General features: G+C 35.6%; 1 protein-coding gene across 2 annotated transcripts; it reads right to left on the bottom strand.

The window, feature by feature from the left end:
• Positions 1 to 17,759: 17,759 nt before the first annotated feature.
• Positions 17,760 to 65,569, bottom strand: LOC128871815 (dystrophin-like). Of its 2 annotated transcripts, XM_054113897.1 has the most exons (15): positions 63,704 to 65,569; positions 35,491 to 35,750; positions 34,343 to 34,543; positions 33,615 to 33,748; positions 33,246 to 33,475; positions 33,002 to 33,130; positions 32,810 to 32,906; positions 32,443 to 32,573; positions 31,681 to 31,836; positions 30,603 to 30,723; positions 30,089 to 30,525; positions 29,746 to 30,022; positions 25,312 to 25,659; positions 21,611 to 21,670; positions 19,954 to 20,040 (listed from the first exon to the last, which is right to left on the bottom strand). In XM_054113897.1, the coding sequence occupies exons 1-14, from the start codon at positions 64,931 to 64,933 to the stop codon at positions 21,660 to 21,662; spliced, it is 3,762 nt and encodes a 1,253-aa protein (XP_053969872.1). In that variant the 5' UTR covers positions 64,934 to 65,569; the 3' UTR covers positions 19,954 to 20,040; positions 21,611 to 21,659. The 2 variants fall into 2 exon arrangements, with proteins under 2 accessions (XP_053969873.1, XP_053969872.1); XM_054113898.1 differs by lacking the exons at positions 21,611 to 21,670; positions 25,312 to 25,659 and having other exon boundaries at positions 17,760 to 20,040; positions 63,704 to 65,552.
• Between the last annotated feature and the right edge of the window lie 6,520 nt (positions 65,570 to 72,089).

The raw sequence follows: 72,089 nt of genomic DNA, 5'->3' as shown, positions 1-72,089 counted from the left end.
AGTCACAGAGGAGCGAGACAAAAAATCGCACAAAGTTACGCCAAAGTCAATGTCTATGTAAAAGTTTTCTTTGATTGTCTTTATTGAATTGCTTCTACCATTAACTTTTTGCCACCGGCCAAACTGTAAGAAGGAATATTATCTGGACATTATTTATGGCTCGGGTGATGCTAACACATTTATTGCATTCACCTCTGTTTCACTTAGTACTAACCTTAAAAAGATAGCTGTTAAAATTTCATGATATTCTATTTTTTAGTTCGCGCGGAATTGTGCTAAGCGTGACGCTAATCTTGTTATTTTCAAAAAAATGAATCAAAAAGGCTTTCGCGTCTTAATTCTACACTGCTTCTTTAAGAGGGAAAATACCGTTCAAGCGAAGCAATGGCTTGAAAAGTGTTATGGGGACTCCGCTCTATCAGAAACAACAATAAAATGATGGTTTGCTTCAAACGCGGCCATAGAGATACGCAGTCAAAAGAAGCGGTAACACCAGACAGTTTTGAATGATCGTAAAGTGAAGTTGCGTGAGTTAGCTGACATCAAAAAGATATCAAGAGAACGTGTTGGCTTTATATTGTATGAGCATTTGACTATGAGAAAGCTCTGTTTAAAGCGGGTACCACGATTGTTCCCTGTTGACCAACTGCTCCGTCTCACAAGTCAATCAAAACCATGAAAAAACTGCATGAATTGAACTGCCTTATCTTCTATCAATCTAAATGAAACGATCAGCCCTCAACTCGACGAATACAATATCCCAATCTCTTGACCACAGAAGCAACTTCACACTACCTTCTCCGTGCTTTTGCAATTACCCTACTTCAGATGGAAGTCAACCTCTTCTCTCCATTAACACTTCGGGGGCTTTCAGATTGGTCGGCGTGTGCTTCGGGCTTGATTGATTTGGCATTCTTGGACTTTGACGATATTACGTATAGACGTGATCTGAATATTCCAGCTTATATTTTTTTCTCCTAATCGTCATATCGCTAACTTTTAAATTTAAATGTCGTTCTTATTTAGCTAGAGAAGTTATTTGGTCATGACTTTTCGCTCATATAATCTTTATGTTACGGAGTTCAACAAGTACATGACCTTAAGCATGGGTGTATGGGACTTGTGCGATCTATATCTTTGAAATGAGCTTGGAAAAAATGTTACGATCTAATGTTGTGATAAGTCATTCTTTTTGCATTGCTAATATCATTTTGAAAATTTCTGGGGCTCTCTTTTCTTGTTATTGCTCTTATCTTACCGATTTTTTATAAGGAAGTTTTTGTATTATTTCTCTTAATCCAGCGACTTAATCAATTTTTGAACAGAGTTTAAGGGATACTTTAATTCCTTCCCTACACTTTGTGCTTACACGTACGCCGCTGAGTTGTAAAAGTTTGTAAATATTTGCCAACAACAAATTTTAATAACATTAAGTTAGAGCGGTTAAGCCAGCGTGCTCTTATTTGATTATTGTTAGTAATCAAAACGATGAGATATGTTTAGTAATCACAATGATCCATTATTTGTTTTCATAACTCAGGAATTCGTAAGAGATTAGAATAAGAAATAATAAAAAACAAAAATCAGTATAACATGTCACAAAAAATAACAATCAGCAAAAACCAAAGTGGTTCGATCATTTTTGATTACTCACAGAATTGTACTATGCAGCGGTAAAGAAAAGTAGAGAGAATGCCGTATATCAATTATGAAGAAGAAAGTGCTATAATATTGGACCCCCTCTCGTTTTGCCAATAATCATCACATTTTTTTTTGCAGTGTATTGAAACTTTCATAATTTGGTTCCAAGCTGTGTATATAATAAAAGAGTTTAATAGTATATAATAAAATTTAATGGTGTATATTTTTGTGGACCCACCAGTGAGACTCATTTTAACAATTATTTTAAAAAATCTGAAAAATATTAAATTTCTGGTGGGTTAAAATAATCCACAAATTTCAGTAGGGGGATTCTAAGCTGAAAATAGTGTGCGGTACCAGATAAAAGACAACATTAATTTATTTCTTACACCCAGATCATTTTGAGACCGAATTAGGTCTTAGGGACGCCATCGCGTCACAATATTCTACAGCTCTTCTTCTTCACATTGGCTATACCGCATTAATGTCTGTTTTTCGGCCCAGTGTTTTTTAGTGTATTTTTTTCTTCAATTTAACGGAAACAACCGTACTTTACTTTTACTTCATTTGGAATAGAAAACTCCAGATCCATTTGGACAAACATATTTTGTTTCACGCAAATTTTGAGATGAAACATAAGTTCTCATGGTTTCATGGTCCTAAAATGACTCTGAAAAAATGATTGACTGAGTCCACAAATAAACATTTTTCATTCCATACATTTTCTTTTTTATTTAAATGGAGGTTATGGGTCTCTGTGTTATGTAAATCATATACAATTGCCATTTTTAAGTATTTCAGCTAATAAATGATTTCAATTTGTAAAAATTTAGACAATATATTGGCTGCTCTTCCAATTAGATTAAAACTTTCTTCAATACAGCTAAATTTCGTTGATACCAAAGAAGGTTTTTAATAACTTTTTTATATTTTCAATTTTTACTTACTACTAAAATCATTTTTAAGTAATGAATATCCATTCATATATATGTACATATAAATTATTTTCTACAAAATTTGTTGTATTATATATTTATCGTTGATTGTTTTCGAGTTTAGTGCTTTTTACTTTTATTAAATATATTTTAATACGAAACTTTTTACTTAGTAATTTACTCACTATTTAATATATAAAAACTGGTTTTCATGAAGACTTACTTTTGCAATTTTGTTGTTGGGATATGTTAGTTTATTTTTCGTACTAGGTTCAAAATATCTTCAAGTTCTGTGACACTTATTTAAAATAAAATAAAGTTCTAAAAATGAAATGTGTGCTATAAACTTTCGAATAGTGGCAGTGAAGAAAGCTTTCACAACATCATGAAAAGGCATAAAAATGCAAACTACCGCTTTAAATATATGAAAATGTGGTTTTAAAAGAATAAACGGAGGAATTAATTATATTTATCAAGTTTTCAGCAAAAGCAACCGATGAAATTAAGCGAAATATTACAAAAAGCTTTCTCACAGAATATAATTGATAAAGCCAAGAACATTTTAAGAGATTCTAGAATGCTCGCCAAATTTCAATAAAAATTATTTACGGAAAATATTAAAAGTGGCTTGATAATATTTCCAGAGCTCAATTATCGTAGGAAAAACTTAAATTATCCGAATTATTTTAACTTCTTATAGCTATTGGCATTTATGGAAAAATATTTAAAGTAAATGTAACTGAAGAAAGCTTTCACGATGGGTATACGAACTGCAAAAATGTTGTGCATTTCATATGAGAATAGTTAGAAAACGAAACATTTATCACCCCCACAAATTATATCTGAATTTTGTCATATACATAGCTATAATAAAACCAGCTGGAAAACGTTCACGCCCACTTTTAGTAGAGGGTAGAAAATGCCACACATTTGCCTGGTCGGAGTGCAAACGTTTGAGGAAAGAACAGGCACCCCTATGAAGAAGGAAAAGAACAAGAAAATTTGACAGCCTTGGCACAGAAAGAAAACGGCGTTGGAGTAAGAAAGATATTGACTCAGTAAAAAGCTTTCATCAAACGTTTTGTTTGTTATAATATACAATAATTACTTAATCCCAGAGTACTAGCAGAGTTGTTTTCACGTTTTCACTTATGTAACCTTCAGTCTTATTTTCCTATATTTAATCCAAAAAAAATGTTTCTTGGGATAGTAATAACAAAGCAGCGAAGTCTGGGACAAGATGGGACAAAATTAAGCATCATTTGCTTTTGAATGACTTTTATACTTAATTAAAAAAAAGCTATTGTGAGTGGCGAAATCTTTATTTTGATCTTTAGGGGTTCCATGGCATGTATGTTTGTATACTGCAGCTGCATAGCTCACAAGTGTCATTTACAAATATTATAAATCTTCCATTAGAGGGATTAATTTGCGCCGTCTTGTATTTAGAACATATTAAAATAATAATGAATACAAATATATTAGCAAATATAGGTCCATTACTGTGACTATACAAATATGTAAGTACGAAGGATGTTTGAAAAGTTCGTGCAAAAATAGAACTACTTAATTGTTTGGAGTAACCCTTTTTATTTTTCGACATAGTCTCCCTTCAGGCTTATACACTTCGTCCAACCCTGTTCTAGTTTCTTGATAACGTCCGAGTAATATGATTTGCCCAAATAGCCACCAAAATGCGTTGCCATTATTCGTTTCGCAATCACCGCCTCATTTGAGAAAAATCTTTTCCGCCACAGTAATTTCTTGAAATTGCGGAGCAAATAGTAGTACGAGAGATGCAAGGGAGCCAAGTATGGAGTTTATGTGAAACAAGCTGGAACCCTCTTGCCATTAATTTTGCGACCACAACTGGTGAGGCGTGAGTTGGTGCGTTGTCGTGATGGAAAAGTAAAATCACTCGGCTTCCTCGATTGAAACGAATGCCAAAACAAAGAAATAAACCGATCTGGCTAAACTTGGTGTTTTCCCAAGAGATGCTAAAAAAAAATAGAGACTTAAAAAAATGGAAATAATTTAGTTCTTGCCTTAAAAATGTGTATGTGTACTCAAATTTAGGAATCTCAAAGCTTTCCCTACAAGTTTTTGCTTTAGCTCATCGAAATATCTGCACAACTAGCAGTAGTGTTTTAGAGAAGCTTTAATAATATATTATTTAAGAGAAGAAAATAGCTAATAAATGAAAAGCTTGAAAAAAAGGGAAAATGACAAAAAAAAAAGAAATTAAGCAGTATTTCGCATTTTTTATAAGCAAAGTTTGATTACACTGTGCGACAGTGATCTTGTACTTTTATGGAGACCTAGTACAACTTGTAGGTATAGTAAAACTAAACAAAATGGTATAGGAGAAATTTCCAATACACCCCCAAAATCTCATTTTATGGCCATAAAACCGTTTTTCAGTAGGTTGATGTGAAGAATCACTCCTAACTACGCCAATTTCCATTCGATTTCGAATTTGTTTTTTTAGTTCGAAAGAACAAACTCAAGCCTTTTTGACAGTGTGTTGACAATTTTTCTGAAATGACAACTGACGAGACTGTAGACGGAAGTATTTGGAATTTTTTTATTTTTTCTCTATTTTTTCAACTTTGACATAATTTTTACGATATCATCGGATATTGACGATTTTTTTTTAGTACACTACTGTTATGGTAAATTTAATTTTGCGTCGAATGAGCTATATTTGACTGTAATTGAATCAAAATTAATAGAGTTGTGTGGGTTTTTTTTACTAATTTGGTTTGTAGGTATAACTTACGCTAAATGGGAATAAGGACGTGTTTTGATGCGTTATTATAGATACGTAATATTTATTGGAGTATATATGTACTGCACTGCATACAACAGAACTGGTTAAAACTTACGAAAATATCTGACATATTATCACACTTTTTTTTTGAATAGAAATATGAAAAAGCTCCCAAGTGTACCAAAGTTCACACTGTACATTGATTAACAAAAGAAGTTTGTTATTATAATTTAACCTTATTAAAACGTCAAAGTTTTATTGATTGTTTCATTGAAATTAAAGAGATATAAATCAAAACGTTGCCAGAAAATTCGAATTTCTCAATATTCTCCGATGATGTGGCATCATCAGCCTTATCATAAACCAGATGATTGTTATTTTTATAAAACGGACGTAAACGGTCATCATTATAAAGCTCGAACGCACATAAAGTATGCTGATGTTGCCACTGTTAAGAACCCCGTAGTCTTGGACGATATGATTGACTCAACGGTCATGAACTGAAGGAAGTTCAACTCATTGCTGATGATGATCAAACTGATAGCAATAAATCTGATGATGAAGAGTACTTTCCGTCTGGTTCTAAGTCTTCAGAACTACACATTGTATCAAATTCAGATTTTCAGGATCTTTCTGGTGTCATTATAAACACGATGCCTACATACCAAATTAGTAAAAAAACAAAAAAAAATCTTAAAACTCACACAACTCTATTAATTTTGATTCAATTACAGTCAAATATAGCTCATTCGACGCAAAATTAAATTTACTGTAACAGTAGTGTACTAAAACAAATCCTCAATATCGGATAATATCTTAAAAACCATGTCAAAGTTGAAAAAATAGAGAAAAAAGAAAAAAATTCCAAATACTTCCGTCTACAGTCTCGTCAGTTGTCATTTCAGAAAAATTGTCAACACACTGTCAAAAAGGCTTGATTTTGTTCTTTCGAACTAAAAAAACAAATTCGAAATCGAATGGAAATTGGCGAAGTTAGGAGTGATTCTTCACATCAACCTACTGAAAAACGGTTTTATGGCCATAAAATGAGATTTTGGGGGTGTATTGGAAATTTCTCCTATACCATTTTGTTTAGTTTTTCTATAACCACAAGTTGTGCTAGGTCTCCATAAAAGTATATTTAATTTTTTTTTTGTCACACAGTGTTATTTATGGAATTATGGCAATGCCTTGTTTGGTAGTACTGTTTCATCTGGAGTCTTTGAGATGAAAAAAGATTTACTTATAGCATGAAAGGGATTCGATTAAATGATTTTTGAACTGTTTTTATATGCAAGTGCTAGCTATCTACCAGGTTTGTCGTTGCTCTGTTTAGTCAGTATGATATATATCGTAAAACCGTTTTATTTCTTGAGCATTATATTTATTTTGAGTACCCTAACGCCATTTTTAACCAAAATTAAAGGCAACTCATACCATTTCTTTGCTTTTAAAACTTTAAAAGTTGAGTTGAGCACGCGATGAAAGCATGCGGAGGTTTGAAAATAAGAATGCGGGTCATTATTTTTAAATAGGATGGCGGTCCAGGGCGAATCCTTTTTTGAAACTTAAGCTAACGGTATATTTTAAGTTTAAGAAACAAATACCACGCGAGGGTTATTAATTTATAAATTTTTAAATATCAAACTCGTTTTTTTATTTACTTATATTTTTGTTTTTACTTAACCAGTTATTTTAAATTTTAAATTTGGCTTATAACGCTGCTCAGATTTTTGGATATGTGAATTCTAAATCGTTAAATGTTTTTTCAGCTGCTTCTTCCAATTCGGTATTATGAATTTCTATTTGATACGTTTTGTTTATATGAATATGTGTGTGTATCTTGCAATTGCTTTTTTATATTTTCATAATTCGTTTAAATTCGTTATTTTATTTGAATATTTTTGGCTCACTATTAATATAAAATTCATCTATTATTTTAGTATTTATATCTCCGATTTATGTATATATATATATGCATGTATATATAAGCTATAGGAAATGTACCTTTAGGATATTGGATATGCCGTAAGATTGGTTAAAAACAAAAAAATATTTTCTTCACGCATTAATTTGTATTGATCTTACAATGAATTTTCCTTCCTTTTGTTATGATATATTTTGTTTAATTGTTTAATTTTTTATACATTTTGGTTTGTATACATGAAAACATCATTAATACTTTAATATTGTCAGAGAGTTTTTTTAAATAGTTTTTGTTTTTAATACACTTTTATACTTATGTACATAGACACACATGAGACGTCAAAATGTCAAAAATGTGCACGGGCATTATACTCGCATTAGGCTTCCTTTCGATGCCTTCATGTAGCCTTCATAGAGACATAAAGAGGCATGAATTTCTCGAAAAGAATACGAGAAGTGATTCGGCTAAAAATACCACTACGAGGAAATATAACATCGAGGATTGCAAGAAAGTGTTGGAAGAGCTTTCACTTTTTGCGAACTGGTTTCTTCTGGCTGCTGAGAAATTGATTACAGTGAATAGAAAAAATAGAAACATTGAGTTCACATGCACGTATTTACTATTGACTTATTTTTTCATATTTAATTAATCACTTAATCCATACGAACCGAAAATAAAATACTGGTACAAAAACCAATTCATGCATGCAACCAAATACATATTGATATACATATTTATTTGTATTTAACTTCGCGCGAAATAGTGTTCCTTAATGAATGTGGTATTTTGAGTATTTCCTCAGCAGATAATTTCTGTATTAAAAAATAAATTAAAAAGGGTTGCTAAAGTATTCGCTTTATGTGGGGAGAAAACAAAATTTCAGGAATAAAACTACCTGTAACATCACATCAGAATTCATCGCCCTTTCTATTGAAGAGAATGAATACTTCAGAAGCTCTTACTAAACCTCTATTTTTAGATGGTAAAGTTAAAATAAAGATAAATAAATTACTTATTTTTCATAAAAACTACATAAATAGTAGATATTTAGAGGGAAATAGTTGCCAAATTTTTGCGGCTGTAGGGCCATTTCGATTGCAGCTTTATCATTCAAAGTATTGAATACTCGTAAAATCGTAAATACACGCTTCCGTGCAGAATAAACCGGTTTTGATAAAAATCTAAGCAACCTCTTTAAATCTTTGAAAAAGTACTGTGATTCCCCAAATAGTCAAAATCCAAATTATTATTAAACATTTAAAGCAAGCCAATACGTTCCTGAATAATGTTGGTTAGGATTATGGCTCGAGCAGGCCCGGAGTCGGCTCATAGAGAATTCATGAAATTCTGGGATGCGTTTAAAATACATTAACACAAAAAAACGAGGTGCAAGCATTTAAATCGGCTAAAAAATATACTTAAACTTGTGTGTTAATGTAAAATATCTACTCATATGTTTACACATATCCATTTTTGAAGCATTTAAATATTTGATGCATGAAGCTCTAATTATCGAGAATGACACCTTTCCTGTTTCGCAAACCTATCAGGAATATAGGATTCCACTCTAAATCCTCTCTTCTCCTTGAGACAGTAACAGATACATCCCATATAGGTACAACCTTTCGTCGCCTTCTGCCCACCGCGGGCTTGTGAAGAAGCGTGTTTAGGCCAATTCCCGCGGTTAAGTTGTATCGTGTGTTTTTTAAGAGCTTGAGAACTTCAAATGACAATGCAAAACAGAAATTTTGTTGGAATTAATTTTTTTATTATAATATAGTGGAAATTCCATGGCATTTATTTTTTCAATACTATACCCGGCATATGTTCGACGCGTCTACGAGTTACAAGATCCATTCGATCTGTTCAATCTGGCAGTATGGCGTCAATGATATAATCCATTGGCATGTGCATTAAAGCCATCCGGAGCTGTATTTTTCATTTAGATTGAGGCTTTGAAGCTTGCACAAAACATCCGATGATTTTTATAGCAAAAGTAAATTAAAGCTGATTCGGTGACAAATTCTGTTTTTCACTTCAGTTGCATTTTATCGTTTGCTTCTACATACAATAATTCATTCTAAAAGTGTTAATGGGCAAGCAAACACTTATTTGCCAACTGAAGCTTTAAGTTAATATAAAGAGCTTTTTCTTCGTTTCTTGTAATACCGGGTGATTTTTTAACTATTATCTTTTTAAACAGTTGGTTTAAACAGCTGACACACGTTTTGTGCTTTGTTTCACTGTCAAACATCTTCAGTTTGGTTTATAATTTAACCATGAATCATCTTACAAACGAACAACGCTTGCAAATCATTGAATTTTATTATAAAAATGCGTGCTCTGTTAAGAAAGTTTATCGCGCGCTTCTTCCATTTTATGGTCAGTTTAATCGACCCACTGAAGCGGCTATTCGAGCTATTGTGACTAAATTTAGAACCAAATTTACATTATTTGACATCAAACCCCCCACACGCTTACGTAGAGTGCGAACTGAAGAAAATATCGCAGCTGTATTGACCTGTGTTAATGATGACCATCAATTATCGATGCGTCGCCATTCGCGGCAATCGGGCCTCTGTTACTCAACAACGTGGAAAATTTTGCGAAAGGATTTAGGTGTGAAGCCGAACGACCTACCACAACGCAGAATTTTTGGTGAATGGGCTCTTGGAAAGGTGGCCGAAAATCCACTTTTTTATCGAAAAATTGTGTTCAGCGACGAAGCTCATTTTTGGATCAATGGGTACGTAAATAAGCAGAATTGTCGATTTTGGAGTGGAGATCAGCCAGAAGAATTGCAAGAGCTACTAATGTATCCAGAAAACGTCACAGTTTGGTGCGGTTTATGGGCTGGAGGTATCATTGGATCGTACTTCTGCAAAGATGCGGCGAATCGTAACGTAACTGTGAATGGTGAGCGCTACCGTGAAATGATATCCAACTGCTTTTTCCCCCAAAATGCAAGAGCTTGACTTGCATGACATGTGGTTTCAGCAAGACGGTGCCACATGCCACACAGCACGCGTAACAATGGACTTGTTGAGAGACGAGTTCGGTGAACATTTTATTTGACATTCGGGACCTGTCAATTGGCCACCCAGATCGTGCGATATAACGCCTTTAGATTATTTTTTGTGGGGCTATGTTAAAACCCATGTCTATTCAGACAAGCCTGCTTCAATTAACGCATCGGAGGACAACATTAAAGCATTTATATGTGAGATACCGGCCGAAACATTGGAAAGAGTATGCCAAAATTGGACTAAGTGGATGGACCATTTGAAGCGCAGTCGCGGTCAACATTTGCATGAAATAATCTTCAAACATTAAATTATATGGACTGTACTATCTATTTAAATAAAAATTTCATGCATTTTTCTGAATTTTACGTGTGTTTTTTTGAAACACTTTCCTATAGCTATTAAAAAATCACCCTTTAGTTGAAGCTTCCAAAAAAAGTTCTCAAGTGCAATTATTGCCAAATTATCATTACTAGTACATAGGTAAGTATAACACTAGTACTGCAACAATAACCGTATCAACCAAACCATTGCTTGCCATCTCCCCACCTTCTAATGTACAACCTCACGCTTTAAATGAGCAGCCTCCCATAAAGAGACCACGAACTCACCTATAAATTCCTCAACTTTGTCAACCACCAACAAAAAACAAAAAATAACAACAAACTTGAGCCAAAGCAAATTTCCAAACTACTGGCTAAGCGGCGATACAAAGTCCACAAAAAAATTTGCATCTCTTGCTATTGATGACGAAAATGAAAACAACGAAACAAATACACAAGCGAACAGTGGGCAGAACATTATTACTAATGCTCAAAATTTAAATTGCGAAAAAAATAAAAATATTAATAATAAACGACCACCAATATATGTGCAAGGTGTGCAATGCATCAAGACTCTAAAAAATGCTTTAAGTGCAATAGCAAATAGCAATTTTGTCCTAAATATCCTAAGAAATAATGAAGTACGAGTTCAAGCAAATGACTTAGGAACGTACACTCAAATACATCAAATGCTAAAACAAAAAGGAACAAAACTGCATACTTTCAAACCAAAAAATGAGAGGGGGTTCAAAGTAGTATTACGCAACATGCATCCTTCTGTAGACCAAGAAGAAATACAGAGTGACTTAAGAGAAAAAGGTCATAAAGTCACAAATATATTTAATATAACACAAGGAACAACAAAGAAACCATTGCCACTATTTTTTATTGAACTGGAAACAAATACTAATAACAAAAACATTTACAACATAGACAAATTAATGCACTGCATCGTATCGTTTGAGGCGCCACATCATAAACGGATAATTGCACAATGCAATGCAAGAAATGTCAGAAGTCAATTACAAAGGCTGCGAAATATTATATATAAAGCCATAAAAATGCAACGATTCCCAGCTTTACGCAAAAAGGAAGTCATAACAAACCAAAACACAAACATCACAAAATCAACAGTAATAACAAGTAAATATAAGTTATGCTGATGCAATAGCCTCATCAAATCCACAGGTAATAGAACCAGAACTGACTATCAAACCTCAAAACAACATAGATATTGATGAACTCAAAGACATGATAAAAACTTTAATCACCCAAATGACTAATATGATGAACATTATTACAATATTAGTAAATAAGTCGAATGGGCGAAAGTAATAACACAAAAATTCTTATCTGGAATGCAAATGGTTAGTCCATGGGCAATATTTAGAGCTGAAGCGGTTTTTAATTGACAGAAAAATTGATATTGCGTTAATTGCAGAAACATATTTCACAGACAAAAGTTATTTAACATTTCCCGGATATAAATTATAAGCAACTAATCATCCCGACGGAAAAGCTCATGGAGAAACAGCCATTATCATCAAAACAAACATAAAACATACTGAACGACTGCCCTATGTGTCACCTCACATCCAAGCAACGTCTATACAAATTGTTGATAACAATGGACCCATATCAATATCTTCTATCTACTGTCCACCATGGCACTTGATAAAGACGGATCAATATGATGATTACTTTAAGACATTAGACAATAGATTCATTGCCGGAGGAGGCTTAAACGCAAAGCATACTGATTGGGGTTGAAGGTTGACTGATAAAAAAGGTATATATTTAATTAACGCAATCCATAAAAAAAATTGCAGGTTTATAAGTGCGGGTGAACCAACTTACTGGCCTACGGATGTTAAAAAAATTTCAGATTTAATGGACTTCTGTATAATAAAAAATATTAACCATAACCAGTTGAAGCTTAAACCAAGTTATGAACTATCTTCTGACCACTCGCCGATAATACTTAACTACACATCAAAAATTTACCCTATGAAGATAACACCCCAAATATTTACAAAGAGGACTGACTGGGATGAGTATCGAAAACACATCTCCCAACAACTCATTCTAAGTACACCTTTGAAAACACAACTAGACATTGAGCGTAGCATCATACATTTTAACGCAGGATTCCGATTCACACCGCAGCAAAAATATAGCACACAAAACACTTCAAATGGCATTTCTATCAAGGGGCAAATCAAGGAAAAAAGAAAATTGAGAAAAAGATGGCAAACAACCAGATCTCCTACAGACAAACAGAGGTTAAACTTAGCTATAAAATATTTGAAGGCTTGTTTATGTGACATAAAAAATAACGAAATTGAAAAATATCTAAAAAATTTAACTCCTACACGTGACACAAATTGTTCCTTGTGGAAGTGTACAAAAAAACTTAAAAACCAGATATAGCATCAACCCCCACTAAGAAAAGATGACAACACATGGGCTTTTACAAATGATGGAAAGGCAGCGTCATTGGGAAATTATTTTGAAAATGTCCTGTCGAACGATGAACATAAACAAATTGACACGATTAGTAATGTTAATACTGATACCATCACAAAAATACGAAAAACAAGCACACAAGAATTAGAATTAGATCTCGAATTAAACATAAAAAAGCACTCGGATATGATATGCTGACGCGCAAAGCACTTACGGAGCTCCCAATTGAGGCTTACCTATTCCTTAGAAACGTATTTAATGCAATGTTTCGCTTACAATACTTCTCAAAAGTATGGAAAGTCGCAGAAATCATTGCGCTACCAAAACCGGGTAAAAACCCAACGGCTTAACTTCATATCGACCTATAAGCCTACTTCCGACTATATCTAAAATTGCGGGAAAGCTTTTACATGTCAGAATTATCCCAATACTTGACACGAAAAACATCATTCCAGATCATCAATTCGGGTTTCGAAAAAAACATTCAACTATTCAACAAATACATCGAGTTACACAAAAAATAATTTTAGACATGGAAAATAAACGATACTGCGTCGCTGTATTTTTGGACGTCGCAAAAGCTTTTGACAAAGTTTGGCACAAAGGCCTCTTGCATAAAATTAGGACAATATTACCACTGGACTATTATTTAATTATCAAAAGCTACCTTACTGATCGATGCATCTACATTAAATACAATGAAAAATACTCACATATACATCCAATAACAGCAGGAGTTCCTCAAGGCAGCGTTCTAGGATCACTGCTATATGTCTTATTTACCTCTGACATACCACTCCCCGACGAAACTAATTCTACTATAGCAACATTTGCAGACGACACAATTTTATTGTCATCTGACAAAAACCTCTCAACCGCAACAACAAAATTACAGATGTACACCAACAATGTAGAGAAGTGGTTTGACAAATGGAGTTTAAAAGTAAACGAGGACAAATCTGTACAAGTAATATTTACGACAAGAACAGAGATTGCTGCTTTGCCGATTAAGCTCAACAATAAAAATATACAAATTGAAACATCTGCAAAATATCTTGGAATCCATCTGGACTCAAAATTAACTTGGAAAGATCTTATCAAAAAGAAAATAAAACAAATAAAGGAAAAATTTCCACAATTGCATTGGCTAGTAGGTAGAAATTCTAAGCTCAATATTTCCAACAAACTTTTAGTAAACCAGGTGGCCATTAAACCAATCTGGACCTACGGACTTCAAGTGTGGGGAACTGCAAAAAGAACTCACATAAACAAAGTACAGCGACAACAATCAAAAATCTTACGTTTAATAACAGTGTCGGACAGGTACACAAAAAATGATGACATCCATACTACGTTCAATATAAAACACAAACGGTTTGACTTTTTCAACTATTTTTTTTTTTATTATCGAGTTTGAACATATACATTTAAGTATGAAATTCGATTTCTTTTGCATGACCACCGCGTGCACGTTTTACGAAGTCCAATCGTTGAACCCAATTTTCGACCACTCTTTTGCATAAATCGGCCGAAATTCCAGCAATTTCGCGTTCAATATTGGCTCTGAGCTCACAAATCGTCGCCGGCTTGTTACTGTAGACCAATGACTTCACATAACCCCAAAGAAAGTAGTCTAGAGGCGTCAAATCACACGAGCGCGGCGACCATTCGACCGGTCCATTTCTGGAAATAATGCGCTCATCGAACTTACTCTTCAACAAATCAATTGTAGCGTGTGCTGTGTGGCTTGTGGCCCCGTCCTGTTGAAACCACATGTCGTCTAAGTCCATACCATTCAAGTGCGGCCAAAAATAATCGTTTATCATGTCGCGGTCTCGATTTCCATTCACAAAAATATGGGCCAATTACGCCGCCGGCATGTAAACCGCACCAAATAGTGATTTTTTCGGTGCCTCATGAATCACGTGTGGATTGCTTTCTGCCTAGTAACGCATATTTTGCTTGTTGACAAAGCCATTGAGCCGAAAGTGAGCTTCATCACTGAAGATGAAGTTTTTTGGCCGTAATGCTCTTAAAGTAGCAGCAACAGAACGATTATTTTCATAAAAAATTTGCACGATTTGCAATCGTTGCTCAAGTGTGTAGCGTCGTTCGCCCTCCCTATCGGAAAAAAGTTGAAGCGCACCTATTGAAAAACGCCTTACCATTAATCAACGAAGAAATAAACGCGATATAAACAAGGTATTTTAACGGAATAAACCAGCACAAAAATAGAGAAGTCAATACAGTCTCACAACTTGAAAGAAGAACTTCTCGACGTCTGAAGCGAAACCGACCAATTGACCTATTAAATTAAATATTAATTCTCGTATGCTAAAATAACTGTGTATGAAAAATGTAATTGTTTTCCTAAAAGGTAATCGCTGTATTGGTCTTGGCACTGGCCATGATGAAATATATTTAATAATTTTCCTAACTAATTGTAAATGTACTAGATGTCAGTATGACAGATGTATGATTAATGTAGGAAATAAAAAAAAAGGATAACAAGAGCTTTAATGGGTATTTTAGCATTTAATAAGCTTTCACTTCCATTTCAAAATATATGTCATGCCTCTTCAGTTCTCTTCTGCTTATGTTTCTGGAAAATTATTGAAGTCTCTTAAAAATTTCCATTGTAATTTTTTTTTTGTTTTTTTCCATTTTGTTTAGTCAGTTACACTTTTAATTTTATAGTTTTCGTTTTACTCTAAAAATAAGTTTTGGTTTTTTTTAAATATAAAGACTTGAAGTTGGTATTTTTAAAGCAGTTTTGGAGGTTTGATTGCTGAGCTTAAAGTTGTATTTCTTTCCTTTCTTACAAGGCGCTAATACGATAGATTTTTTATTGTAAATACATATAAAGACTATTTCGAAAGCAATAAAAGAAGTTCGATAGTTTTACTGATTGGGTTTGGAGTGCGGACGTGAATTCAATTAAGACTTGTTGATTTTCGACTATTTACTAAATATTATATTTATTATGAGATCTACATTTATTCATTCATAGAGTGTATACGATTTTTGTGTTGGTTGGCTATTTATATTTTAGTCATTCTATGCTTTATCTTATCGTAAGTCTGAATAGAAAAGGTGGTACATTTATGATCGTTTTTGTTGCTCTGATGCAGTACTTTTTGATAGCTTTTATTTTTGAATTTGTATGGTTTTTTCAGTTTTAGATAAATTTTTATTTGCAAATGTTATCAATCTGTTCCGATTGGATGTTTGCTTTTGAAATGCTATGCTACATTCAATAAATTAAGGTACAAAAAAAGCAAAACAAATTACGTAAGAAATTAAGTCGAAATGTTTGAAAAGTTGCTTCTTTATAAAGTGTTTGTTTTTTATTAGTTTATAGCATTTTTCAAAATCCCTTGAGCGAGCGCCACTTAGCGCCACAAGTTTTTTGTTTCTTGAGTGAAATACAAAGAAAAAATAGCACATAGAATATTCCTCTATTTATTAATGAAAGTCCTGTCGAATTCAGTTCAACCATTCCGAAAATGAGTGCGTGTAAACAGATACAATTTTTTAAAAATCGTATTTCACATTCTGTTACACTTCCTATAATAATTTGTTAATAACATTTGCAATGTACAGACACGACGGCCCATTGAAATATAAAATATTTTATACAGATAGAGATGATTGGTGACCCATTTGTTTCCATTCACATATACATTGATTTATTTTGGTTAAAGGGAATGCTAGACATGCGAGCTACTTCGTTGTTGGGTTTCTTGTTACTCTAAGCACATAATTCATGGATTGTTTTTCGGCATATTGCTAGAGCATTGCAGTATATGCCGTTTCTATTGCACATTCCGTGTTGGTGTATCTTGAAAGGCTCTATAGTCCTCCGCTGCCTCCAAATGGGAGATGATATCTTGACGAGAAGCTTCTTGACAGCGTACGGAGTCTGTCGGCGTGAAAATGCCATTAAAAAAACTCTTCTTTCATTCAATTCAGCGTGTGATCTGTGGCGTTAGGCTCAAAATTGCCGATAAGTGATATATTTTTCATGTATTTCTACAAGAAATAAACACAGTTTTACGACATTGGCAAAATCACTGGAACAGAATGAGTGTCTTAGCAGTACTCCATGTCTGTTCACAAGCCACGAAAGACTCAGGCTAGGCAAGCTTCCCTATGACTGATTTCCGGATTTGTGGTCATCTTAGATGACTAGAGCTTGAACAGCAATCAGCTTGATCATTATGTAGCACCAATCAAAGGTTCAATTACTCGTAAAAGCTAATGAAAAGTCTCATATTACTAAAGACTACGAGCATGGAAGTGATGACCACAAAGCGCAAATAAGAGTTTTGCAAAGATGGGTGCAAATATAGTTGCAAATATGTTTGAGTACATAAGTATGTAAGTAAGTATATACTGTACTTATATATGTAAGTATACACACTCAACATTAAATGCGTTCAGTATCAAATAAAGGCCTAATGAAATACAGGTATACGGAACCGCTGCGCCTATCTATTTTTTGAAAAATTTAGACTTTTTGTAAGTACTCTTATTCGTCTGGCATACTTTTAGGCGCGTCATGCTCAAGCCACATAATAATACGTACGGCAACAAAAAATAAGATAAATAAGAAAAAATTCACATTTTCGTAAAATCGTTATATGAAAATACAAATTATTTATTTGAAAACTTTTAAAAGCACAGAAAAGAAATAAAACTTACAAACTAAATCATAACTTGAAACTTAGAGTATAATTGCTTTGCATACAAACTTTATAAACTATTTAAAAGAACAAAGTTTACAGGATGAAAATATTAAAAATTTAACTTTTTAAGTAGCACATTTTGAAAAACGTTTGAAATTACATTTTAAATGGAAAATTTTGAAAAAATGTAAAGTTTAATTTTTAATTAAGTAAAGATTATTAAAAATGTTGAAAGTAGGAATATTTTTTAAGTAGAAACTATTTGGGAAATTTTTTAAGTGAATTTTTTTTAAGTTGAAAATTTGAAAAAATGTTTGAATTCTTAATTTATTTCAAGTGGAAGATTTTGAGAGTTGCTGGGAAATAAATATTTTTAAGCGGAAGATGTTGGAATTCTTTAATTGAAATAGGAGATTATGATAGACGTTTGAAGTCTATTTTTTTGAAAATTTGAAAAATTATGAGAATTTTAATTTCTCGAAAATAAAGTGTGAAAGTTGAATTCTTTTTCAATGAAAGACTTTAAGAAATGCTAGAAATCAAAACAAAATTTAAAAAAATTCTTGATATTTAATTTTTTGGAACTGAAAAACTTAAGTCACTAAATATTGCTGTTTTCTGCATTTTCTGCATCTACTACTGTTGCTATTTTCATTGGAAAGCTTTAAATTTAAATTTACAATTTTTTCGCGTACATGCGTACTTTATAAAAGTTTAATAATTTTTTATACATATAAAATTACAAAGCATTATAAGGTGCGTTTACTTAATATTAAACATTTTATTTTCATTTCATTTGCTTTTCTTAATTTTTAATTTATTTTTGCGTTTTTTATTGTATTTTATTTTAATTGGAAATAAAGTTTTGCTACTATACTTCTCTGTTGTTGTAATTATCTGAGGAGCGCTTTTCGTTTTTTTCGTGATATGTTCATATTTTACTATTTCTATAAAAAAAATATTTATTTACTTGTTTTCCGAACTTATTGCAAAATGTTAAACAAATTAAGTAAGCATTTTTATTTTAAACCAAACGTAATGATAAAATATACATACATACACTTGTTTTTGTAATTATTTAACAGAGAATTAATGAAAGCATTGTCACGCACTAAAAGCTATTGTATTTCAGTTGCATGCCAGTCATATGCTGACATTTGCCGCATATTTTTTTTTCTGCTCAGCTTTTTTCTGAATACATTTTTATACTTCAATTTTCTTTTCTTTGATTTAATGTTTTTCATACCCTTTTTTTGCAACTCATTAACATTGCCAAGCCCTAACAGCAAACAATCATCGTTTCATGCCTTTCGTTTGCTTTTACAATAAGCTTTTAATCAACTCTCAACTCAATTCAATGAAGTCATTTGAACTTTTAATCGAAATCGGATCTTTTTCTTCAAATTTTCGAGCTTTGTGGTTAATAATATTTATTATTTCGTAAACATATGTATGTATATATGTATGTACATATTCCATTTTTGTTGTTGTATGTTAATAAGTAGGTGAACGTGAATGTGAGTATGCTTGTATGCGATTTTTGTATATTTTTTTTTGAAATTTTTTATTAAGCATATTTAATTGCTTCATATATATATATTGGTAAACAATTTTAATTATATGTATGCATGTTCTGAAATGTATTACTTTTAATTTCTTATAATTTGTTAATATTTTTAACTTTTTCAATTTTTTCAATATTGCACTAAACAAAAAGTTAGCTGTAAGTTGCAATGATATTTTAATGTTTACTTTATTTTATTTGCTGCACGCAGTGATATTTGTTGGCTTTATCTCATAATTAGCTTATCTTATTCATTCATGCAGCTGTGTGTATCTGTTTGTTGTGATAGAATTTCCGATCTTCCGCAATATTCGCTCCATTTCTATGCAATTCCTTTTCTTTTTTAATTTATTTCATTTCTTGCCTGCACACTCTGCTGCCTCTTGACGATACTTTTTTCACTTTTACTATCAATTTTCCAAATGTTACGCTCTTATTTCCAATAGCATTGCAAAATTTTCTTAGCTTAATATCGTTGAAGTTGCATTAGCGTTGGTGGTGGTAGTTGCCTTGGTTTTTGTATTTGATGTTGCCTTTAAAGGTTTTATGATTGTTTTAGCAGTAATCGCTGTCGCCACACTCACACCATCCTCTTCATCGTCGTCCCGCTCGTCGTCATCGTTTTGTTGACGTTGCGTTTGTTCGATCTCCTGTTCGGTAATAACGGTCACCAGCTCCTCAACGGCGCGTCCAATTTCAGCGGCTAAGAAATTAGAGAAATTAGTTTAAGATGATAATGCAGCGATTAGGATAAATGAATATTAAAAATTAAATCCAATAAGTGTGAAAATTATAGAAAACTTATTCTCAAACGGAAGGTGAGACTAAGTTGCTAGAGCATCAATAATATTCTCAAGTAATGACTCTTCTCAGACAAAAAAAAAACAATAAATGAGGAAATAATTTTTTTTATATTACAGAGCTGGGCAAATGACCCGCCGTGTTTCGGACTGAGGCTCTGGTAGTCTCTATTTTCGGGTATTTTTATTCTATCGCATGACGGGAAGGCTAGCTAACGGAGATTTCTTTCATCCCACTATTAAAGTCCAAACATATGAGGTGTGGGGAAACCAAATACTGTAGCGTTGAGGGTAATGAGGACGAAGGTAATCTGGTTCAAAAACCGGTCTAATGCGGTTGGAACTGTTCTGTGGCCTTACTTGGTAACCAGCCAAATGATCAACCACTGCAGGATCAACTCAGAGAAGAGTAGATATTGGCATGCGAAGGGAGTTGCACATAAACGAAGCTTTACGAGGATTGCTTCCCTAACAATGAAATAATTATCATTAGTGGTTGATCATTTTTCCATTGGTTTTGAAAATTATATTCTCCATGATGATCAATATACTCTTGTACTCGTTTGAACCAATTTTCGAAGCTTTTTGTCCAGTCGTATTTCTAGAGCATTTTTTAACTTTATGGGATCTAAAGCGAACACTTCTGTTTTACCACAGGGTGATCATGCAAAATCTTATTGATGCGCGTCATCCTAATACCTAAGATGCATCGATATTCCTTCCTGGAATTCGTCGGATAGCGAACAGCGATCACGAAAAAATTCATTGTACCAGCTTTTTCGGTGCTAAACGATGGTGATTAGGGGGAAAGGTATCACACTTTATTCACGGCTCATCACTGACCACTTACCGGCCATAATCGACTGTGCACAGATAGGACTAATTGAAAGAGAATATCCATTTTTTTGGGGTAATGATGATTGTTTAAACACCTGATTATTAAAAGTATTGGATAGCCAACCACTCAACAATCAGAAATCTCGCATTTTAGCATGATTCGGTTGCGCAACGCAGAAACTGCTTTTTAACTTACAACAACAATAATAACATAGGTTAACATAGTTTTTTACCGGGTATTATTGGTACTTTGTACTTATAAATTTGCTATCTTTCATCAACTCATACGGCAAAACTAGAACCAGTGCAAAGTGTAAGAATTGGAAGAGAACATCTTTGTTTTTATTCTTCTTATATGTATTGGTACGCCTCTAAGCTGTTAAACTACAGAGTTGACTTTAATTTTTCCTAAACTTAGTTTTCGTATTTCAAGGTTAAATAGCCTGCTCTACATCTTTTCCAGCACCTGAATTTTGCTGCAGTCTAGCGAAAGTGGCACATATGCACAACGCTAAAATACCTCGAAATCCAGCAATACCAATTGCTAAGATATGCATCTCGAACTTTTATAGTAATTATTCAGGAGTCAAACGCGAAATTTATTATTGATGCTCTATAAAATAATCATGAAATTACCCATGAAATTATTTCTTTTAAATATTCAGATATTTTAATAATCAGCATTTTACGCATGATCTATGTATGTAGTTGAGTATTATCCACATTTCCCGTGTTGGCAATTAATGAACAGAAACAGAGATAGAGAGAGAGATAGAAAATGTAATCATTAGTATTTTGTCAGAGTTGAAGTTATTACACAACTGAAGTCGAATAGTTTTAGCACTTACTTATCTATAAAAATTATAACTTAATTATCAAGCAAATACAAAAACAAAGACAAATGACAAAAGAGAAAGGTCCTTGGAAGGGTAGATATAAAAAATAAATAAAAATAATAAATGAAATTGTAAAAACCAACTTAGACAATGGGTGTTGGCGGTTCTTTCGTTCTTGGTGATAACGAGACTGTCTTTCAGAAGAGGCCAAATATAGGCCGATATATTTATATGTTTTATTGGTGTTTATATTAAAGTACCTATATATATAATTGGCTCTTACATCCTTTACTGTTGCGAACTGCAAATGGTTTTTTATGAGAATTTTTCCTATATTTTATTTTCCTAGCACAAATTAAATATGTCGATATTTTTTTCTTTTGTTTTGCTAACTACATTTGTGGACATCATTCAGACTATATATTGTACTTCAGGCTTTACTTGCAGCTGTCTGTATAAAGATGTCATTCAATCGGTTGGTGTTCTAAAACGCTAGCCTTAAGAATACGGCAAAAACAATATTACTTAGAATTAATGAAAACTAGGTTGTTCTCATTTCCGATAGAGCGCCACTATCGAAACTGATTGTGAAAAGTTTTTGTTTCTCTTAATATAGGAACCATTAATCTTTTAATCCATTAAAAGACAATAAATAAATAAATAAATAAATAAATAAATAAATAAAATCTTTGAACCAAAAAAAAGTTTTTTACAATAACTTTAATGGCCAGAAAATTACACATCAGATGTAACAGCAATGGAAGTGTTTTTTTTTATTTTTTATTTCAATTGAACCCCATACCCATATGGTTTCTTTGAACCTCATCTAGTGGCTTCTTTGGCCGCTGACCAACTGTCTCAAGTGTTCAAAGCATATCTTGCAAACTATTTGGGGTGTCCACGGTAGGGATTGAAATTCCTCCGCTACTTTTTACTTTTCATTCTTACTCTCGCTACTACTCTAAACTTGAACAGATGAGTAGTGGAGCAGGTAGCGCAAAACGAGCGAACAGTTGTTTTAGTCCGCTCCAAGCTACGTTTTGTTACTGCTAGTAGCTCAGAGTACTAGCCAAGAATAATTTTCAGTACTCCCTGTAGTTGGAGTAGTAGCAGAAAACTTAGAATCGGACGGAGCGCTACTTGCGAGATTATTCATGTGTATTCCAGCGCTCACTTTTGGTCCACTACTACTACTCCCATAGCTGCTATGATACTTGAGGAGTGTTCGTTTTTGTTTTGTTAGACGCATTTTGTATGCGTTCGTACGTAGACGTTCGTCAGTATACTCTAGGTTGCAGGTATGGTTAAATACAACCTGAAAATATATTTTTTATAGTGCTTGAACCCTCTAACTTTTTGCGTTAAAAAAATCCATTACTCGTACATGTATATATTGATATTGGCTATTTCTTACCCGATCTATTATTTATATATGTCTAAAATTTTGAATATGGCGCTACATTAGATTCTATGTCAAATCATGTGTTAAACTCTAGCTAACAAAGGAATGTTTCTACTTCAGAATTTTATTTGAATGTTTTTTTTTATTTATTATACATCTATACTAATATTATAAAGAGGAAAACTTTGTTTGTTTGTTTGTTTGTAACGAATAGGCTCAAAAACTACTGGACCGATTTTAAAAATTCTTTCACCATTCGAAAACTACATTATCCAAGAGTAACATGGATTACATTTTATTTTGGAAAAAAATAGGGTTCCGTAAGATATTTGGATTTTTCGGACACAAACTGAAAAAAATCTTATATATAAAATAAAGTCAACTTTTTGTGTGTGTTCGCTAACCGGCCGTGTCAGCACCGAATTAAACCAAACTTACACACATTGTTAAGAAGGTATTGAAGATGGTTTCCGTCTAGTATATAATATTGAGAAAGCAGCAACAGTGTGTAAATGTAAACAAGCTGGATATTTCCAGGAATACATCAAGTGATTAATAATTATTTACTACAAACAAATGCCCTCTTTTAAAACACGAAAGTACATACAGACAACATAAATCTATTATTATTATTATTGCTATGGCTTCCCTCGCCGGTTATTCAATGGTTTCCGTTTCTTTTTTCCATTTTCACGAATTTTAGCAGGTAGGCGAGTCATAATGCGACAACAACAAGGGACTGAAAATGTTGAAAACATAGGCTAGCAATACATTGACACCTGCAACCTACAGTATACTGATCATACCTAATTTGTCGGTTATGCTTTCAATGTATCTCCGCAGCTTGGAGCGGAGTAAAACAAATAATTGCTCGTTTGCGCTACCTACTCCATTACTCAAATTTTGAAGTTTGGAGTAGAAGCGAGAGCAGAGCAATGTTTTCGGTAATATTGCTGCTACGAAGTAGTTAACGCAAACTCTGGTCCACAATTTATATTGATGCATAACTTTTAACCATTACTTATATATATATATGTGGTGTGCGTCTTGATGTTGTTCCACAAATGGAGGGACCTACAGTTTCAAGCCGATTCCGAATGGCAGATATTTTTATGAGGAGCTTTTTCATGGCAGAAATACACTCGGAGGTTTGCCATTGCCTGCCGAAGGGCGACCGCTATTAGAAAAATGTTTTTCTTAATTTTGGTGTTTTCACCAAGATTCGAACCGACGTTCTCTCTGTGAATGCCGAATGGTAGTCACGCACCAACCCATTGGGCTACGGCGGTTTTTTTTTAAATAAGACTTAACTTTTTAACTTAAATAAAAAAAATTAGCACTTTATAAAATCTGTATGGACTTAATACAATTTTAAATCGTCTATTACTGTTGAATTTTGCTATTTTAGAGTTATAGAGAGGATACCTGGCTTTTCATTGCTATTATTATTATTAACCTTTTTGCCTTTCTTGCTTTCAATATTAAGCAAAACCCATTTGCCGATAAAAACTGCAGCCATTAAATTACCCATGGTGCTCAATTAGTTGGGATGTTTAAATAAACCGTTAAATAAACTCTTAATCAAATGAAATGAAATTCCTGTATTTAAAAAATCATAATATCCACATAAAAGTAGATACATTTCGATAACAAAATGCAATCAATCAAGGCCATTTATAGTAGTGGAGGAAAAAGTAAACACCAATCAAGTGGCCGCAAATTAACCATATAAAGGTCGGAAATCAACAGGCGAAAATAAACTCAGGAAGTAAGTAATATAATCAATAAATAAAAAAACCCACAAATATAAACGGGGAATCGCAAGCAAAATGCAAAAAAATGCATTGGAAAAAATGTAACAACGAATAGGCGCACAATCCCGCATGATTGGAAAAACAACAAACAAACAAAAAAAATAAACGCCATATTAAAACTATTTAAAATATTTTGCAAATGAAAATTGGAAATGAAAAGAAGTTGTCATGCAAATTGGCTGCACGCTGCTGCTGAAATTCATGCCCATTCAATTACTCATGCCAGCCAGCAGCGAGCCAGCCAGCCATGCCATGCCTTGCATTGAGTTCATGCTAGCCATTTACCGGGCATGTTGTGCAACAGACTCGAGTGAGGCGGTGGTGGTGGGCGTCCATCGTCCAACATGAATCCTTGACCGGCGCCGATGCCAATGCCGACCATATCGATGCCACCGTTTCCTGTTGCGCCAGCGATACCGCCACCGTGACCCATGCTACCGCTGCCACCGCAGCCACCACCATGCCCCCCCATCATTCCCATGCCAGGGCCTCCAGCATTCATGGCAGCTCGTTGTTGTAGTACGACAAGACCAGCACCAAGCGGATGTTTGCCTTGAGCCATATGTTCGGCAGTGCCTCCACTACCGCCACCGCCAACACTGACCATGCCCATGCCGGGTAGCATCATACCTTCTGATGGCAGTTGAAATTATGTAGTTGTTATGCGTTGAGTGAGGCGGGGAAGTTGTGATGCCGTAATCAAGCGCAGCGTTTGCGATGGTATTAGTGACCAGGTAGTAATTGAAAATTGTTGCCATTTTTCGAAGTTTGCCGTTTCCGTTTTGTGTTTGTGTTATCGTTTTAGGTAAAGTAGCGGGGAAACATAGTAGTGGTGTATGCGGTGTATTGTACATTGAAGGTTGTATGCGATGCATTTATTGGCAATGATTTGATTAGCGATGTAAAGTTGACAGTTTTCATTACACGCATTCACACACACATATTTGGACGAGGGGAAGCAAATATTTCCGTGGTAAAAACAAAACACAGTGTGCAGTTAAGAGGAGAAATACAAAGAGAATAATGAATTAGCAACGGTTGTTATTGGCATGTATATATGTATGTATGTTTGAAATGATGCCATTTTGTGAGTGCTCATTTTAGTAATAAATTGATGGCAAATCTTATCAGTATTGGGTTTCTGGCAGTACGTTCAACAAGACATTAAGTATGCAGTATACAAAATATGAAGCCTAAATATATCTATGAGGGATACAAATCCCCATATGCGGGATTAATTGCCAGCGATACTGTTATTTTTGGGATTTATAATTTCTTACGAAGCATCTCAAATGGAGTCAGCAAAATTCTCTAATATAGCCAAAAGAAACGTTGAAAGGCACCTTGTTTTTACAACACTTTTGTGGTAAAAGTCACCTGGGTTTTCTGTGCTCGGTGTTCAACCCTTCCAACTGAAATATTAATATTCGTGCTGCTTCCAATAATATTAAAGTAATATGAGTGAACAGCCATTTATATATGAAAAATAAAATTAAGTTCTGACTTTATCACTTCGAGTTCAAACAATATTTTCACTTCAAATAAAAAGTACATTTACGTATGCATTATTACAGTCTGTATAATAGAAGCGTGACCGACAGAATTCAAATGCTGCTAATAGGCGTGTCCTTGTTAGTTTTGTGAGAAATTTAGAAAACGAAACAAAAATTAGTTCCGCGTATGAAAAACAATTCGAAGTGTTTCTATGTACACAACCTAAAGGTCGAAAAATGTCTAGTGTATCTGCAGCAAAATATTTGAGGAAAACGAAGACGTTCACAAATAAATGGGTGCAATGGTAAACCGAAGTAAAAAACGTTGGCGATTTCCCCGAACGACACCCTCCCCAAAGAAGTACAGGAGATCATTGATTTGTTTGTGGCAAAGCTGAACTTATCGCTGCGTGAAGCTGAAGCAGTTAAGGAAAAGTGGTCTGACTGCATAAAAATACACGACTCGAGGACGATCACGTGCAGAACCCCAAATTCCAGAGCACATTAAAAAAAGATTTGCATAGGCTAAGGCTAAGGCAAATTCAGAACGAAAATGGGCAAATGTAATATTCAATTATGCATCTTTCTGCTGATAATCGACAACTTCAAGGATTTGGCCATTTATTTGTGTTTACCGCCAAATTGAATGCAGTTTTGATCAATAAAATTTACCAAAAAGCATTACTACTGCCAACTACGAAAATGTTTGGAAGAACTATAGTCCAGTCAAAAGAGACAAAAAAAATAGCCAACTAAGTAATTTTAGGAGTATGCGAGTTTATGGTTTTATTATGTAAAACCCATCACTGTGAACTTAAATTTGAGTTTTCGGGGTCGGGGTTGTGTCCCGCGGCCGCCATCTTGGAAATAAGGGTGCAACTGGTTTTTGCGATTATCTCGTGAATTTCGAAAGTTACGAAAATATTGTAAAATACTTTTTTGTAGATAATAATAATAACATCACTAAGAAAAGTAGATAAATGCAATGTATATGATATTCGTATACGCTTATAGGCTTCGCTTATGTATTGGTTGCTCCGCTTAGCAGCTCAAAATCATAAGATTAAATGAAGATAGCGAAAAAAACTTAGGGACAAAAATGTTCACAAAGGAATGCTCTATAAAAAAGCTCTGATGTATATTTTCCATAAAATCAATAAAAAAAAGTTATTACGCTTGAAAAAAATTCATCCCTTAATTTTTCGCGTAATTTTGTTTATAACTTCTTTATGATCAATTTTACAATAAAAAGTTTTGAATCAAAGTTGTAGATAATATTATTATCTACTGGATAATATTATTATCTACAAAAAAGTATTTTACAAAATTCTCGTAACTTTCGAAATTCACGAGATAATCGCAAAAAACCAGTTGCACCCTTATTTCCAAGATGGCGCCGCGGGACACAACCCCCGACCCCGAAAACTCAAACTTAAGTTCACAGTGATGGGCTTTACATGATAAAACCATAAACTCGCATACTCCTAAAATTACTAAGTTAAATCTTCTTTTGACTGGACTACTAGCCAACCTTGGAGTTTACAAGAGACAACTATCTCAAGCATCGAAGCCGAATGTGTGTTGAGTGGAAACAGAAACTGGGATCAAAATGTTGGATGTTGAAATTTGGACAACACTTAAGCAAAGGTAACAAATATGGACGCTCAAACAGTTATCAAGGCAAACTCCGCTGTTTTGGAGCCTGTTTTATGATTCGAAGATGTGCAGCCATTATAGCTAATGGTGATGACTATACATTTTATTGAATATATGCGTATAATAAATATTATGAATCCACATAATGCAGTTTGTTAGAATCGAATTGGTCAAACAGTTTCTAAGTTTTGATGGTCACGCTTCACGTAGGAGGAAGAGCTTCCCAAATAATGTTGGTTTTTTTCGAGTTAAGTTGTTGCAAAATAATGAATATCTAAGTCCCGGCACTAATCCCGGAATCCTGGGATTGTATTACCGAGATGACGAAAATTCTAAGATGGCGAAAATCGAAAAATGTACATCCCTAAATACGGGTACGCAAAAATTCCACACAGCGAAATAAAGGCATGCCTCGCAAAAAAAAAAAACTGGTTATTCAAAATGAATCATAAAATTTTATTCTTTAGAGTCACATACACTACATTGTCTGACTCAGAATATACTTTGAACATAAGCAAACTATTAAGGAAGTAATTTCCAAATACAAAAAAATCAACTTAAAATTTTATTCATAGGCCTTGTTAAAAGTACATATCTTTAAAAACCGCAATATTTTTAATATATCAAAATAATTCTTAAAAACTTTAATATAGATCTCTTAAGTTTATAGTTAGCTGTCAGAGAGTGCAAAAAATCACTCTCTTGACAACATTGGGGATTCGTTATAGTATAATTGACACCATTGTTGATTAACCAGGTTAATCATTTAGGTTAACATCTGACCTAAGAGTTAACCTACGGCTCAATAAATTTCGATTTCACAGCGATCAGTTAACTTTCAAATAAAAACAGCAGATATTCTGTAGTAAACCGTGAGTTAATCCACTACTATGAAATTGAAAATCGGCAGTTAACTGAGAATGTTAGTATACTCGGCACTGCTAAAACGGGCAAATAAGAACCACGGTAACTAGCCAGTAGCCCATAAAAAATGTCCCTTCACATCGCCGATCAATGGAAACTTGTTCAATTGCGGCAATGTAATCTCTTTTTGTGTAAGCTGCAATAGCTGCAACAGTGACTATATAGCGGGACTCCCCTTAATAACAACAATCCAATAATCTCGAGTAAAAATAGTGAATTGTATGTGGAATACAGTGAGGAAAAGCGTTCTGGAACAAATTTACTCTTGGCCCTTTACACATATGGGCATTTCGTCTCTTTCAGAGAAAATAGAAGAAAATTACGTAGAACTGGTCGATTACTTAGAACATATTACAAAAATGAGTTGTTGTACAGGGTAATTAATCAGTCAAATGTGTTGAATTCAAGCGCGATGAAAACTGTAAAAAGACATTTAAGTGCGATGTAGATAAGTAATATCTGAGCCTTTTAAACACACATAGATACATACTGGTATGCAAGCTGCACGTACATAATAATTATTTTCCGTTATTAAGTATTTAAGATGTTCACCCATTAATAATTATTAGTAAAAAAATGGATATGCATTTCACAGTTTATTACATATCTATAATTTTTAGCTTCCTATAAAAAAATGTATACTCACTTGTGCTTTGCTCATAATGGCCATTCTGTTGATTCATTTTCGCCGGTGAGTCGGTGTTAAGTTGTGATGCGGTCACAGAACGCGTTTGCAGCGTATTCGGTTTCGAATTCAACGCCGAGCCGGAGACACTTACAGCACCACTATTCGGTTCATCCAACAATTGGCGTAGTCTTTGTAATTGTGCTTCCAGTTGGCGATTGTGATCTTCTAATATTTGCATGCGCGCCTCAAGGCGACCTTTATGTTGGCGCAACAACTTCGCCTCAGCCATCATATCCTAAGCAAAAGAAGCACTTAGCTGGCGACATACTATTTGTAAATAAAAATTAAAAACAAGTCCTACCTGTCCATGTTCGCCAGCGGCATTTGCACCTGCCGCTAGTCCACCCATGGCGGACGTTGAATGTTGCATGCCCCCATCCGCATCAGGTGTGGTGCTGTTTTGTTTGCTGCATAGCTGCTGATATTCTGCTTGTAAATTTGAATTCTCCTCTTCCAAGTCGCGTATAATCGCTTCCAACTCTTCGCGTTGTTCTGCATCCATGGCTGCCATGACCTGTACCGGTGATTTAGGACCACTACCATTGTTTGTCGGTAATGCTTGGCAATATTGGGCGATCAGTTGATGCTCGTCATCACTATCTGGTGTTGAGTTGGAGCCGGTGCAATATTCGACCTGGGCCAGTCGTGAAGCATACATCTCGAGACGTGAGTGCATATCATTCTGGAGTGTGTGTGTTGTGTGTTGCGGGCTGGGAGCGGGGCTCTCCAATGCATCACCTGGTTCAGGTAAGAAGATAGCGATTTAGATTTAGAAACGGAGCTTCATTAGAAAAAGTGCATTTTCTGCAGCTTACCTTCAAGCACACTTTGTACCGGCAAGTAGCCGACACGTGGATGCTTTTTGAAGTACTTGCGACTCTTGAATTTATTCTTCAAAGCGCGCGTGAAGTCGCGCACATCTTCTGTTGAGGTGGTCTGGAAAGGGGGGAAAAGCTATTAACAGAGACGCGAAGTACTTAACTTAAAAGTGCTTTTGTTTTCAGATAATATATAAATCTTAATGACTGCTGCTTTCCTAGATTATTATAACTTTTAATTGTTCTTAAGCCGTTACAGTAATACCTTTCTCCCTATTTTTTAAGTTATACTAATACCATTAAAATGATGGAAAAATCGAGTTAACCAACGAAAGCCTCTAAAAGTAACATATTTTGATTCCTTTTTGTATTTATCTTTTGTCTTTATCTGTATCATTATCTTTACGTTTATCTTTACGAGTCATAAGACCCTCAAATCATGCTAGGCTCCTGGTTCTGAAGTTTTGTTCCCGTTCATATGGCATGACTGGCCAATTCATTACACTTCATTTGAGTCGCTCTAAAACTAGATGTGTATACCGTTGATCGTGTTCCAATTTGCGGTCGCCAACGCTCAAATGTTTATTAATATACAGTAAATTTCTCTCTAAAATACCCTAAGGACCACATCTTTAGATATTGCAATCGTCGAGACTTTAGAGCCATGCAATTGGGAGGCGTGATAATAGTCTTATAAATTCTGGTTGGTGTGCCCCGGAAGGGACTTTTACTACTAAACAGCTTCCTCAGCCCACAGGAGCGCTTGTTGGGGACAGCTATCCCCTATTGGATTAATGCTGGTTCTCAAGTAAAAGAAACATCCTAACACTACAAAATTATAGCGGGCAGTCACTGATCGTTGGATAAACTTATTTCCTTTCGTTGTCGCTCGCTCTTAATTCATTCGCTTCGTGCCTTATCCATTTAAGAAAAGTTAAAACTAACAGCGTAGTTTTCGAGGCTGATGATATTTCAGTATTCTTGACTAAATTTCTCCTCACCATTAAGGGTACCTACCCGTGCTTTTATCTATCGAGTTTCCTCTTCACTTTCTTTTTTAATTTCTTTCACTTACCGTTGTACAGTACTCGTGCATTGGATGGCTAAGTTTGTGATTTTTGGCGTTACGTCCAAAGAAGAAACATTTTTGGCACATATCGAAATTGAAGCACTTGAGGCAGCGATAACGGAATCCAATTATCGGATACTCTTTGCAAATGTTACACTTTGCCTGATGTTACCAATTTTCGGCGCCATGTGGGCATCAATGCGATGTTGCCATTTTGCGTAGCGGAAAACAGTTGTTGAAGTAGCGGTTATAGATGCGGTGAAAGGAGTGGCCGACCACGACGCAGCAAAGTATAGGTATACCGAGAAATGCAAATATTGGATTTAGTACTAGTGACAAAACCACACACACATATACATATATATACACACACTTATGCGCGACAGACAACTACAGGCAAGTGTGAAACAGAATGAGGAAAAAGTTTGAGTGCGCAAGGAAAGCAGGGAAAAAGTGAAATCTATGGAATGTGGTAGCTGGCAGGTAACTGTTGGTATTTGTACGTAAGTTGCAGTTGATTGTGCAATAATTGCCGTTAAGTGGGTGAAAATTGTGCACCATACTGGTTTTTATGGCACTACAATGAACACTTTTGTTGATGTTAATGTTGACGCCGATATCAGTATGTGTCTGTGCAGGATGTGATTCAGGAGGTTGAGGGAGAGTTGATAGTTACGGTTGAAGATCTGTACAGCGGCATGTCATCAATTGCGGACGCGTAGATGCTTGCGGCTGGCGGAAAGTATACTCTATGCACTACGTACTTACCTGATGTTTGGCCGTTTCGGCAGCTGCCAGACGATGGAGCACCGGCATCCAGACTAAGCTTTGCGGCTCATGTTGCAACCAGCCGAGGAAGTGTGATTGTTCAATGGCAATTTCCTGATTGGCATCAATAGCTGTGATGATGGTGTGGACGAGATAGAAAGGGGAGTGTAAAAATATTAAGTACGATCATGTAGTTGATTGAAGTTGAGTGGCTTGCAAATGTGTGGCAGAAAATTTGGTTAAAGTGTAATTAATTAACGCTAAAATGTTGAGTTTTTTTTATTGATCAATTTTTGTGCCATCAGCTTTGTGGTGATTGATTAATTCAAATTAATATTGAATTAAGTTTTTCGTTAAAAATGTTTACCTTCTTGTGAGATACCCGCGCGTTCGAGGCAAGAGCGCACCGAAGGCTCTATGTTGGAGCCACCAAAAGCGGCCACTTCGCCCAGCTGGCGTGGCACCTACATAAGAAAAAAATGTTTTGTAAGTATTTAAGAAAACGTGAAACAATTATGTAGTTGTTTTGCCTTGTAGCACTTGCAACACTAATACACACCTGTATGCAGTCGTGCAGCAGCAAACCCAATTTTCTTTGATCAACTTTTCGTTCTGGGTCCGCAATCAAACGAAATAGATAACGATATTTCTCCTCGAGATGACCCTTGCAGAGCAAAATCAGGCCAACCTGCGTGTGGAGAAAAATTTTTATTAAAAAATGAGAAAAATTAATAAAGATAAAAAATTGTACCAAAAATGCAAACAACAGCACATAAAAAATCATATGCCAAATTGACACTTACCTTAAAGCTCAGAACGCGTATCTGTCCAGTACGTTGCGAATCATATACATTTAATATCCAGTTTATAGCCAAATCCAACATTAATGTCAAATCAATTTTGTCGATTGTCACATAGAGCGAATGCAAGACGGTTGTCATATCTGGTATATCGATGAGTTTGTCGTTTTGTGCGCGCAACGCATGACGATCGAATGATTCGATGGCAGTGGACATGGGTATGCGATCGAGAGCTGTATGTTGGTAAATATTATTATAAAATTGTTAAAATTATTGCGTAAATTGTTGTGTAGCTGCTAAGCTGGAGGTCTTGGCCACGCGTCGTAAATTTGTTTATTTTATGCACTCAACTTGTTTCTGTTGTTTACTCACCTAAACGCTTTTGCACGGCGCGTAATTTCATCGCTGTACGATAGGCTGAAAAACGTATCTCATTTAGATCGGCTAAGCTCTTCATCAATTCAATCATTTCCGGATGATCCCAGTGGGTGGTTTCGCGTTCGTGACTATTGAAGAAAAAACGAAGGAATACAGGAAGATGTGAAATACTAAATTTGATGGTTCAGTATAAAAAAATGGTAATGAAAAGGCTATTTTAAATGTTATTCAGGGACAGTGTGACGTATATAATTGGCGCTTACACCCTTTTTGGATGTTTGACCGAGATCCTACTTCAATATTTTCCTTGATGAGCTTTTTAATGGCAGAAATATACTCGGAGGTTTGCCATTGTCTGCCGAGAAGCGACCGTGATATTAGAAAGAACTTTTTCTGTCAATTGGTGTTTCGTGCCTGGCGTTTCGAACCTGTGCCCTTCCGAATGATAGACACGCAAAAATCCATTCGTCTACGGCGGTCGCAATAAATCTTTCGACAGGTTGATTAATTTTGCGCCACCTTGTATTCTAGCACCTTCTCTAAAACTATAAATCTAACACCCTGATTTGATGGAATTACGGTTATTTTATGGGTGGAAGATATATGTCTCAGAACCGTGACAGGGTTAATAAATACGACAATATTTTAAATTAAAAGTACTCAATGGCTTAAGGTAGGAAAATTTATTTTAAATATTCTATGCTCCGGTGCTGTATACTCACTCAATGTAGTAAGGCACATTGGCAGCTGTCGTTGCTCTTTCCCAAGGCGGCTTTACGCTCTGTCCTAGATTAGGTAATGGCCCAATTGTGCCACTATTCGATGTTGTGCGTCCATCTTCACCATTTTCTAAAGCCTGATTTGCGCCAGCATTGCAAAGTACCTTTTGTCGTTCATCCATTGCAATTTGAAGGAGTTTCATTCTGGAAGAAATAGGTAAGACGTTGACAGAAGGTTAAGTCATTGAAGATTAAGAGTAAAACCATATTAATGGAGTAAAACTGTGCAACATTTTATAGAGTGAGAAATTTCTTTGCGGAATGACTGCGTCGGGCGAGTATATCAAAACTTACAGAGGGTTCAACCCATGGAGGTAACAATTTTTAATAATTTATAATTAGAACTAATTTAATAATTAGAACTAACGCTTTAAGAATCACATAATCGAAGCGAAATATAATGACCGGGCTAATGAAATTAAATTTTAGGAGCAATTTCCTCATTTAATATTCTAAACCACTATTTTCTCAAGGAATGGGGTTTCTGATTTTTTATTTAACAAGTAGTTGAATGACCTCTAAAAAAGGAGTTAGAAAGTTAAAGGTTCTGCAAATATATTTTTGGAAATTTTTTCTATGAGGGTAAAAATCTTCAAAAAACTATTTGGTCACAACTAGAAAAAATTAATTAGGGCAGCAAAAACAAGGTTGGAGTCCACGGGACAAGTCGCTTGGCGTTTTTGATATACTCACGCGCCGCCACAGTGTAATCTTATTAGAATTATCAAGAAAATTTTCAACCCAAGACAAACAGCCTCACATTTTCCTCAATCGACATCAGTGTGATAACAAATTCGATTCTGTGCCTTATACCGACGGCAAAAGGGTATCCTGAAGTGGTAATTTGAATTTTGGAAAGAGAAATAAAGTAGTTATTTGGTGATATTTGTTGAGTTCCGTTAGAACTGATAGAATTGTGAGTAGCTGCCATAAAATGCAAAATGTATGAGTTTCTTTCTCATAAAGTAGGCCTTTTTGACTAGATAATATTTCATTGTTTTCTCCTTCAATCAGAGTTTTAACTCTTCAGTTCCCAACACTTTTTGACAGACTGTACTCTACAATCATACATAAGCTCCCTTCACACTCACCTTGTATTTAAATCTTCCAGCCGTGATAGACACACAGCAGGCACCAAAACTTGATTGGCTGTGAAGAATGCCTGCTGTTCGTTGCAATCGTCCAACAAAGCACCAGCGGTGGTCATTTTGTCGCGTAAACGTTGTAAATGTTGCATTTGCTCTGTGGCTTCCTGTGCTGAGGCGGGTGGCACCCATGATGTCTTTGTCACTTCGGCAGAGGCGACTCGTGAAGTCAAGTCCTCGAGCGTCTTTTGGAATTGGCGCATTTTCTGCAATGACAAAATGTAAGAAAGTTTATTTAAAAACGTGTGTGAACTAACAAAACTAGAAAATATATATGTCGCTAAATCCATTAGTGGGAGAAATCCTTTGAAAAACACATCCTCTCGATGGTTAAGTTCGTTAATCTCAAGTTGAAAATTAATAAAAGTTAAAGTGGGTTGAATAAGAACTTTTCATTTTCTTAACTTCTGCTGAACTCTAATTTTTTTAGTATTTTTTATGATAAATTTTATGTTATTATGTAATTTTTAGCATTTTGTTGCCTTTCTTTTGGCTTTCGAGTTACTTTCCTTTTTACATTTTAAGTATCAGATAAGGACGACATTTTAACTTCACTTGTTTTTATGTATTCCATTCGAATACTTTCTTTTCCAGCTGTTAGGAAGAGAAATTAAATAAGGGTGAAATATGTAGCTTTTCCGTTGCAGGCAGGAAAGGAAATAACAAAAAAAGAAATGCCGAGTAAAAATTTTACTTTCGCATCCCTTTCAATATTTTTTATTTTTCATTTAATTTTAATTGCATATTTAAATCGCATTTTTGTGACTGTTTCTTTTGTACAAATTTATGTACTTATATGTATGTATGCAGGTATTTTAGTGCAGCATTTACAGTCGAAAGTTGACCTGCAGCTACGGTCAACTTATTAGCAACGATACACAAGTCTTCACTTCTAGTGTAGACTAGACTTAAAAAAGAGTTATTTAAATATATTACACATATGTATATACATGTACAGATCTCCACATCTTCTAAAATAATGCCCTACGATATCTATGTACGCTAATAACTATAGGGTGGGCCAGGTAAAGTTTGCTTTTTGAATCGGCTATAAAAAAAAACTAATCAATATTTTTTCAAACTTTTTTTTATTTTGAAGATTGAACATTGTCATTTATGAATGAAAAACAATATCGTTCAAATGACTGCTACGACTGGCTTTACAGTAGGCCATTCGATCAACCCAATTTTTAAGCACATTTTCGATTGTTTGGGCTCCAATTTCATGAATGGCAACTTCGATTTCGTGTTTTAAAACATCAATCGTCTCTGGATGGTTCGCATAGCATTTGTCCTTAAGGGCTGACCACAAAACATAGTCAAACGGGCTTAATTCACAGCTCCGAGGCGGCCAATTGATATCGAAATTCAGAAACGGTAGCCAAAAGTTCGAGTGTAACTTCGGCAGTGTGACAAGTTGCACCGTCCTGTCCAAATGTCATCCATGTCATCCTCTTCAATTTTTGGAAACAACTCGTTGAGCATGTCACGGTAACGCCATTTACTGTAACCGCGGAAGAAGAAGAAGACTCACCACTTTGGAAATAGGTTTTCAATATTTCCCAATTTTGTTCAAGCGTATAGCGTCCCATTTCGTAAATGTCAAACCTTTAAGTAAATTATGAACTCATTTGAAATGTCATTTGTGTTACCATTCTCAAAAAAATAAAAATAAATAATTGGCGCATACACCCTTTTTGGGTGTTTGGTTGAGCTCCTCCTCTTATTTGTGGCGTGCGTCTTGATGTTGTTCCACAAATGGAGGAAAACGTAAAAAAACGGTTTCCTTTACCGTTACATAAATACAAAGGATTTGAAAAAATTGCATTTATAATTTGTAAACAGAATAAATAAAGTTATAATGATTTGTTTTTGTCCTTTTGCTATAAACTGAAAATTATTTGCACTGCCTCTATAGAGGAGCCGTCGAGCTTGAAGACAAATCTTAAATGGGACCGCTACGGAGTACTCGAGTACAAAGGGTTAAGGTTGTTTGTTTGTGCTTTGGTCCCATATGAATTGCCATGCCGTTCAACATATTGTGGTGAGACATTGTGGGCATGCCTAGGATAGTTTAAACACTTCTGTACTGAAACTTGCGAACGACATTCACAACGAAGGTAAGAGGTTCCAAGTCACGACTGAAGCCAATGTAGATCGTTTTTTTTTGTTTTTTTTTATATATTCATGGAACTATTTACTTTGAATACGTTTTTAGCGGTTGCACACAAACAGTTCGATATTGGCGGAAGCGGGCCCGCATTTTCTATGTGCGGCCCGAACTCACCGAGAACGGCAGAGCCTTCCACTACGATAATGCATTAAACGTTCCTTATTCTTTGTACAAAAGTTTTTTGCAAAAAAGGGAGCTCCAACGTTATCTTATTCACTCTAGGGTCCTAATACCACTCTGTGGGATTTATTTTTGTATCATAAAATAAAGTCGTACCGCAAGGAAATTCATCTGTAATTGGGCCTCTGAATTTCAGAGTATTACAAATACGTTTCCCTTATGAAACATTATCCAAATCATTGAAGACAGTTAGAGCGAGGTCGCTAATAAAATGTTGCTCACAACTACTTACTTGTACTTCATTGACAAATTCTATGAACTTAATTGTTGATCTCGTACGTACATGCATATGTCTGCACTCTTATTTTATCACTTTGACTTGGACCAAGTTTAAGAAACGCTGCATGAAAAAAATGTGTGCTTGAACTCGCCAAATACATAGATTAAACTGTTGTTTCCATGAATAACAACTTAAGCTCAAGATCACGACAGCTTTCGTTGAAAGCTTCAACTCCACAACAGTTTTAGAGTTTGAGCAAATGACTTAATGACACTATGTGTCAGGTTATTGATTATTGGTCTACATATGCTACGCTTTACTCTTCAAAATACTTCATCTAAACCCAATATTCTTACTATGACTGACCTCTTAGAGTGTAGTGGGGTTGTAGTGAACGTATTTGCTCGTTCTGTGGTCATACTGACCAACGGTGATTTACTACTTTTCCCGAACTGGCGTTGTATTCGAGAAGACAGTGCGTCAGTAGATTTTATAAATGACCCACTAAACCCACTAATTTTTCGCGTATACTCGTATCCCGCGCCTCTGTAGACTATTTCGTAGTCCGTAAAGACACCAGTAGAAGCTAAATGTTATTACGCGCCGCTAGGTCATTTAATCACTATATGCACTTCAGGGCAAGCGAGGATTTGACCTCAAACGATGATGAAGTTTCTAATGCGGCTTGTGTTCTTCTTTAAAAATGCATTAAGAGTTGGCCATCGGGGCCGACATCTGTAGGCAGCTAAGATCTAAAGATCTCGGCAGCTTTGGCAACCAGCGTGTTTAGGTTGTCTGGCCACCTATACAGGGTACTCTCTCGGAGATGCCGCTCAAGAAACTAAAAATCTTCCATGTGAAATGATTCATAAAAAGGATATGTTCCCTTTGCGCTCATCCATTCTTACCATCAGTCTATGAACGCGTCCTGTAAGTTTGGTTGATGTGCTCCCAACGCGATAATTTTGCTGATTGAAAACCCAAACAAAAAGTGAACATCATTACTGAATTCAATTTGACGAAGGCTCTTTGTGAGGCTTGCTTAGTGAGGCCTGGTGTTCGATGTGAATGAAGTCTTTGCTAGTGTTGAATCTAATAGAAGGTTGTTAATTCTATCACCAATATAGCGCCAGAACTTCAATCTTTTGAAAAAGCTGAAACTTTTTATGGATACTCCCTTTATTATTCAAACTCGTTGTTGTTGTTGTAGCAGCAATACGAAACTCTGTCGGTATAGTGTAAATCATCGTTCGCCTTCGTCCAACTAATCTAAATGTAAGCCCAGGAAACTTGCTGTTTCGACAGGTTGGGTCCAGAGGGAGAGGAGTGTTTAATTAGTGGGTTTGGCGGGGCATGTGAAAAGGTGGTTAGAAGTTTAACTTGCTACAACATCCAGAACGTAATTGTGTTAAGATTGCGCGGGTCTGACGGGAAAGCTAGAGCTCTTCATCTGCTGTAGGTGGTGGTCAGACTCCGATTACGGCATTCGGTGGTCGAGAGGTTAAGCAGGTGGACAGCCGACCCTACGTCAACGGATTGACTTGGGGGTTTCCCGACCAAGGGCTGCCGCCCCATTGAACTACCTCTGTCTAGTGAACCGTATTCAAACTCGTCTTCTAGTTTTCATATTCCAATAATCAGTTTCTATTTGTTTCACCACTAAAATCTGATATAACGGGAATTGTGTGGCTTCACTATGCATATTTATGTACACGTATACACAGCAGGATACCAGAACAAACATCTACAAATACAAATATAAATATGTGTGCAAATGTATGTGTATATGTGTTTACAAGTACACATACCAGCAAATGAATAACATGCCTACAGAAAATCTACTGGCGAGCTTTTAATGCATTGGAATAAATATTAAAGGACTACCTTTTAAAACAACTGAGTATTGAGTACTGAGTCACCTGGCGTATATGGTTTTGTAGCTATATTTAAAAATAAATCCAAAAAAAGTTTAGGTTGCGACTGTGGCTATCTCTATAGTTTCAAAATGTCAACCCCTTTTGACCCGATAAAAAATTAAGTTTACAATTGGTGTATTCCCGATGGGGTCGTAAGTGTTGTGGTTAAAAATATATGTAGAGTGTTCGCAGTATTGATAACGAAAAAAAACTAAAGTTTTTACAGTTAAAAATTATTGATTGTGGTTTAAATGCATCTAAACACTTATTTAACTGTTAAAAATTTTACGAAACAGCTCAAAACAACACCTATTTAACTATCTAAATATATTTTGTATAAGTTCCTTTCGTTTTATTTCAACATTGAGGAAATACAGAAGGTTGCGCATTGCGATAGAGTAAATATATTTAATTTTTTTTATCTATGCTGAATGGTCATGAAAAGGCCAAATTTTTTGGTTCTTAATGGGCTAACTTCCTTTTTTATACTGGAGGTATTTTGCTTTATTCAATTTTTCAAATGATGTGGAAAGTTTTGCTCAGTTAAGTTTTATCAATTGTTACAGCATAGACATTCCTCATAGATAATTGGAATTACCGTTGAAGTGATAATCTTTGACTGGATATATCGTCCTCCTTATGTCAGAAGCTTAAATGTGCATATTTTCCAATTTTGGGTCAATAAGCTGACTTGTTAACCTTTGGATATTCCATGTCTTCTATATGAAAGCAACTCTGCTAATTTTATGAGGGCAATAAAGTTTTTTCTACACATAAACAATTTTTCCATCTATCAGGCCAATTTTCTTCAAAACTATTTCGTCTTATGTTATATATTATAATATATTCCCAATATGAAATAAATCGGTTCACAAATATAAGTTTTTGAAATATTTTATATCAACCCCATCACCATATGTGGGAAAAATATATATACATATTTTGAACGAAAATACCGAGCAGATTTTTCTTCAAAAATTCCATAAATATCCAAAAGATATATGTAGACTATGCATACTTTGAGCAGTTGAAATGTCTATCTTCCATTCTCCCTTTAGATGTAAGGGGCTCCAGCTTATTTTCGCAATTTTAAAATTTTCTACAGGGTGATTTGCGTGCACATGCAGGCGTAAAGTAAACAGATGGGCACTCGATGCTCTACATATCGTCGGCGTTACTGCTGCAAGAAGGTCTTTGCCTTTACCATTGTTATTGGTGTGCTTTTGTGTGGCATAGTACTATTCTGCAATGCCTGCATGTTACGCCAACACATGCACATGCTCATGCGGCAGACACACCCACACTAAAAGAGATATGTAATTATGGCTGCCGCCGCACACATTTGCCTACCTCACTTCCCGCCCTCATTCCTCCTTCCAGCAGTGGTATAGCAGTCTCTGTGACTGACGCTTTATGTGCATTTATAAAGATAGAAATGTGCATATATAAACGTATGTATCTAAGTATGTATGTGGGTATGTAGGTATATATGAATGCTGCACGTAATTAAGTAATTTCTTTATTGCGATATTCGTCGCGAGCGGGCCGTAGGGAGTGCAAAAGCGCAAAGAAAGTGACATTAGCATAATGGGCCTAAATGATGATGGCAAAACAAAAGACTGCCAATGACGGAGGAAAGGATATGGAAAATATGAAATTATATTGTAGTTAAGAGAAAAGCGGAGAAGTTCGTAAGCTGCAGTATAAAATGTGACTCAGGCGGCAGCAGGAAGTCAAAAAGTTGGAAAGTGTCGCCGGAGAAAAGAGAATAACTCCTTTCGGCAAAACTTAGGAAATGAAATGAGCACAGGATAGGAAGTTGATGCATCCACGTTAACTGAGATAACTAGCACTCAGCGGCGCGTTTAACGAATGAATATTAGTTAGCAGTTGGTTATAAAATTAGCAAAGTTTTAGCCACAGCCATCACGAGATGCTTTCCTTTGTCACATCAGTAAAATTATTTGCATTCAGTTCTCTTTGTGTCTTCATTTTGGGGCAGGAATACTGCGTTCAGGAAAAATAAAAGGTGGGAAAGGAAGCTTTTTTTAGAACTTAAATGCTTGCCAGAAGCAAGCAAAAGCAGGCACAAAAGAAGACAAAGAAAAAGGTTTTAACTTAAAACCACTTTCTGTCATGCCGTTTGAACTTTTCCAACCTTTATCGGAAGGTGGATTATTGGTGTTGGCTTTTCACTTGGTCAACTAATTAAAATTCGCAAAACTATTTTAACGAATTATTTTTAGGAAAAACTGGTAGTTGGACAAATATTTTTTTATTTGTTATTTTAATGAAAAGTGACGCTTGATCCCCAGTTTTCAAAAACAAGGAACAACCACCAGATGACACTCTAAGACAATTGTTTTAAGTTCTGTATTGTTTTAGGTTGCAACATCTGTGATTAACTTTCCTACCAAAATTTTATCAGTTTTTTAAATTTACAAAAACGAGTACAAAGAAATTAATTTTTGTGTTAAAAATGGATTTAACTGTGTGAAAACCTTAAAAATTATTGTAAAACTGTTTCACTACTGATACTTTAAAGAAAACAGCGGTTTACGAGTGGCATGAACGCTTCCGAAGAGATCGTGAGTCCGTCGAGCATGACCACCATACCGGCAGGCCGTCGACACCAAAAACTTATAAAAACATCAATAAAGTGAAAGAAAAGTTGATCAGTAACCGCAGATTAACCATCAGACCATCAGAGAGCTGACAGAGGACTTAAACTTTGCTTATGGATCCGTTCAGGACATTGTAGTTAAAAATTTGTTTGAGTTGATCTCAAATGACCTGAATTTCATGCAGAAAAACACCGCGACAGAGGCATGATTTGTAAAGTTTAGTCCGAACCCCATATTCATCTAACACAAGTGGGTTTAGAAGTACGATACCTAATCCAGATATCAGGCGAATCAATGGAGAGCTCAGAATAGACCAAGACCAAAAAGCCACTTCGTTTTCGATCAAAAAAGAAAGTGCTGCTCGCGACTTTCATGGATTACAACGATATTTTACACCATATATTTTTGCCATAAGGACTATTATTTGGGCGTTATGCGACGTTTACGTGGAGTTAGGTTAGGTTAGGTTAGGTAGCGATGGTTGCCCAGAGAGTAGGGCCACTTGGACGAAAAAGTTTGGTTCATCCTTTGTGATACCATTGCAAGAGGGTGAAGGAAAAAAGGGGAGAAAGGGAAGGGATGGGGAATGGTGAGTGTTTGTGGACTACGAACGGTGACTAGTCTGAGGTTGTGTTAACCTCTTTATGCTGCTGATGAAGTTCATAAGATTTTTGTTATCAACACCTGCTATATCAGCAGGCGCAGAAAAGAAGTGAGAACCAAAATGCTTGAATCTTAGTCCCGCGAAGGCTGGGCAGCTAAGGAGCAGGTGCTGAGATGATTCCACCTCATCCTCCATACAGCTGACGCAAAAAGGACTCGAAGTAATTCCGATGTATGCCTCGCGGACAGTGCCCCGTGAGGATGCCCACGAAATTTGAGAGATGACATTTTGTCATCCCCAGGATATCCCTCTAACGCCTCCTATCCAAACGTGGCCACAAGGACTTCGCGACCCTACACGTTCGTGTACTTGCTCAGCGCTCGCTGAGTTGGTGCAGAGCCCATACTTCCAGGAGTAGAGCGCAGGTTGTCAAGGGGATCCCGATCCTCTCCTTTCGCGGGCACATTACCTCACAGGTCCTTTGTCTGGCCAGCTCGTCGGCTTCGCAGTTTCCTGCAATGTCACTGCGACCAGGTACTCAAATTATCTTTATGTCGAAGAATTCTGATGCAATCGAGAGTGAGACCAGGCATTCCTTGACCAGCTTCGAATGCACCATAATAGAGCCTAGGACCCTAATAGCCGCTTGGCTATCGGAGTAAATATTTACCTTCTTAACAGTTATTACGTTTACGTGGAGTAATTCGCTCAAAAATGAAACTGTAGCAGTTCTCGCAACAGCCTAAATAACTTTTTGTGTTTTTGCTTGTTTTTGGAATACAACACTGGTTCACAATGTTTCGCCCCACTTTCGATTCCTTTCCCATTTGAACATCATTCAGCTCAGTAGTTTTTCAACATCATTTCTGGCTTTAACATTTTAATCATCCTTTACAGCGATAAACTGTAACATAAAAAAGGAGGCAGGCATTCAAAATAAAATATTAAGAGAAGGGAATGTTACTGACCCCACAAGCGAAAGGAGCATAAACGAGCATAACGGCATAACGAACTAAGCGAGAAAGCAGTATACCTATACTCGTATTCCGTCTATTTTTTACTATTTTGCGTAAAATGTTTGAGTTGTGAAAATTCACGAGTGCTGGGAGGAGAAAAAAATTCAACGGCTAAATGTAAAAATTGCAAAAATGGAAACTGCAACATTGTGCAATTTAATATCCTCATGTAATGGTAAAACCTTGGAACTGAGCAAAGAGAGCAGCAGATATTAAGTAGAGTGTTTTGTTGTTTTCTGTATGAGCAAAGAATGCGGGCAGGTAGACAATAAAAAATATGTAAAAATTGTGTAAAAATTAAGAAGAGGAAAGGAGGAGTGCGAGCTGATATGAAAAGTTTGTAAATAGGGAATACGAAATAAGATGTGAAGTAAAATAGTAATTGGATAGCAGTAAACGCCCCTGACATAAATCCTTGTAGAAGCCCTTGTTTGAAGATTATATAAATATGTACGTAGATAGCATTGATATGTGTTAATCGGCTAAACAAAAGGAGAGGACAATAGTATTAAGTATGCATACATAATCTCAGTGGAAGCAGTTGTAAGGCATCCGCAAATGCAACCCTGCACAGTAGAAGTAAGGTAGATGGCTGCGCTTTGTACAGAGTGCAACAATGGTAATGAAGATGCCGCCAATCCCGGTGTTTCGGGAGCCCCGGGTTTCAAGTTCTATCTACGCGATTAATTAAAACTATCTTAGTTTTATATAAAACCACTACGCTTATTGAATTCTTTTTAAATTCGGGAAATTCTAGCACGTTACGAGTCCCGACATTTCGAGATTACCTTAATATGTTCAAAAATTTCGAAATTAGCTCTCTAGTATGTCAACTTTGACTTATGCTGTTGAATCTTGGCAGCCATAAAAGAATCGAGAAATAAACAACTCACGCCGAAGTGTGGTCTCGCCCATAGACAAAGCAAATCCTGGGAAAGAGTTTATATTATATAAACCGAGTAGTATTTATTCACTGTTTATGTATCTCGTATATTTCAATATACAGAAATGCCATTATGCTAATATACTTATGCACAAGAAAAGTTTCCCACATTTCGCACCTCTGTGAAGCTCATATATATAGTATGCTTTTACTGTAATTTGCAGATTGGTACGAGTATAATCGCCTTTAAGATGGCTGATGAACGATTCAGATAAGATTATTGAGTGGCGGAAAAGAATTATACAAAACTTTGTTCTTAATAACAATGGATTCTCTATATTATTTATATATTATTTTACTATCAAATAATTACAATATTGATATATAAATGTATGCGTGCATGCCCTTTGACCTAATTTCCAGTTTGAATATTGAAACTTCAGCTTGAGACGTGTGGCAGACTCAACCCCTTCACCACTCTGATCATTTTTGGTACATATACAAATAAACCTCATAATTCTTTTAGGCACTGTAAATAACCGTTATGTGTAAATATTAGTCAGTTTTGTGTATTAAGCGCTTACAAACCAACATACATATGTATGTAAGTACAGTAGGAAAGCAGCAAAGTTCAACAGCTTTATGTGGTAAAGGAGCAGCAGCAATTAAATGAAGGATAAATTGCGGTTGAGGAATAACAGTTCAAAAACAGTAAAGTGCAAAGGAAAGCACAAACAAAAATACTATAAAGATCAAAATATAACAAAAGAGAAATGAAAAAGCTCCAAGGATAAACTTTATTACAGGCTACACGAAAAAGGGGAGTCTACAAATAAATCTCATTTCATTTCATTTTTATTTATAAACGTAAACTACTTTTACAGAAAACATATTTGAATACTTTAGCGCGCTTTTCGCTTTGACCAACAAAATAACGCTAATTTGCAGTTGAATTTTAAATGCAATATTTAACACTTATACGACCCCGCCAACGCCAGTTATCAGTCAACGCCCATCGGCCAGGCAAATACCAACTCGAGAAAACTGCTTCACGTGGTTTGAACATTATTTGATTTTTTCCTTTTGGTGTTATTGGTTAGAGGGGCAAATTTAGGTTACAATAAATGAATGAATGTCCATGGCCATAAAAACTCAGTTCTCAGCAGTAGCGGGAATGGCGGTCGGTAGAAAAGTTTTGCTTTTAATGAAAATGTTTCACAAATGTTAATAAAGCCGCAAAATATGAGTAGTGGAAGTGGTGGGTCAGAAAAAAAAAACTAAAATGCTGTGTAATGAAATGTTGTACACGAATATATGAATCATATGAACATACTATATAGGTATGTATCATGATGGAAAGAATAATGAGATGGCGCCTATCGTGGTCCCGTTACTTTGCTCTCAGCGAATTTGACAACGAGTTACGTGATTTTAGCTCCAGTATGGCCAGATTACCATTTTCGTAACTTGATTTAGCATTTTTTTTGTTATTTAGTCTGAGAGTTTTAGTTCTTTCTTGATGACATTTTTCTAGCCTGTTCTAATTAAAAGTAATGTTTATAATTTTGTAAAATATACATTTTTTTTAAATTAGTTCAATAATTCACTTAGTTTTATTTAGCTTTACTTTTTTTAACACCTGGTGGCATTGCCCGTGATTGCAGGTGTTGTTGGTGTTCTTCTGCTTTCGGCAGTCAAATCTCTCTCTCGCTACTGCAGTATTGCCTACCTTTGGATATAAAAACGCACTAAAATGCCCATTCAAAGAAAATAACCCAACAAATTGTTATGCGTGACAAATTGTCTTTAGAATGTGGGTTTTTTTTTTAATAAATGTGCTATGCTTATGTACAATTTAATTTATAAGTTATTTTTTGGTCAAGCGAGACTCTTTTGTTAATGGAACGACTTATTTGCTGTATTCGAGGTTATGTAACTAGATAAGGTACTCTTTTTGTAAAAATGTCAGTATGGTTTCTTTAGTACTTTCTGGTACTTTATGGCTTATTTTTACAATGAATACATCTCTTGATGTCCTATGTCCCACTAAGGATTGATGGCCGGAAGAAACGATTACACCTCTATGGGTTTAATCCGCATTCAGTAAATTCAAACGTCTTTTAAAATGTGTAAAAAGTTTTCAATCTTAAGAAGAGTTGAGAGAGGGACATTTAATAATCTTCCATAACCTTAAAAGGAGCAAAAAATTAAATTCACACTTTCAAAATATCAAATTTTATAAAAACCAACTAATTTTCATTAGCACTAAAATCTTCTCAAAGTGGCCTTTTTTAACCTTCTTTTGTATAATAATACAGTTTTTTTTAACCTGAAGTTTCGGTAGCTTTAAATTAATTAAAAAAAAAAAAGAAACAAACACGAAACTTCAAAATTTTCGCATTTTCGGTATAAAAAAGCACTAAATTTATTGCGAAGAGCAAATGGTTGGCAATACTGCACAACTCAGCAAACGTGTCACGTATTCTCTGATGGGCCCACCCTTCTTTCTATCATTCTTGGGTATGTATGATATTGCGAAAAGAAAGCAGAAGAAGAGCATTGATGAATAAATAAATATTTTTGGAAGAAAACAAGTAGCCATCTTACATTTTGACCACAACTCGTACACCACATATGTGCTCCATTTCCACTAACTAGTTGAATGTTCTCGTATATATTCTACTTTGGGCTCCGTCTCGTCCGTAAAGCTCTTTAGGTATAGCTTTTTCCCTGATCTGACAACTTTTGTTGAGATATTAATTTAGAAAAACCAGACGTAGAACAGAAATCGGAGGAAAAGCCGGACATTTAACATAAGAACAAGGAAACACCTTTGCTTTCCTAAGGAAATTATTCTGAAACCTTTTAAATTTCATTTTCTTTGATTTACTTGAAATAATTGCTTAAGAAACGTGAAATGTTTTATAGGTGAGTTAAGGTGATGGGGGACATTAACTTATGCTCGTTATGGATTCAAAAATACAAATATATGTACTTACTTTGATTATCATACTACATCGTGGCAGATCTAGATCTCTTCTGCAATTACTTAGCGGCCTGCTCCGCTGTAAGGCCCAAAGCGAGCTCACAATGGAAGGCTGTCACACATGGACATTCAACCATCTTAGACTCCTACACGGTTATACCCAGTGACTGTGATTATCACCCTCCCATTCTCTGCTTCGAAAGGAATTTCCTAATGAAAATCCCTTCTAGACTGGAATGGTTTGAAGAAGATCCAACACCCAACACACCCGTTAAGATCTACACGGACGGATCCAAAATGGACACCGGTGTAGGATCAGGGTTATTTTGCGAAGAGCTTTCTATTAGTGAGTCCTTTAAACTACCGGATCACTGTAGTGTTTTTCAAGCGGAAATAAACGCTATTCATGAAGCCTTAAAATGGCTAAAGATAAACAGAATATCATCAACGGATATCTGCATTCTATCAGACAGCCAAGCTGCCCTACGAGCCCTGGATCCATTCCAAACAACAGTGTCTTACGTTGTCGCCAATCTCTAAATGAGATATCCACGCAATATCGTATAATCCTATGCTGGGTTCCAGGCCACAGAGATATACCAGGGAACTGTAGGGCAGACCAACTAGCAAAAGAAGGTATCTGTTTGCCAGACATAAGTAATTTTATGGAGATACCTCTCGCAACTTGTAAGCTTATCATTAAGGACGCATTAATCAGGTCTGCAAATCAAAGATGGATTAGCGCTAACACCTGCGAAATTGCTAGGCAAACATGGCCAAGGCTAAATTTACGTCTGTCCAAGAGTATTATAAAACTGAATAGACTTCAAATCAGGACCTTAGTAGGGGCCCTCACAGGACATTGTCTCATAGGAAATCATGCAAAGAGATTAGGCGTTTACACGCATGATTTCTGTCGTAGCTGCAGAAATAAGGAGGAGTTGGAAACAATTCAACACCTTTTATGCACATGTCCGGCTCTAGCCAGAAACAGAAACCAATTTTTAAAATCCTACTTCTTAACGAATATAGATAATCTATACATTTTAGGTATCAACAACCTTGTACGCTTTGTCAAAAGTTAGGATGGTTTAATATGGAGAGGGAAATGTAGCTCAGCCCCCGCGGTTCACAACGGACCCATTTCGTGGTCTAAGTGGCATCGTTGTCTCTATGTGCGATGCGGCTGCCAAACCTACCTACCTACTTGGATTTATATGCATTTGCAGCAATTATTCTCGTCGGTACTCAGGTTAACTTGTTTGTAGATATGTATGTATGTACGTATTTGCATTTCACATCATTTACACCTATTTAATTATATTGCATTTTGACAACTCTGACACTTTGGCTGCGTATTTGGCGTCATTTTTGTCGGGTCACGTATGATGTGTATTTACTTACTTGTACATTGAATGAATGTATGTAGGTGTTGGAAACAATGACAGTTAATAATTTCTGCTACAACCTTAAAACACTAACACTTACACACAGGTTAATTAAATTCTTATATATTATATACACGCGCATGCAATTGCTCGAGAACATACATACACACCACACACCTGCAGTTGTAAATGTGCACATACATACATATACACACTAGTATATATGCAAGAATACATGCCGTTGAACTGTGTACAGCATCACATTTCTGTGGCAACAACTTTCATACGTCCTGGTAATATTATATCTCACTTGGCCAGTGTCAAATGAAACATTCGTTACTAATTAATGTGACACATCGGTGAAGAGGACTGCATGGCAGGACAACCGAGGACGAAATTATGTTGAGTATGTCATGCGCATAATTTAGCAGTGGACAAGTGGTTTGCAGCAGCAGCAGCAGCAGCGACAAATCAAATGTGGAATAAGTGCAAAGCAATGTTTCTTTTTTCGTATTTATTATTTACTTAAATGCATGAGAATACTACAGATGTAGGTATAGATGTGTAAGAATATATTCTAAGCTCAGGCATCCACTTATCCTACAATTCAGTGTCAAACCTATAACTCACCAATGCCAGCGCTTCTGCCCAAATGGGCTTTTGCAAGTTCATTATGAAATTAATTGCAATATTTGCTTTAAAATAAGTGCATATTGAAATGTGCCCGTCCATTGCACCATTCACGTGAAATAATAGGGAGTTAAACAACTTTGTTGGCTCCGAGGATACATTTTTCACTTTCGAACCACTTCGCTGTGCATGTTGCGAGTAACTACATCTGTCATTATCGAAGTCGAAAAGTAAACGCAAGCGCTTCCGCCATTGTGATGTCTGTCAGTAGTCTGTTTCCTCCGGAACCTCAACAATACTGGGTTGTTCAATAAGTTTCGCGGTTCGATAAGAGAGGGCGTTGTCACTAGGCCAATTTTGTTTTTGCTGTGTTGGTACACTCTTCATATGAACGTATGTGAAGTTTGATTTCATTGTTTGTTTACAAGCCATTTAGTATCAACGTGTCACTGTATTTTCTACAATGGAAAAAACAAACATATTCGAATGCGATTTTCTCAGCAACATTTTGAGCGTGCTCGAAAGGATAAGTGGATTTTGTAAGTCGATTCATCCCCATGGATGATACTTGTGTCTATGACTATGATCCTAAATCAAAACAAGAGGCTAAAGAGTGGTGTGAACCGGGTTCTTCGGATCTAAAACGAGCTTGTGTCCAGAAATCGGCGAGAAGCGGTTAACATCAGTTTTTTGGGATGCAAAGGAATTTTGTTTGTGGATTACTTGTAAACTGGTAAAACAATATATTTTAAATATTACTGTAACCTTTTAGATCAGCTGAAGGAAAGAGTTCGTGAAAAAGAACCCAGTATTCGAAAGAAAGAAGTTCGTTTTCAGCAGAGCATTTTGACAATGGCTAAAATCCATGAATTAAAGTTCGAGTTTTTGAAGCATACGGGCCAACAAAAATTCATGCGTGGAAACGTTTTTCATCAAATGATGAGGTCATAGCAGCTTTGGAAGCGTATTTTGTAGCCCTTCCATATTATAACATCAGGTATGGAATCCATATATTGAAGTCTCGTTGGAACAAGTGTATTCTTATCGAACCTCCAAATTAATTGAACAACCTAGTAGTTGACAGAAGAGCTCTCAAAATGCTAAGGGACCCCCTACACTCTAGTTACTTCAGCAAGCTAGCTTGCATATGGGTCTTGTTAACAACAGATGTCTACTAGGTTTACTTGTATTTTTATAAAAAAAGGGTCAGTTGCAAGTTTTATGGTTTTCGCTCGCTTTTTTAGCATTTTCTTATGTCCGCATAATGAAATTTTTTTCTTCGTTTTTCATAGAAAGTATATATTTTTGCTAAAAGTAAGGCAAAAGTTAATTTTTTGCATTAAGATTCTGTTACACAAAACTCAGTTATTTCCGATAAACATTTTTACATTTAGGTAGACAAAGTGCAGTGCGTACTGGATTTAAAGCTTGGTTGAAATACCAAATGACCATTTTGAATTCAATATTTGCGAGTTATTGTGTCACATTTAAATGTTATGAGCATTTGAATAATGACAATTTGTGGCATAAAATAAATAAATGAAATAACAAAATAAAAAAATTTAACTAAAGTAGAAAAGTAAAAAAAAAACAAGAATTAAATATCGGATCTCCTAAATGGTACCATATCTTCATGAGAATGAGTCCGACGCGTCCGCTGCGGAAACGCGTTCGACGCAGAGAGAAGCCACATTGAAAGTAATGCCGTACACAAACAAATCAGCTGTTTTGTACTGTATGTTGTCTACATTGTTGTTCTGGTAAGACGTGCGGTACTATACTCATGCAAATAAATACATATATTCAATTCGGCTCTTAGCCAACAGCGGCGATACAATAAACTCATGCCGATGGGGCTATTATTTGTCTGACATACTAACTCTACTTTGAAAAATGTATACAGAGCGCATGCTATACCTTGTCTACTTCACAAATCTATACTTCTACTTCAGAGCTCACGGTTGTATTTTAGAGCTTCAAGTAGTACATCAAAGCAGTCAATGTATATCAGAAGGTATAACTTTTAGTTTAGAATAGTTACCCGTTTTTGAGAAAGCGTTAAGAAATGCCAGACGTTAGCTAGACTTCAATTGTACTTCAAAATTGGTTAAACATATTTGAAAGTAGTCAAATGGTTTCAGAATAATAAACTGTATTTAAAAAAGTGTTGAATATATTTAAGAGCAGTCGAAATCCGTTATATATTCAAAGGTGTGTCAAAGGCACAAAGTAAAATTCACTCTATCTCAAGCATATTTGACGCTTACTGGAGCATAACTGAAGTATATAAGCTGATATACTATTGATTATTCTGAAGTACATTTAATGCTTTCTGATGTATACTTAATAGTTTGAAAAATGTTTTATGCTTTTTGAAATACCATCTCATTGTTTTGAAATATCTTTAACGGATTGTGAAGAAGCATCGAATACACTGAAATATATTTAATGCTCTCTAAAATACATTTCACTATCTCTGAAGTGGACAGTTACTTGGCGCACATAAAACTAAATGAAACCAAATCCGGCCATATTGATTTCACGTACAATAAAATAAAATATCTTCCACTATATATAAATGGAGTGCAAGTCCCGTATAATAACACGGCTAAATACCTGGGTATGGCTCTTGACACCACACTCAGATGGAGTTCTCACGTAAAAAAAGAAAAGAGAAGAACTCGATATAAAATTCAGAAGCATGTATTGGCTTATGGGTAAAAGATCCGCTTTATCCACGTACAATAAAGTACTTGTCTACAAGCAAATGCTAAAACCAACTTGGAAGTATGGGATAAAATTACGGGGTTGCTCAAGCTCCAGCAACATACTTCAAATCCAAAGGTTCCAGAATAAAATTTTGCGATGCGCTACTAACGCGCCCTGGTATGTACGCATCAGCGATCTCGAACGCGATCTCGGCATAGAACCAGTTGCCGTCGAAATTAAAAAAAATGCCCTATCTCATATAAATAGGCTATCTCATCATGTCAACAGCGAAGCCTGAGCCCTCACCGACCAACATAAATGATTTGAAAGGCTGAAACGCAAAAAGCCGCACCATCTCGTGCAGTAAACAAAAACTCCTTTGCAAGTTTTGTGCACCATCAAAGCACCATCATATTAATTGTATCATACAAAAACCGAAGAAAATTGTTCTTATTTTTGTTAACTGGTTACAATAAAAATGAATACACAAAAAAAAATCTCTGCAGTATTGGGTTGGCAACTAAGTAATTGCGGATTTCACTTATAGATGGCTTCAGTGGAATTTTTAGGTTTGCAGACGTAGAACAAATGTAAAACGCATTTTGTTATTTGCTAGTTGGCAATTCAGCCGTCAATCAGTAAAAAAAGTTTTTTTGATCGGTTGCGTAGCTTTCATTTGACGTTCGTTGAAAAATGAAAAATCAAAAGGAACATTGTCGTCATATTTGTTCTGTTTATGGTGACGAAGCCTTAAAATAACGGCAGTGTCAAAGTTGATTTGCCAATTTCGTTCTGGTGATTCACTTAAAGGTGAAAAACGCTCTGGTTGTCGAGTTGAAGTTGATGACGCCCTAATCAAAGCAATAATCGATGCGGATCATCACAGTACAACACGTGAGATTGCAGAGCAGCTTCATGTGTCACATACATGCCTTGAAAATCACTTAAAACAACTTGGCTATGTTCAAAAACTCGATACATGCGTTCCTCACGAGCTGAAAGAAACGTATTTAACGCAATGCATTAACAGCTCCGATTTACTGAAGAAACCTAGTGAAAATGATCCATTTTTTAAGCGACTGATAACTTTTGATGAAAAATGGGTTGTTTACAACAATACGAGGGGTGCCTTTAAATGTCGGGATTAGAGAACAAAAACAAATTTTAATCATCGAAAATCACTTTATTGTTTTTCAAAATATTCTCCATGAAGATCTTTACACTTTTGCATGCGTTTGAACCAATTGTCGAAGCTCTTTTGCCACTCTGAATGAGGTACCTCCAAAACATGCATTCTGAATGCCGCAACCGCTTCTTCAGGTGTCGAAAAACGTTGACCTCTCAGTTTGTTTTTTACGTACGGGAATAAAAAGAAGTCATTCGGTGCCAAGTCAGGACTATACGGCGGATGACCCATTAATTCGATGTTTTGGGTGCTCAAAAATGCAGTTGTTTGAGAAGATGTGTGAGAGCTCGCATTGTCCTGGTGAAGAGTGATCGGTCTTTGGCGATTGGTTTTCCTAATTTCTGGGAAGACAACTGGCAAACAAATGGTTGTGTACCACTCACAATTTACTGTTCTGCATTGTTCTAGTAGTACGGTTGCGACATGTCCAGTTTTTCCGAAAAAACAGGCGACCATTTGCTTGGAAGTGCTTCGTGCGCGAACAACTTTTGTTGGATTTGGCTCATCCTGAAACACCCATACAGTCGACTGCTGTTTACTTTCGGGCTCATACGCGTAAATCCATGATTCATCACCTGTCACGATGTCATAGACGTGTTTCGAAGCCCCGCGATCGTATTTTTTGAGCATTTCCTTCGACCAATCGTGGCCTTTTTTTGAGCGATTGACAAATTGTGTGGAATCCAACGCGAACAAATTTTTTTGACAGTCAAATGTTTATGCAATATTGAATGTATGCTGGTTCCACTAATGCCTAAGATTGTCTCAATCTCACGATAGGTCACATGACGATCTTGCAATATCAGTTCGCGCACAGCATCAATGGTTTTCGGAACAACAACTGATTTTGGACGACCTTCACGAAATTCGTCTTGGAGTGAACTACGACCACGATTGAATTCACCATACCATCGATAAACACTGGTCTTTGATGGAGCTTCATCGCTTCAACAACACAAATAGCGCTGGTATTTCAAAACGTTCTGAGTACGAAAAAGCCAAAAAATGTCAAACTTTGCGATACAGCTGTCAGTTGCCAGATTGCAACTCCAGGGTTGCCAAATTCCGACATATACAAGGCACCGCTCGTATCAAGCGGAAAAGATCGTGGAGCAGGCCAATTAACCAACTCAAATAACTTCAAAAGCTGATATTCATCAAAATAAGGTTTTGTTATCAGTTTGGTGGGATTAAAAAGGAATTGTCTACTTTCAACTCTTACCACCCAACCGAACGATCAATTCCGATGACTATATTGAACAACTAACGAAATTAAACAATGCGGTTGAAGAAAAGCGGCCCGAATTGACAAATTGAAAAAGCATTGTATTCCATCATGACAATGCAAGGCCACACACATCTTTGGCCATTCGGCAAAAATTATTGGAGCTTGGTTGGTATGTTTTGCCACCATCTGATAACTTTTTGTTTCGATCTTTACAAAACTCCTTGAATGGTAAAAATTTCAATAATGATGATGATGTCAAATCCTACCTGATTCAGTTTTTTGCTAATAAAAACCAGAAGTTTTATGATTATGATGCGACCTGAAAGATGGCAAAAAGTCATTGATCAAAATGGGCAATACATTACAGAATAAAGTTATTTAGTTCCATAAAAAAATTATCTTTGACTTTATAAAAAAATATCCGCAATTACTTAGTTGCCAACCCAATATTTTCGACAAAGGTGTATATTCTATAATATATGTCGCATTTCGTATGTACTACTCTAGCGCTATTGCAAAAGTGAATCAACGGGGGAAAATTTGCGCTTCTTAGGACATCGCTGTATTAAATGCAGAGCAGCTTTTACGGAAAAGAGGAGAAGTGATAGTCAACCTTGGCTCTAAACTCACTAAACGCGCGCCAGTTAGGTATTGGTTAGGTTAATGCACCATTACATTATGTTGCCTTCATTTCATGTGCATGCATATAGATTTATGCAAGTATGTAGTTCTGTTTACATGTATTTGACAATGAATTGGTTCATTTGTTTACAGTTTTAATAAAGTTGTATAACTAACTGCTTGTAAATTGTGCGTGCAAGAGTGAGCTTTTGTCGCTACATTGCGATGAGCGAATTAAACACAAACACAGCACACGGAGAATAATTTGCAATTCACATAATTACCGTTGACGGAGGCAAGAATCAGAAATTAAGCGCACTTTGAGAATTCGCCACATTGCGCTCATGACTGCGACAGTGACAGTGGCAATGACACCACTCGACAGTTGTCGTTTGCGTTGCTGCACATTTTCGCATAAATGACAGACTGGCTCACTGCTGCTATTGGTACTGCAACTGCTGGTGCTTTGAGCCTATTTGTTGTACTTGGGTGTGCATTGTTAATTTGATAACTTTATACGAGTGGATATGTGTCGTGCGTGAAGGGTGCGTCGCGGGATTTTCATAAATTTCGTTATTAAATAACCTTGTCAGCACTTGACTGTCATTTGGCAGTTGCTATTTTGGTTGTGCACTTTAGTTGATTATACGATTTTACTTATATTAAATTTTGCTTACATATAAAAGGCTTTCAAAATACGTGGCTAGATGTTGTTTTAAAACCAAGTATGTAGAAATTTATATTATTTCAGTTTTCACTATTTTTATTCAAAATATGGCGCTTAACAACTATGTGTAAAGGTTAAATCCGCCAAGCAGTCGGCTTATACTAATTGTTGAGAACGTCGGTAATCGTCGTTGAAGGTTGTTCAGCACCACTTAGGGCTGCAGCAGTCCTTTTCCTATTCAACATTTCAACATAATCAAATTCTTAAATCCTTGAATTGTAGACTCATTCGGATGATTATTCCCACCAAAAAATTCCCCAGCTTTGCAATATGTTGTTCTTAAAGATTAACCATTTTCATAATAAGTTTCAATAATTTTAACGCGCTGTATCGTACAAGTATCCAAGGTTAAAATTGTATCATACATCTGTTTACCTGGCAAATGTTACAGATGAGACGAAAAAAGTTACCGTCTAAGAATTATTCACCACTGACATCTTGTCGTCACTTTTGAAAGACCCTTTTTTTATTGAAGTGCGTCGAAAAAACATTTGCCAAAATCCAAAAGTTGTATTTAAAGCTTATGTAGAGAGTATTTCTGCACCAGAAAATGCAATTTTTGATCCTTTTAAAAACCGCTGAAATAGTTTTTTATCATAACTTGGTTAATTGTTATCCAATTTTCTAAACCAGTATGTGATTATTCTTACGTATTTATCTCCTTTTGAGTTCCGAAGAAAATTTCATATAGTTGGTCAGTTATGTATAGTATAAGGTGGCACAAAATTAATCACCCTAACGGTGGATTTATAATTTTTGCAAATGAACAGTCGCGGTATACATACATCTGTATGCATTGAAGCGCGTAAAGGTGAAATTAAGGAATCATTTCTTTTATTTACTAAAAAAATTACTCAAAAACAAAATAGAATGATTATTTTTGTGCCACCTTGTACTTTAAAATTAATTAAAAATTTGCATTTAACCCTGGATCACTAAACATTTGTCTAATAGACTACGCACGCATGCACTTTTGCGAATTCGACATATACCCGTCGCGCCACCTCATTAGCATCATACGAGTACTATTTAAGAACTAGTCAGCTTCTGCATTAGAGTTATACCAGTTAACGAACTAATTTATAAAGCAGACTCCATCAATCGGTGCATTGCGTGCATGCTTAGCGTTAGAAGTGGTATGACAACAAAATAAAACTCAGTTAGAGTCGAGGCTAACGCTTATTCATTTTTTATTGATAAAGGTACTTCACATACAAATTTCCACTTTACAATAGGACTTCATGTTTCTCGACTTATACGCTCAAACTAATTTTCCCTTTGCTGGTTTGTAAATTTCGTCTAGCGCGCTTTACGTTTCGCTCAGTCGAAGCAATCAAGGTTCCTCTTCTAGGCATTATAAACCAATTTATCCAATGTTCTTACAAACTTTTTAAAACTCATATCAACAGAAATCAGCTGAATTTAATATACATATGTTTGGGAAGCGTAAAGTAGAATCGTAGAGGCACTAAAATTAAACAACATTGTCTATCTTACTTACTGATTTTGGTGCGGTACGAGATTAGAAAGAGGGATATACCCATGAGAAATAAGACCTCTTCGATTCTTCACTCTGCTCGCTAGCTCTCTGCTCTGCTCACTTCACGAAAAAATTGGCGAAACTTCTAATTTGTCATTTTGCAAATGGTATGATTCTAGTTACTCTCGAACTAGTTTGATTTCTTACCTCAAATATCAGTTCATGAATAAAGAATGTATTCTGAGTAGTTAAACTTCTCACTGCACGAAGATTTTCTTTGTATGTACATACTTTAAGTATGTTTACACTTTTACACTTATATTTATGCATATTTAGCTGTTATCGGTAATCGCAACAAATAAATTATTTTTAATTCTGTATACAAGATTTCAATAAGTTGAATAGAAAACTTAATGCTCAGGGAAACCTCTACGCACAAACATACATATTAAAATTTGTTGAAAATATCAACGGCCTGTACCCAGTTACCAAATGGACAACGACGTGTCGAAGAAATGAAATAAAAATATTTGTTTATCCAATATGCAAAAAAATGTAATTAGGTACGCAGTTTTAACGCTCATTAAATTTTAGTAAATTTTCGTGCAAGTTTGAAGTGACTCAAAGTTCTCGCTGATTTTTGTAAAATTTCGTGCATTAGTTACATCATTTTTTTTTTCAATTTGATTAAAAAGTTTGAAATTTCGATAAAAATTTTAGAATTTTTGTAAATCTGGTGTAGGAAGAGTTTGAAATTTTGTTTTATATATATTACATGATAATTTTCTTAAAAGGAACTAAGGTTTTATAAAAAAACGTATGAAAACACAAGAGAAAAGTAGTAAAAACTGTTCAAGGTGTCGCGTATCTATTATTTTGACCACGGGTGTAAATTGCGATTGAGCCAAATCAGGTGGTCATAGTGGCTAAAACTTTAATTACGGTTCATGGTAATCTAAAAAAATGTTGGAAGTTACAGCAAACATCTGAGTCAGGCTTCGCTTCGATTTTATAAATTTTTTCAACACGACTTTGTATTGCCATTTCTCAAGTAAAAGGTATTACTTCATCATTTTGAGTAACATTTTCTTAAAATTTTGAAGTTAAATAAGCTACAACACGCGGCTTATCACTACTTTGTGTGCCACACAGTTAAAAAAATGTCACTATTCAATTAACTAAAACGTACACCTTAATGGATATCAAATTGACTTCAGAGTGAGTATTAGCACAGGTGAATACTCGTACAAGTATATACTGGGGCATAATCACCATTTATACGAAAGACTGATTGAAAAATAAAAAAAACGCAAATATCATTACTATCACATCATACTGACACAGTGAAAACTAAAAAAGCCGTCTACCACATTGGCACTGCATACTTGCGGGCTCGTTTAAACAACCCTGAAAGAATATGTGCATACTTACTGAAATAAATATAATATATAATATTAGATACTATGTATCGAAAAGCATTGCCCTGAAAAGCGCGAATTCCTTGGGGGTTGGCTCATGCAGAGGGAGGCTGAATGCTCCTTGGCAACGCAAAACTTTGCAATCATTTTTCATAATTAACTTAAATTGAAAATGACAAAAATTTCGTGAAGAACAAAAGTAAAAGCAAAGCTATGATGTAACGAAAAGGCAGTTCGGGAAAAGACTATCTGCAAGGGACAGTGTGTCAGTTGCATCAAGCGCAGAAGGGCTTAGCATGAAAGCAGTGCAGCGACTGCCGATAATTGATATAGTTTTTTTAGACACTGCAGAATGAAGCCTTGCATTGACGGTTGGCTACACAATATACAGGGCCGCCGAGGTAAATCCGGAATGTTGAACTTAAAAACTAAACTATTGGATATTTACTCAAAAATAATTTTATTTGCACTTAACTTTGTATAATGTGAGTACACGTATCATAGTTGAAAATTATTCAATGTAACCTCCATCTCGCGCAATTACCTGCTCCAGCCGGGACCTGAAGGGCCCACATGCGCGAACTACGTCCTCTTTGTCCATTGTGGTCATCACTTCCTCGATGGTTGTCTTCAGAGCGTCCTTAGTGTTATGGGGCTTCGCGTTAACTTTTGCTTCAACTGTGCCCCACACGCGAATAATCAAGAGGATTGCAGTCTGGGCTTGAAGGTGGCCAAAAATCTGGTGACCAGTGGTAGGGTAGGTTATTCTGGAGCCAAGCCTGAGTCTTTGTATGACTTGCTCGATCAGAAAAGACATCATCCTTGCAGTCGGCTTCACGAAAAACTTTTGCAATTTCGTAAACCTGCCAAACCATTCAATTATCTCTTTAGGGCTCTTTCCGGCGCGAAGTGACTCTAGTATCGCAGCTCTTCTGTCCTGCTCCCGACTCATCGTTTCACTAGCACTTACTCCGGCACTCCAATGTCAATCAGGAAACAATACACTAAAAATATGTCCCTTTATCAGCGGTTTTAGACTTAACGCTACTGCTCCAGAGCTATCGAAATGTTTTCCGGATTTACCTCGACGGCCCTGTGTACTGTAGTAAGTATATACCAGATACATGTACATATTTTCGCGCGCAAAAAGAACTTAATGCAAGAATTTAATGGGAAGTATAATTTTTTCTTTTCTTTTTTCTAATTACTGCCAGAGCTTGCAGAAAATATGCGCGTATTCTTCTTAATTTTTATCGTGGCAACTTTCACGCAGCGAATTTTTTGTTGTAATTTTCCCTGTGTGTGTGTGAGTGCATGGGAAATTTATGCACTTTAATAAATACCTAAAGGGGATGAGGAGGAGTATTTGGTGTAACTATAAAACAACTTTATGATTCTTTTACGACATCGTTTTTTTCTGTCTCATGGTTTCTGCTTGCAATTGGCAGTTTATGTGGTGACAATGTGGGAAGGAGGAAGCTTTGAATTCTGTAGTAGGTAAGTACGAGTATATTATTCTGAAATCCCATTTGCATTTTTAAATACTGCAAAAATAATTTTTAAATTTGTAGGATTATTCACAGGAGAAGGGTGAGGAAACTACACAGTTTGCCTCATAGCCGTTTCAACCGATTTTAGGTGGTTTAACTGGTTTGAATTCAAAAAGTGTATTTGAGATTTCTGTTAAATATTCCAATTGGCTCATAATTGACCGAGCATTTTTTTGTATCAATAGCAAAATATTTTATGATATTACTAAATATTATAACAGCAAAAATTCCAAGGCCGTTTGGGAGAAAGCAAAGATGAAGTATTCGTCCTGACCGAAATTAAGGGGGTAGCCTGGTTTATGAGGTCTAAAAATTGCATCTCTTTGCGATTTTTTTTAAGCAAAAAATTAATTTAGCACTGCAATGTTTTTTCTATCTTTTAATGGACATTTAAAAAGTATAAACAATTTTTGTACTGTAATTATTGTATTATCTAAAGCAAAAAATTCAAATGGATTTCTAACTATCATGATTTTTTATTCCAGATGAACTAAGAAAACTGAGAGAAATTCCAAAATGTCAACTTTTTGAAGGTTTTAAAGAAAAAAATGCCTTTCTATAAAAAAAAATTCACTTCAACTTGGTATAAAAATCTTGAAACATTTTTTTTTATCTATTTTGTTAGTTCAAATAGAAGATAATTTAATACTGAAGGGAACAAGCTATGATTCATTTCAAAGGGTTCATTAGTTTTTTTTCATTCATGTACGCCAATTCAAAGAAATCATAAAAAGGAAAAGTCGAGAAAAGAAGATAAAGTTTGTACTATAGCTGGCCGGTCACAGCGTAACTAGAGGGACCTAACGCTCGCCTACCTTTGGCTTTGTATCTACGGAAATATTGAGAATTAGGCTCTGTAACTTTGTGTGAATATTCTGAAATATTATGTATTAAGAATCGAAAAAAAAAATGATTTTTTAACCTTATAAACCAGGCTCCCCCTTAACAAAGCTTGCAATTTTTTTGTTTTGTTTTTTGAAACACATTTAAAAGTTTTACAGAACCCAACCAAGTTTTTATTTGTAATTTTAGTAATAAGTATAAAATGCGTAGTTTTTCACTTTGGACGTTTTTATTGAATCCGTACATTTCAGTAAAATCTACTAGTGTTGGTTAGGCCCTTTATATATTTTAGTGGATACATACCATAGATGTCCCCGTGGTGGTCGAGTGGCTTGTGCGTGACTACCACTCGGTGTATGCTGGTTGTAATGCCCACTGAGCACATACAAACTTATTACATTTTTTAACTGCACTATGTCGCTCGTCATTACCATATATTTATCATAGACATTAATGAAAGAAAAGGAAAAAAGTTGCCTAATACTTAAAATTTTTAAATTTCTAAGCGGTTTTCCGGGTTTCAATGTAGGCCACGTCGATTCCCATTGAATTTCAATCTACCTGTTTCGAACCGATTCAAAACGGCTTCCCTTAAATTGCATATAATGACATTTTAAATAGATACTTTTCCGTTTTTAATGAAATTTTAAGGAAAATCTTAAAATCTCTTAAAACTTCAGCGAGTTTAAAATGTATTACATGTTTATTACCAATTTCGACTAATTTGTACCGTTAAATAGATTTCGCAGAAAAAAAAATTTAAATGAAAATAATTTTTTTATTATCAAATATTTAACTATTAAAATTTTTAGTGACTAAGAAACTCATTTCTCTCTGATCTAAGTAATCTAATTTAGTAAAATCTATCTTTAACGGATCAAGGTTGGAGCTCCTCACAAATGTCCCCTTTTTCTTCCTTATACTAACTAAACTAAACTACCATTCGGTAGTGCCCAGGCTCGAATCACCGGGCATGAGTCACCAAATGATAAAAAAAGATTTTCGAATAACGTAGACAATGGCAAACCTCTGAGGGTACTTCTGCCATGAAAAAGCTTTCAATAAAAATTCATTTGCTGCTCCGAGGTGTCATAAGAGGTCCTACATTTTTTTCTAAATGATTCGAAATTTTTAAACAAATAATTTCCAGTTTTCCACTCTTTAATTTTAGATGGATTGGTTTGTATTTCGTTTCGTTTGGGGAGTTTTGCACATGCATTCAAACTCCGTTTCATAACCGGTTTACCCGATTGTAAATGTTTAATTGATTTTACTCAAATATAAAATAAAGGTATCTGCAGAGTTTGGTTAATATATATATTATAATAGTGGGACGCTTAACTATATATCTAGAGGTCATTAAACGCGTTTGATGTTAATTACGCATGGCAAGCACAATAGGAGAAAACAAATCACAACTGGAATATGTCGCAGTGTTTCATCCCCATATGACTACAAAGGGTAGTTATTGAAGCGCGTGCATGTTTCCCTCGTTTGTATAGGTTTGACTAAAACCGCTTACAAATATATAGTACATTTGCACAGGTATGTATGTAGATGAGTTTGAAATAATTTCAAGATGAACTGAATACTAATGGCTTTGAATAAAAGGCATAATAATGAAATTCTACTGCAATGTAGGCTTCACTGTAAATCTGACAGCTATTTTTCAGCTTTTCTTCTTAGTGACACCATGTCTATTTAAGAAGCAATTGAAATTTTGCTTACTAGGTACATATAAATTCTTATAAAATAAATTGTTTACAAAATAACGCACCTCATTTTCATCGCGCAATATGCCCACCACCTGCAGGAACATACGCTCTGCATCATTATTCGGATCATAATTGGAGTATGTGTCGTCGACCAACGTTATATTGCCGATCGTGTAGAGCGACTCCTCAGCAAATGCAGCATCCAAATCGTCCACACTGACGGAGAAGTTATGTGTCTCATCATCATCCGGCGCATGGTTTTCAACTACTGTAATAGCCGTCGTCTCCTTACCGCCATATTGCTCAGCTTGAGGCGACGACGTAGCAGCATTTTGCTCCACAGAATGGCGCTCAATTGTATTTCTGTCGATAACACACTCGTGACGAACCTTTTCAACATCCACAACTACTGCATCGCTGCTGCTATCATCGTCACCGTCACCGGCATCACCGCCACTACTCAGCTGAGAGAAGCTAAGACTGAGTTGACTACTCGCCGCAGCAGACGTGCGACTGCAGTCTTGCAACTCCATTTCGAGTTCGGTGCCACCAGTCCCACTATCGCCGCTCTGTGAACTTGATGAATGCAAATGTTGCGCACGCTTAGCAACATGTTGCTGCAGCAATGTTTGTGCTGTGGTGAATTGCTCCACACGCGGCTCCCTTTGTTTTTCGTTGGGCTGCCGTTGTTGCTCACATTGCATTTCCAACATAGCGGCCACCGCAACGTCTCGCGAATCACAGCGACTACTGCCACCACCGCTGCTGCTGCTGCTACGGCTGCGTCGCTTGAGCGCCTTGAATGGTGAGAGAAAGCGTCGGCGTGGTGAGGCGTTGAGATTAGGTGTGATCGCGCTTTCTTGTTCCAGTGCAAGCAGTGTTGCATGAGGCGGCTTGGCATAGCGTTCCAGCGACCTTGATTTTACTGCTGCCGTTGGCGCGGTATGTGTATGCTGATCATTATTGTTGCAGTTGTAATTGCTGACCTCCCTGCTACCGATGTGCAATTGCTGAGCAGCTTTTGTTTTCTGCTGTTTGCGCCGGCGATTGCTGTTCGCTGTTCCTGCATTGCTTTTGTCGCTTGCCGCGCTCTTAGCCATTTTTAGTTGTTGCACATCCACTACATGCATGGCGCTGATATGTTGATAGTACTGTTGTTGGTGTTGATGTGGCTGCACCTGTGACTGTGGCGGCAAGGGCTCTATTGGATTCGCAATAATGATGTCATGTGCCAACTGCGCGCCTGCCACAGCAGCATTGTCTGCCGTTAGTGGCACTTTTAAGAGGCGCATTGCTAGCTGGTGGGCTGGCTGCTTGGCGCGCGACTGTTTATATTTGCCTTTGGGTTTAAATGTTTTTTTTTTTAAGTTGAATGCTGCACAGTTTCCTATTTTTCACTTAAAACTTTTTCTTCTCGTTTTATGCTTTCTATAATTTTTAATGAGCTCACAGGAGCCGCTGGCTGGTCCCGCTCTCTAATTATGTTGCTGTGCGCGCACTTTGGTGTTGGCGATTTTTTCACATTTATTTTTGTTTTTTACACTGCTGTAGTTGAAATCTTTTGTAGAAGTTATTTTTTTTTATTTTTTTATTTCATTTAAAACGTACTTTATAGTGGGTTTTCTTCTTGTGCGCTGGGTATTGTTGCCCTATAATTTGTGGCACAATTTAATTACATGTTTTTAGGTATTCTGCCGATTTAATTTAAATGTTCCTGCTTGTTTGTCCTTTAATTTATGAGTAAAACCAAAGCGTCTGTGGGCACGTGCATTTCAAGTTCATTATTTTAATGTGTATGTGAATGATTAGAAATAAACATCGAATATCTTATGTATCTAACGTTAAGAATCTATAGATTTATTCTGACGTATCTGTGTAGATTTAATTGATATTTACAAAATATAACTTTTTACAACTTTCCGTATGGAAAAACCCTACTTAACGTTCATTTAGCAAAATGGTACAAAATTCGATTTCACAAAAGACGAAAACTGCTTTATAGAATATAATATATAACCGAAAGACACCCAAAAGTGGTCAAAACTCAATTTTGAACTTTCAGATTCTTAACTCGAGCAATATATACAAATATTTTGTAATAAATTACTTCTATATATATTTAGAATACCTAAATAAAACAATTTTTTATACTCTCCTTCGTTAAAAAACTTCAGGGCTTGGTGTTTAAGAAGGGCGCTCGTGTATTGTAATTTCTAGGTGGTTACAAGAGTTTGAATATGCGGAAAGGGACTTTTTCAGACTAACTTATCGAATGTGTAGTAAAATATGTCTAAAAGATTCTCCCACAGCTTTAAGTCAATTAGCATACAAGTGTAGAAGACACGACCTTGGGAAGTTTCGCTAATTAAGACACGCCGATTAACCACACTTGGTGTGACCAATCAAGTTCGGTTTCATTTGCATTGAGTTTGAGACAAATTCGCAAAGAAGAGAGCATAAGTTCCCTTTAAAAGTCCAGACAACTTCTGCGGGTTGAGCAAAAAGGCCTTGTACAACCTGACAAAAGAAAGTAGGAAGCATTTAGGGAACCACACTGATACAATTTGAAGAGATCTTACCGCCGAAAATGTTTTGAAGGATGCGTGGACTTATCTAACAAGAACTTAATAATTATCAATGGAACCCGACTGAACTGACTAAACCGGGATCTCATTATGGAGATTCTGTGAAATCTGGAGATTATGTAATGTAGAAAATAAAAGTGATACACATACTTCACCAATGTTGTGCCCTGAAATTTAAAAATACCAATACTTAGGGTCCATACTAAAGCTTATTACGAAAGCGGGATGAAAGACGTTGTTTAAGGAGGAAGCGCAAATAATTTTAGGGTATATCCCGGAGCATGTGGGGCAAAACATGGTAAAAATTATAGAAAAGATAGTACAACTCTGTCAAAAACTTCAATTGTAATATTTTTATTTTCCTGCGTCATATCGCCGTAGTCGAATGGCTTAGTGGGTTACTACTACTCGGAAGTGCACAGGTTCGAAACTCCGTTCATGAAACACCAAGTCATAGAAAAAGTTTTTTCTAATAGCAATACAGGATTAGTAGATATATATATACATATATCGAACGAAAACTCCCACTTTGACCCATTTAGAGTGCTCCAATCGAGTCCAAATGTATGACCGACCCCCACTAACCAACTAACAGCCGATCCACCCATGCCAGTGGCACACACCCTGGAACTCCCCTAGGGGGTTCCCCATACAATCATTTCAAAATATCACCATTTTTGGCCTTTAAATGAGAAAAGAAACTAAAAAGTTCGACCCAAATTGGGGGACATCTGAATTCGTTTTAGAGGTATGGTTCCTTCGGCAAAGTTTCTTATTTTGATCCCTAGAATATGATTTTCACAGAGCAATGGGCGATTTTTTTGCCTCCCCACAAATAGACCCGGCCTAATATATATACATATATAACAAATATAGACATAATTTGGTTTTCTAAATTTAAATGAATATATCCTGAGTTCTTCCGAAATTAAAAATTCTCAAAATATTTGCCAAATGTTTATCTTTGACATGTTGATAAGTTTATTTATTATGCTACTCCGTGCGAAAAAAACCAACTTTTTTGTTATCCAGGAATAATTTGATATATAGATGAAATTATACATTTTCTCACCCATTTGTTTCTAAAGGACTTTCCAAGGGAAATCGTAAGCTGTAAGAGGTGTACATTGGGTATACTTTATTTCAAGGGAGGAGATTTTATTATTTATTATTTCTACATTTTTATAAAATTTCAAGCATATTTTTCTTTTAGATTATTTCACTAAGCTATTTTAAGATTATTTAAGCATACATTTTCCGAAGGACATTCTTGTACTCTATTTGCCTGGCGAAAAGTGAAGAAAATATTTTCGGAATAGCGTCATAGATTCTGTCTCGTTCGATATCCATGTTTAAATCATAGAGCTAGTGTCACCATTTAAAACAATTTTTTAAATACTTAGCCTTTGAAACTTCAAAATTCTTTAGAAAATTGAGTTGATGAGAATATTAAAAACTGAGCATGCAGCATTACTATACAAAATCTATAGTTTCATGTGCTTATGACATTTGCCCTAGGTATTTTTACGGCCTTGCGGCCAGCACATGCCTGAAGCCATAATTAAATGTTAATGCTACAAATAGTTATCCAGTAGAAAAGAAGTTTAATTGGAATAGAGGGTATACCATTGAGGTGCTTTCCATTTCAATTCAACTGGGCTATTCGGGTCAGGTTCTTCGATTTCGATAAATAAGAAATGTTTTTTTTTTAATGCTCATAACTTAGTCAAAAATGAACCGATTTTAATGATTCTGGATTACTGGATTCAAAATGATCGTCATTACTTGCACGAGCGATTTTATGTAAAAACAATTGCAAAAAAAAGCAGTTAAACATTTTTTATTTTGCAAAAACAAAAATAAATTCGAAATTTTTTCGAAATTCAATATTTCAAAAAGTGTATTTTTTTTTTAACTTTTTCCAAATCAAGAGAACACCTCAAGCTTCAATTGAGCTGAATGCCCAGTAGCTAAAATGAGTTGTTTTTGAGTAATGAATTTTTTGTTTTTTGCGAAATAAAAAATATTCAACTACTTTTTTGCAATTGTTTCTACATGAAATCGCTCGTGTAAGTAATGACGATCATATTGAACCCAAAATTATTAAACTCGGTTCATTTTTGACTAAGTTATGAGCATTTAAAAACCAAATTTTCTTATATAATTAAAAAAATCGATTTTGCGCCGAAAAACAAAATTGCCGATAAATCTTGAAAAAAATTTGTTTCGGGCGAAAAAAAATACGTGTCTCATTATTTTGACCAGAGAGCAACATATTTGAGTTACATCGAAATCGAAGAACATGACCTGAATAGCCCGGTTGAATTGAAATGGAAAGCACTTGAACAAAATTTACTGGCATGCTTCGTCTATCCGTTCACATTTGCTTAAAATTAAATATTTGGGAAAAATATAAAATTTAATTTTCAAATGCCAACAAACGTGCAGTTTGCTATTTACCTAAGTCAGCGACTAATGCCATACTTTTCGCAAAACAAAAAAAAAAACAAAATCAATGCGAATTCATAAGCTCATCAACAAATCATTTTCCCCCATCAACTAACTTCATTCACCGCGCCAACGCACTTGGCACGCATGTCTGTCGTTAAAAGTGAAAACTTGCTGTCTGCTGAGTGTCACGCTTTTGGCAGACGACACGGGCAGCTCTCAGCACCACTCACTATCTAAGCTCTCCCCTCAGTGCCTGCGTCTGTCTTAGCACTCTCAAAGCATTGTTTTCGAATCAAAACTTATTTAACCAACTTTGTTTCTCTATCTCTATGTCTCTCCCCCTCTCATTCGTTCGGTTCGTTTCATAATTGCTTGCTGTTGTTTGACGATTTTCCGCACGTGCGAATTGCAAATTTCATTGTTTGACAGCTTGAGTTGAAATTATTGTCTGTCGTACGGTCGCAACTGATTTGACTCAACTAAAAGTAGTGGATAAGTGCAGCAGCAGCAAAAGCAGCGGCAAAAGCTCTTCTAAGCGAAGTTATTTGAATTTAAATGCATATTTCAGTATGCACGTATGTATGTATGTAGTTATCATGCATATATGTAAATGTATGAGTGTGGGTGTGCGTCTTTTACCATCAAATTGATGTTTGTTTGGCCAGAGCCGTCGTCTGGAGTACACACAACCATTCGCTTTTATTCGCCCAACTAACTTTTCATAGGTGTGTATGTGCATTCATATATACTCGTACGTATGCATGTGTGGTATATTCGCATAAATTAACAAAATTGTATATCACTGCCAGCTGCAGAAATTAATATTCTATTTTGGTTATTTCCAGTATTTTACGTTTATAATTTTTGTGAAAGTTTGCTTATAGATTTAGTTGATTGGTGTGCCTGTGTGTGCTCATGAGAGGCGCTTTGCGTAGCGACCATCACCCCGGTCTGACGTCCATATAAAATGCAAGTTCTTTTTTAATTTTTTGTTTGAATTCTTTTATGGAAATTTTAGATTTGTGTTTTTTATGAATTAACGTGCGGTTTCTGTGATCAGTAGTTTAAGTAATCTGTGGAATTTTAGAGTCATAAAAATGCACGTTCTTCTAAATATGAGCAAATTTTGCTAATGAATTTTGCAAATTTAAAGCATAATGAGTTGAAAAAACGCTCTCCGTGGCTTGACTGACCACGGCTTTCATTTCAAAGTTGTTAGCTATTGAAAACATGCTCGAATCCGTTCGAATAAAATTTCTAAAAATGTAAGTTGTTCTTCATTAAAATATTTAAGGTATTTCAACTCCGACAATGCTTTGATAAATTGCGTGTAGTCTCTTAGCTACCTGGTACAGCCAAATCAGACTTTACCACTCAAGTGGAGTGGCTGCGTACTTATAAATATATACATACGTATGTAGGTATCATCACCTGAATTATATCTAATGCTGAAGTATTTTTTGCCACGATGTGCAAATCACTTTTTAAAAAGTTAAGCAAACTCTAAAGTATTTGCAGCTATTCGTTCCCTCAAGACGTACTTGGGAAAATGTGGATATTAAAAAGGAGATTAGAATGAAGATTAGAAACACTGGCGCTAATTTGACTGATTGCGTATGAGAATAGCTGTGAGCTAAATAGGAAGCACGTAAGTAGGAATAATTGTAAATAAGGTGGTAAAAATGAAAAAAGATGAAATAAAAACCAGTGAGGAAGTGCCAAGTGCGACCTGGACAGAATCACTTTATATACCCGTAAATATTTTATCAAAATTTAATTTGGGTTGGCTGTTAATTTTTTGGAATCAAGCTAACTCATGGACAACGGGAGTTATAGCTTGGAACATCAGACGGACAGGCGAAAACTTAGTCTTAACATATACAAAAAGGGTACGGTTTTGGTCCAGTCCAAATAATATTTCTAACCGAGGTGAGGAGCAAAACGTGTATCAAGTCCGGACGGGTTTTATTAACGGGATACACGCAGTCACCCATAAATGCATTATTTATAACCGAGATATCACGCTTTTTGCTAATTTGAATTTTACCGTTATATGGAAGTGGGTGTGGTTTTTGATCGATTTCGCCAATTTTCAGTACTAAATTGCCCCGAAAGAATAATTTGTGTACCAAGTTTCATGAAAGTATATTAATTTTTGTTTGAGCTATGGTGCGCCCGGCGGCTCTTCTCATCATTGCGAGCATCTTGGTGTATAAGTCTATATTTATCTCGACTCCCTGATGCTGTTACATACAAACTTTATGTGCACCTATATTCCTAGGTTTACCTCCTTTGGGTATAGCGAGAAGTAAACCTAGGGATATATTATCGACAACCGTTTAAGATAAATCACCCTTTATCCTGTTCATAAACATTGTTTTCTTGTCGCAAAAGTTTTTTTAATTCTTCAGCTGATATATTCAAAGATTATTTCAAGTGCCTTTTAAAATTTAGTTAGGTTTAAAGTGCAGTGAAATAAATTCAGCCGATGCAAAAAAAGACCGGTTGATACTCGTATATGAAAATAATTCAAAAAAATTGCGAGTGCCTGAGTCTTGCCGTAATCTTGGAATTAATAAACTCTTCTTCGCCGGCATTTGAGAAAACGAGTTTAGGTAAGAAGCCCACTTTAAAGTTAGAAATAATTCATCGATTCGGTTTGTAGCCTCTAGCTGAGCAAAAGATACATAGTTTAAAAATTGTGAACTTGCCCAATTCGTAAGAATCTGCCTGGTATTCCTGGCTATTAGCAACGAAGCTTTATAAAGGGAAGGTAGTGATCATTTCGTGTTACTTCTTGAGTGGAAAAATTGTACTAGATTGCTTATCGGCAGGTTTTAGTTAAGAGCAATATTTTTTGCTTGTTTCATGACTGACAGTTAAAGTTGAACTCTACGACCTTCACGTTTGTTTATACTAAGCTTATCTTTATAAACCACTGCATATAGACAACAATCTACCAGATGCCATTTTTATTATCTTCACATTTATACAACTATCCTTAATAGTTTTCTCATATACTTCCATCTCAATTTTGTCGCTGCCAAGCATATACGAGTATGCAAGCAGTAATTGTCTCTCACAGAGATCTCCTATCAAAAGGAAGTAACGCGCTTTACACATGTCAAATTGACATTTCAAGTGCTCACCCGGCCTTTATGTGGATGTTAATACTACAAATAAGGAGGGGTAAGTTATTAACGTCAGCTGTAATTTCTATGCTTGTTGCCGCCACTGTGCAACAAAAGTCAAATAGTAAACAATGACAGTGGCAATCAACAATCAGCGGAGCGGAAGAGACAAATTGAAGGCAAAAGAAGTAGACATGTAAATGCAAATACAGGGCATTTTTTATATTTTAAGTCGATTTTGTTTGACTACCACTTTGGTTTGAATAAATTTGAAAATTAAT

Source organism: Anastrepha ludens, chromosome 2 (assembly GCF_028408465.1).
Source record: "Anastrepha ludens isolate Willacy chromosome 2, idAnaLude1.1, whole genome shotgun sequence".
In the NCBI taxonomy this organism is placed as follows: domain Eukaryota; kingdom Metazoa; phylum Arthropoda; class Insecta; order Diptera; family Tephritidae; genus Anastrepha; species Anastrepha ludens.
This window is presented reverse-complemented; position numbering and strand designations above follow the sequence as displayed.

Excerpts from the sequence above, each read along its gene's own strand:
- LOC128871815 (XM_054113897.1), bottom strand. The coding sequence starts at position 64,933 with ATGCGCCTCTTAAAAGTGCCACTAACGGCAGACAATGCTGCTGTGGCA. Across the intron at positions 33,749-34,342 it reads AATGTGCCTTACTACATTGA|TCACGAACGCGAAACCACCC; the intron begins GTGAGTATACAG and ends TTTCTTCAATAG. Across the intron at positions 30,724-31,680 it reads TGCACGAGTACTGTACAACG|ACCACCTCAACAGAAGATGT; the intron begins GTAAGTGAAAGA and ends CCCCCTTTCCAG.